Consider the following 59,212-nt stretch of genomic DNA (forward strand, 5'->3'; position numbering starts at 1 on the left):
AATAGTCTCAAATTTCGAAATTTAGCTGAAATTAGTATCAGCCCCTGAAATTTTTGTATGTAATAACTAACTTATAACCCTAGTTCTGTTCAGTTATGTACTTACTATGTTACTAGTTGCGTGGTTTGTGTTTGTGTGAGTCTCGCAGATGTAGATGGAATCTGAACGCATTACTGCCAAAAAGCATGGAGTATTTCCTCTATTACTCTCTCTCTCTTCTAAAGCAGATTTTGGTTGCTATTCAATACACCCTCCACAGTGCACATAGACCTGCATTAACTAAATGGACAAGAACACTGAAGCTCTCATATCATATTCTTTCATCTTTAAATATTTAAATGTTTCTCATTATATTTTTCACAGTTCAAGGTAAAGCGATTTTGTGTTCAGCGGTTGTCCACCAAGGCATTGATACGAGAGCAGGTGTTTAGAGGAGAATGAGATGCCCAAGGTCCTTTTGTTGAAGAGCTTCTTTGATTTCTGAAGCTCTCGGACTGGCACCCCCTTTTGTTAAAGCAAACTCAAGTGCTCTCGAGTTGTTCATCTCAGTTGAAATCATCTTCCAGCTGCCACTTTAAGGGACATCTGCTGAAAACGCGAGTGAAAACAAAGCTCCCATAGCGTTTCTTAAGCTGCTACTGGATCGCTTAGAAGACATAGGGTGATATGTCAGAAACCTAAAATATTTGACTGGAACCGCAATAATGTGCCGTTTAATCATTTTAGCTGCTATTTTGGTAGAAACATTAGATTAACAATGCTTCAGTGATTCACACTTTGTTGCCTTTAATCTTAATCTAAAATTAAGGTTCTGGCCTTCGAAGAATGCTTCCATGAAATGGGAAACCGGTCATTTCCGTAGTTAGCTGGTAATTTGCTAAATATATGCACTACATTTTATTGTATTTGTATTTTTTTTCATCTAATTTTCTATACATTTTTTAAATTGTTAAATGAAATGTTATTAATAAAATAGTTATTATTAAATCATCAAACTTACACAATTCAACAGCAATTTATTAAAAGATTAACTTAATTAATTTAATTAATACATTTTTGTCTTTTTTACTAAATTGATTTAGTAAAAAAAAATTTACTAATATTTAAATATAATTATCTAGCCCCAGATGCATTTTCTAGTGATACTGACAGGGATTTTCCGGCAGTCATGATTCACTGTATCTGAAGCATGTGTTAACTGATGGTCATGGTACTTGTTTAATAATAATAATAATAATAATATCATCATTTGAAATCATGTGCTTAGCCCTGCCCTAGTCAGTCATTAGCGCTATATTTAGTGGTAATGGATTGATTTTTAACCACTCAACCTCAATATTGAATGCTTTCAAAAATTGGATTTTGGATCCATAATCATGTTGCATAACCGGATTATGAATTTACACAATGCGGCTGTACTTGAGCTTAGCACCGTGGTTAAGTAACAGGGATATAATGTTGAATTGTAAGCACCAAATGTCCCGTTTACCCAGACCCCATGTGTTAAGAAGGATTTTTTCTTTCTTAGTTCAAAATCTATTTTGACAGGTGAATGTGAGAGAGAAGAGCTTTCTGCACTCACGGCACGTTTCTCTTTCAACACCACACAAGGAATGGAAAGATCTAGGAGGAAACCTGCATGTTTATTAAAGAGGAGATTTTATCCCATGCCGGCCATCAGGCAGTCACCGTAATTGTATCAGCAAGTGTTGACACATGTGACAGCTTTATCTGTGAGTTGACAAGTTTCCCTGCTCCACTGGGGACGAGAGCGAGTGGAACGTGGGGATCTGGCAGCGGTTTTGAACGATGGCCGCTGCGTTTGTTAGCTCTTAAACTTTTGAAGCAGCAGTTTATAGGCATACCCAAGGCTCGCTGCTTTTTGTAAGCTGTCATTTCCTTTCTGAATCTACGAGTTGTTAAAAAGCCCAGTGATTTGTGGCGATACGGGCAGCCTACCGTTTAAACGCACTTGCTTTTTGGCTATTTGCGCTTGCGGTATGAATAATGTAGCCTGCTGTCACTGATCAAGCGTGCAGGGGGGCTGTTTAACGATGAAGTGGTCTGTGTTTGTGTACAGTATCATGAAGTGTTTGCTGTCTCCTGCTGACTGGCACTTGCATTTGTGTGTGGCAGCTGTCAGTGCGATTGGATGGCAACATACTGAGTTTCCCCGGAGCAGGAAACAGCACTGTCACAGCACCATCATGAAGCCTCTTTCACTGACACACACACACACACACACACACACAGGGAGGTTTCATGAGAGCATGTTTTAAAGACTACATGTGACCACAGATTTCTGTCTTGTGTTTATGAGTTTCATTGAAAGAGGAAGTTTGGGTCAACAGGCTTATAGTGAAGTCATGGACCATGACTTGGCATGATTTTCCACTTAATAATCAGCAGAGGGAAGTTCATGCATATTCAAGACAGCATTCTGATTGTTGCCAAATTATTACATAATTATTAATATGCAGTGTTTCTATTCAAGCAGCTTCAGCAAACGATGGTTAGAAAGCCTCTGAGCTGACCAGTGAATACGGTATGCTATTTAAATACAGTCTCTGAACATTTAAGAATACAAATCTTTGAGAAACGCTTTAGCATACAGCAGTGCATACAAAAATACAAATTGAATATTTTTTATGCTCTCGTTGGTAATTTAAATTTAAATAAACTGTCATGTAAACTAACACTAAAATTAAACTAAAATTTAGGTTATTTAACACTTGAAGAAAACTTTATTACTACATTTTATAAAGTCCTTATGTGGGGCGAACAACAACAGATACAGACTAGGCCACAAAAAAATATCTAAAAAAAATATAATTTTGATGTAAGTGTATAATTGACCCAAAAGGAGAGTTTACCTTGTGCATGCTTGATTCTCAAGAACCAGTGAAGGTTTCTTCTTGCAATATCAAGCATGCATGTTTGAAATTGATGAATCTTTTATGTGCTTTTCAAAGCTTGAATGTATTAATCGTGTAGACCTTCTATGGATTGCCAAAAAAAGAAATAGAAATATCTTCTCAAGAGTGAGTACATGATGACAGGATTTTAATGTTTTTAAGCTGTCTCATGTTTTCTCTTTTACTTGTAGCCATGTTGTGGGGATATTATCCTCTTTTTTTTCTTTTTCCAGCCCGCTTGTTATGTGGTTTGCTCAGTAAGTTCAAATGGGTTTGTTTAATTAATTCATTATTATTCTGACACACAATTATTCACTTTCTTCTTTCTTTCAATATGTCTCTCCTTCAGAGTGTCTGCTGAATAATTTACTGTGTTTAAGATGGGGAGGTGAAAAGGGGAGGCTTTAAAAGCTGTTTGAGGGCCAAGGCTGCTGTTAGTGGGGGGTGTGTAAATGTAGCCCGTGTGTGTGTGTGTGTGTGTGTGAGAGAGAGACAGAGAGAGAGATACTCTCACATCTTGAGCTGTTAGTTCAGAAACCAGCTTTACCTCCAGGCTAGCTGGGCTCTTGATCCGTTCTGTTTTTCCTTTGGTTGCTGCTCAGCGTCTAGAGATGCCTGTCCAAGCAAAGCAGCAGGCTGTCTACATGGATTTTCAGGAGTCCAGGATCTATTTTAGCCCATTAAAATTTTATTCAGCTTGACTCCTCATAATCTGCTCTCTTATGGCACGTACAGACTTTTTTTGTACTCCGTGTTTGGAAAGACAAGGATTCTAAATTCTTCTTTTATTCATGTTACAGAGGGACTCCATGAAAGATGTCAGAGGAGGCGATTGTTATTGCCAAGTGGGACTATACGGCACAACAAGACCAGGAACTTGACATAAGGAAAAATGAGCGCTTGTGGCTCCTGGATGATTCAAAAACATGGTGGAGAGTACGAAATTCATCCAACAGAACGGGCTACGTCCCTTCCAATTACGTCGAGCGCAAGAACAGTCTAAAGAAAGGCTCTCTGGTGAAAAATCTCAAAGACACACTTGGTAAGAGACTTGTATTTTTTGATTTGTTTTAAGTAAGGGTTATCCAAAGGTTATCCAGTAATGTCAGGGTGATTTTGTAATACCCTTTTGTAACGATGACGAACAAAAATGTCCACGGATTTTTAAGAATAGTTTTAATTTAAACACAAAGGTAATATATTTTTCTCAGGTTAAATAAATGTGCATCTCAACCATTTATTTTCCAAAAGCACACTGCTATTCAAAAGTATGAAATTAATATATTTATTTTAGTAAGGATACATTAGCCTTCATAAAAGCAAAAAAAACAAAACAAAACCTTCATCGTCGAGGGTGTAAGCAGAGGAAGCGCTAATTTAAAGGCTTTGGTTGAAAACCCAATTAGTTTCCAGCCGTTAATCACACAGCGGAGAGAGCTGAACCGATCGATCGGCTGTGTCTCGGAGCATATTATATTAAATGTGTGTATGTTGGTCAGCCTCGGCTCTCCTGGCTGAAATAAGAAAAATGTGTCCCAGGGTTTTCAGTGCTGACCACAATACAGTTATGACCGTTTTTGACCTTTGTTGATGGGTCTGTGCTTTGCCACAGAGCTGTTATGGTATGGTGTTATCTGCAGAATCATGCCTCGGTTTTTATAGTGGCATGATTGGTTATTGTTGTTGTTGTTATTCAGTTAAGCTCTAACCACCTGGCATGAACAAGCTAAAGGCAGCTGATATGCAGATGGTAGGAAATGAGCCGTGCTAATGGCAGTTGCGTCTTTTCCTTCAGCGTCCTTTTTAATCTTCCAATCAACTTCATGGTTTAAACAAGCATATTTCATAAGTTCATTTAATTTGTGTTTAAAGGCTCATGTAAACTAATTGTCAGATGTTTGGGATTATTACGATTTTTAAATATTTTCAGTGTTTTATTTTTTTACTCTAAAATGCAGTAACATTTGGCATTTGACAGCCATCAAGACACCTACACAAAGACAGAGATGTTTGTGGAATGCAAAATCATCGCTTTCTGAGACTATAAGAGCAATTAGGAGAGCCCTCCGCTCCATTTTGCTTTTCTGCTGACAGCTATTTACAAGATGTCCACACACAAACAGAATCATACTGCACCACCCCTTCAGGCTAAATGGCCTTCAACTCTCTGCCCCTTTGACCTTAACCTCTCTAGAACGGCCTTTTCTCCCCTCCCTCACTTTCCTTACGAAGCACGTTTCATGCTACGCTTAATTATTGACACATGGATCCCTGCATGGAGTCGAAGACAGGAAATGGCAGGAAGGAGTGCGAGAACCTCAGCAGTGAGACTACAGGCTGAGTTACTCTTTCTTGTACACTAAAGATCATTGTTAAATAGCTGTTTTGATGGCTTTTGGTTCATCTTTTTTTTTAGCTTTTGTCACATCTCTGTCAATTAAAAAAATGCCTGAGTAATTAAATAAAACTATAAGGGTTTAGACTTTTTTTTTTTTTTTTACATTTTGTCACTCTCCTTTCACAACCCAAAAATACACTTTACACTCTGCCACCTTTGAAAGTCTTTTTTTACTTGGCACTGAAACGGAGTCAAAAGCTGTCACGGCCGTACAGGCAGCCTCAATGCTTGGCCTTGGGTGTCATGTTTTAAAAGCACATCCTCTCCCCCGGTCTATTGGCCTATCGATCCTGGGTGGACAGAGTGAGGACAGCTCTCTCACTCGCTCTTTGTTCTTTCAGCGTGCTTTGATAAATGTACTCATCTGCCGTGTGTGAGGTCAGACTCAGGTGTGTTTATAGGCTACATAAATGAGGTGTGCGTGCTCATTTCTCGATTGCTCATTTTCTCTCGTATACGTACTCGCGCACTGATGAGGTGGCTTATTGGTGTTTTTCACCTGCTGGCCTCATAATCTCATCTCACGCTCGTGTTTGAGGTCATTCAGTCAATGCCGCTCATGAATATAGCTCCTGTCTTCATCCCCGCACCCAATTTGCAGTTGTCAAGGTTACCTCCCCTCTGCTCATCCATTGTGACAAGGTTACCCTTTCTCTGGCAGCCTTCATCTGTCACGCTCTGTATTTTTGCATTTTTTTTCCTCAGTGTTTTTTTTCTTTTCCTTATCGGTGTGTAAAGATTGCATTTACTCTAATTGGGAAAACTTTGTGAGCTCTGTAGAGAAGGGAAATTAAAGACAACATTATTCACCACCATGTTATTCCAAAGCTGTATGAATTAAAGAAAAATCGAAGAATGACTGTGCAGCCCTTTCCAATGCAATTATAGTGAAAGGTTACAGCGTATTCTAAGGATGTATGATAGTTTTATGGAAGGAACAGAGAGTTCAGTGAAATCATTATTCATAAGTCGTAGTTTTGTTTTGTGTTAAATATGGTACATCGAGATATGTTGCAGGAAATTTTGACGTCAATGATAACCAGTCAGAATATACATGATAACCAATGACATTTGATTTTTTTATTGTTGTCAAACCTGGAGTGATTTACATATTTGAAGTTTAGGTTAGATCTGTAGTTCTTCACGCTGTCCGTTGTTATATTATTTTTTTATATATACAGCGGTGGTCAAAATTATTACAACACTAGTATTTTCACCTATTTAAAAAAATGGTCAGTTATTTCTATATTTTGTTGTAATATGCCAGTAGGAAATATCAGTTTACATTTCAAAACATTCATTTTTCCATTAATTGTAATAGTCCAGTGAGATTCTTGCTTGCACAAAGAGTCTGACGACAGCCAGTTCTCCACACAAACCTACCCAGCAGGCATATGATGTTGATATTTGGTTATATTTTTGGTTGCTACATCAGGTGACCAAAATTCAACATCTAATATCAATGTCAGCTGATGTTGATATTCCTTGTTTTTAGGTCGTGTTACCAAATCCAACATTATGTCAACGTCAAATACTGACGTCAACCTGTTTTTCATTTTCAACCGAAATCTGTCTGTCCGACGTCATGTCCGACGTCAGTCTGATGTTATATAGGACGTCCCGTGCCTGGTGGGTACATGGAAAGCTACAGTACTGTTAAAAGTTTTAGGCACCTAACAGAAAGCTGTAAATGAGGATGTCGTCAAAATAGTGCCGTAAATATATTTCATTTATTAACTAAATTAATTCAACATTTGGTGTCTTTGCATTAAAGCAGCTTTTGCCTAGGAGCCATAGTTTTTGCACCGTTAGGTCTCTTGGCATTCCTACTGACACACTACAGGAAAAGATAGAAATAACTGACTTAAAAACCATTTTTAGCTGGTGAAAGACCCCTGAAGAACATTCAAGTTATAGTGAAAACCTTACATTACAGCATATGAAGCAGAGGAGCCTGCTCTATTAGCCTACATTACTGTAGCTGCTGTTGTTGGAGACCGTGTGTGGCATTGGAGTCAAAATCTGGTTTTGGTTTTAATTTTAGTATGTTTGAAACAGCTGTTTTCTTGCACATTCTTGGTAAAATGTGATGTCTTTTGTCATAAATAACATCACAGTTTCAAGTATTGTGAAAACAGCCTGAGGTGGAGGTTAATTTTCCCACCCGTGTTCTCTTCTGTCGCAAGAAAGGTTTGTTCTTGTCTACACTCCTGTTAGGACGTGCGTGATTGGTGGCTTGCCTCTCTTCCCCTAAACGCACCCTTTAACATTATGCATGGCACAGTACACATAACACTTGGCACTAATGTTTGCAGAAAGTTCTCGAAAAATCGATTAGTTGTGCTGATCAAAACCATCTTGTGTGACAAGTGTTACAGTTTTCTGGTGTGGCATGATTGTGAATAATTCAACTGTTTATGTGATGTGAGTTGACCAGACTGCTGTTCTTTCAAGTTTTAATGTGTAGTAGCCAATGAAATCACAGACGGGCATATTAATGAAAGGCTTTTGATCATTGTTTGGCCTGTAAACAGCAGTGAAATGACTCAGTCTCCCCAACCAACCCTAAACAGACTAATGTTTGTTACCAGGAGTGTTATGATGATGACACTTCGTCTAACTGAAACGCCTTTCCTAATTTTTAACTTTGAGCTTGACAGAGTATGTATTTGAGAGTATGGTTTGGCATAAATCACAGATGTTCCACACTTCACGTTTTAGTGCAACCCCAACATGCAGATGTTAAGAGTTGCATCCTGCTGTCCTGAGAAAGTGTTTTTGTGGAAAACTTTGACCTAATAGCCTCAAAATTGCTGTCTGTAGAGGATTCTGGCTTTCTTTTTTTTTTTTCATTTTTGGGCCAGTATTTTCTCATGTCATTGTATGCTAATAGAGAACTATTACATTATCTCATGGGGTTTTTTAGTAGTGTATTGCAAGTGGCTTACACCACATGACTGTTTCCCCCCCCCAAGAAATAACATTGAAGAAGTATTTCATGAAATGATAATTCACCCTGTTTTGTAAGTATCTTTTTTGAATGAATGTCATAATCTTCCAATGAAATGAGTGTTTTGACTTTCATAAGGAGACAATGACTTTCTGATGATGTATGCCAGACTGCTCCAATCAAATGAGTCATAAACCATTTCTTACCAAATTCAGCTGATCAGTCTCGAATCAAGTTTTCACCGTACATTGTTCTTTTTTGATAGTCCATTTCAATTGGTTTTGCACCACAATAAGATCTTTTGCTCCTGTTTTAATGTGACATTATGGTTTTCATAGCTGGTACAACTTAAATTGATTTACCCAAGGAACCATTTGCCAAACAACTAATTTGATACTGTGTGTGAGCGTGTGTGTGGGCACATTCTCGATAATAGAAGTATGGAAGTCTTCATCAGCAAAAGCAGAGATGGTCTGGTAATAGGAAAACCAGACTGACCCTACATGCTTTAATGTGCGTGTGTCGAGATAAGAGATCATTCACATAGTGCCCTCTCCTGGGTAATGTGATTTATATAGTGTCTTTACTAATCACCGAGACACTCATGCTTTAACTCTGAGCAGCAAAGTATCAGCAACTTTTAAAAAAGACAGTGTATATAAGATAAAGTTAAGGTACACTAAAGATTTTAGGTACAATACAGGTGTCTTGCTATTTTTGCCATTCTGATTGCTCAAACTAAGTCATGTAGTTCAGAAATGCAAAGATTTTCTTAAATAACAAAAGATACACGTTGCAGTTAAGCTGTACTGACTTGTATTGTTATTTTTGTCATCTTTTCTGCCATATTCACCATTGTGGTACCTTCAGCCATGGCATATAGTTGGCAAGAGTAAAAAAACAAAAACAAAAAAAAGGAAAAGAAATGCAGCAATTTTCATATGATTGATGAAATAAAAAAGTAAATAATTAAATGACATCAAATTGGAGTTTGCCATTGTGATGGCTCAGACTGTGACATGTAGTTGGAAAGAGTCATGCAAAGAAATACACAAAGAAAATATAATGATCTTCTAGATTAGATTTTTTATGTATTCACATAAAACTTTGAGATTTGGCTTAGCTTTTACTGCTGTCATATGTTTTACGTGTGCCATTGTGACAGCTCAGATGGAAGGAATTATGCAAAGAATATACAGTGTTAAGGTTTCCCAGAAAAAAAAAAATAATGGTGCACTTTAAAATAAATTTATAGCTTTGATTTTATAACCATGTTGGATCAAACTGTGGCATGTAGTTGGAATGAGTGATGTAAAGAAAGAGAAGAAAGTGTGTGAGAGAAAATGTAGTGAACTGCACTTTAAAACAATAGTTTTCTGATGTGTTCATATACCAAACATTGAGGTTTTTTGTCACATGACATTTCTTACCTTTTTGCCATTGTGATGGCGCTAACCAAGTCAAACTTCTCATGCAAGGAATGAAACGAAAGAATGTTAAGAAAGTTGTTACAGTATAAAAAAAAAAAAAAAACATATGGTTTCACAGTATTGTCAGTACTGTTGTTTAAAGACCTTTCTTGAAAAAATGAAAATATGGCATATTTTATTCACCCCCAAGCCATCCAGGTGTATGTTTGCAGTGCTCGTGGATAGGGTAGCCCTTATTTTTAGGCTCCGTAAAATAAATATATTCATCGTGAAATGAACACCCAGAATGTGTTCTCTACAGCAGATTGATGGTGTCTGTCGACCACTGTAGTAGCAGCATCTCTGAACAGACCCAAGAAAGCAGACCCTGTCCTGATATCTGACATTTGGACAGGGTCAGCCAGAGATGTCTCTGCCACCAACAGAGTTGTCATAGACCTCCCAATAGAGTGGTCTCCTTGTCGGCATGGAGAGACAAATAGGCCTCGTCCTCTGTGGCAGCTGGACCAGCACTGAGGGGAAAGCTGCTGAAGACTCCACCAGCTAAAGAGAGCCTTGCAAGACTGGAACGTAGCAAGTGGTGGCCGCTGAAGCAAATAAAGAGCACGGTCACTCTGGGATGTTCCCAAAGCATTTATGACGCAGCTCAAGTTCCTGAAGAGGAACAAAGAAGAACATGTGATTGTTTTAAAAACATATCCTTTTATAGATTAGAACAAGTCAGTAGTTTTGCTGCATTCATGTATAGTATAGTTTTAAGTTATAAACGGTTATGTTGGTTGTCCTAGTTAAACACGTGATCCAAAGTGACAGCAGTACTGCTGCTCAAGTCCATCACAGTCATGAATGTATTTATATGTGACTGTGACCTGGGGGACATCTAAAACAGCAAAGTCTTTTACGTGATTTGATTCAACAAAAGTTATTCAATCAACTGCAGCTTTCATACCTCAGTAAAACATGGAGCATCTGAGTACTAGTAAGCCACAAGTCTACAATAGAAATATTTAAATGCCTGGACATAGACCTTTCTTTATTTATATAAAAAAAGCTATAATCATAGTTTTGTAATAAAACAAAATGAATTAGCTTGTGAATCAGGACGTGAACTGTCAGCTTGTGTCTCAAACAATTTAGCACTATTTGTTGTCATACGTTTTAAACGTAAGGGCTAGTTGAATGTGTTTCACGGGAAATGAAAAACGCACATTTTTTAGGTTTTTCTTTTCTTTTCTTTTTTTTTTTGTAAATGATTTTAGATCACATCATCAACGGTTTCTGTCAAATCTGTTATAACCAGAATCAAGTCAGATCTTGAGTCATGAGTTCACTCAACCAAGATTATTTATTTTTTTTCTACAGAAACGTTGGTTTTGCAATGAGTGCAACCTACACTAGAGGATTTTGAGCAATGCAGGGTAAAGTTACAAAGAAACAAAACCAACAAAAAAAAATAAAACCACACACAGCACTCCACTGCCATTTCAAATATTTAGAATAACAGAGTTAACTTAATAAAATTTTCTAAAACCTCTACAAACACATTTATGTGCATTTGTGCACTTACATACAGGTGTCCTAGTGTGCCTAGGTTAATTTCATGCTCCCATTAATTGTACAATGATGTTTAATTTATAATTATAAAATAATTATTTTGGGAATGTTTCATTTGAAAGAAAAGGCTTGTGTTTTCCTCCTTTTACAAAGTCCATTAAAGTTTTATATTCGGTCTTGTTTGTTGCCACAAGCAAACGATATACACAGCAGTGTGTGTGAATAGTGTGCCCTTCAGTTCATGTGTCATGTTCAAACTGATGACAGATATGTTTATCAAGTTCAGTGCTTGAAGCAGGAAAAAATGCCAGTCGTCTCTTGTGCACTGCCTGGGATATGCAAATTTATATTTGAATTTTTGACAGTGGAAAAAAAAATGCTTGGAAATATTGCTGGAACAACAAATGTATTTACTAAAGGAATCATTTGCTAAACAACTGTGTGTGTGTGTGTGTGTGTGTGTGTCTGTGTGTGAGAGAATGTACACTGAGGTATTAAAGCTGCAGTTGATTAATTAAAGACGTTTGTTGTATCAGATCATGTAATAAGACTTTGCTGTTTTAGGTGTCCCTCCTCTTTGATATTTACTATGGATAGTAACTATGGATACAGGTCACAGTCACATATGAATACATTCTAATACTTTTATATATTCAGATGCACATGCTTTAACTCCTGCTCTAAGTATTGCCAGCGTAAGAAATGATGGTATGCTAAAGATTAAGATATAGAAGTGCGAGCAGCCAGCATTGAGTACTCCGTACCTGAATGTATCAAGCAATAGATTCAGTCATATGCCTCATATCTTTAACCCATGTTTTTGATGGAATATTTAATTTGCCATTTACAAGCTGCTACTGACTCTCAGGCATTCAGCAGGACACCCACATAATTGACAATTCTCACTGACGTGATGTCTGTCTGTGAGAGATTTTGTTTATTATGCATGGTTAAGCAGTAACAGACAAAGAAGAGTACACCATTTTTGTGGGTCTGTAATTTAATAAAAAAGTTGTTTAGTATTTAACTCCATTCTGTACATTAGCAATGCGCAACACCAGACACAGTTCCCTCTTATTTAAATGGAAACATGTTTGAATGCACACAATCATCCTCTGCATTCCTGTCTCGAAAGATACACACATAGTATATCATGCTGATTTTCACTCGTAAAACTAGGGCACCTCTACTCCCTCTCCTCAGTTGAGCGGACACATGAACACCTGCACTCTCTTTTTTTATTCTTTCATGATATAGTGAGGAAGTTATTGTTATTTAGTATGCTCTGCAGGTGTGTATTGAGGGTCGCTAAGGGGTGGAGGTAGAGAAGAGAGCGTGTGTGTGTGTGTGTGGTGTTTACTGAGTGAGAAAGGCAGTGGTGAGATGGGTGTGTGCGATGGGTGTGTGGATCTTCTGCTGCAGGAAGGAAACTGCTGGGTATAGTGTGTGTGTGATTGTGTGTTAATGTGTGTGAACATGTAGATGTTGTTATTATGCTATAATATATTTTAGGTGGGTCATTATGCTGATTGTCGCGGGTTGCAGTATTGAAAATGCCCAGATAAGCAATTAGATCTGTGCAGCATTGGTGCTAGCATTGTAAAAATGCGCTGTAAACTTGTTTTGTGATGTAGTCATTTATGCAGCAACGTAACATTTTGGACTACTCGCCTATTGAAAACACACACACACACACACACACACACACACACACACACACACACACACACACACACACACACACACACACACATATATATATATATATATATATATATATATATATATATATATATATATCACATGACTGTCATATTAATCGTAATTAAATTTCACATTTTTTATCTGTTCTAAGTGTATCTTAAATTAATTTTAATACTCTAATTGACATGGACGTAGACATATGGATGCTTTATGCAATATTTGTGTATTATTATTATTATTATTATTATTATTAACACAGAGCATGAAGACTGGACATGTTTCAAAGGTCATAGATGTTTTTCAAAGAACTAATATGTATATATATCTTGGAAGATTTGAGAAAAAGGACAAAAGTTTTTTAGGGCTGTCAAGGCTTGTGAAATTTAGGCAAAATTAAAATGTCTTTAATGATCTTTACATGCATATTTAACATTTTTCATATGACCTTTTTATTTTTGAAGACAGAAATAATGAGATTAATTAAAAAAAATTTCTTTTTTTAAAAAAAACAATATTGTTTTCTTTTGAATACAATAAAATCTTACTGACTTTGTGTGAATATATAATATTTTGATGGTTGGCAACAACAGTAGATGTAATGGAAAATGTGAGAAAGAAAGAAAGAAAGGGAAAATAGAGGACACAAGAGGAAATGTGGTGGGCCTCAGTAATGATATCACATGTCTTCTTTCAGCAGCAAATGATTAGTATTGATGAATTTACAGCGTTAATCAATATCCCTGCCCTTTCTCTTCAACTTCTAATTAGCAGAGCTCAGAGGCTTGAGTTTTACATAATGACCATGTCTGATGTCTAATAGCCTCCCTTTCTCTTTCTCAGGCCTGGGAAAAACGAAACGTAAAACGAGCACACGAGAAGCCTCTCCAACACCAAGCACAGACGAGTACTCGTCTAACGGGGGTGGAGCAGAACGAATATATGACCTGAACACTCCGGCCGTGGTGAAGTTCGCCTACAATGCGGAGCGGGAGGATGAGCTCAGCCTGGTGAAGGGATCCCAGCTGATGGTGATGGAGAAATGCAGTGACGGCTGGTGGAGGGGCAGCTATAACGGTCAGGTGGGCTGGTTCCCTTCCAACTACGTCCAGGAGGAAGAGCTGGAGGACTCCTCAGCCGACCTTCCCGACGTCTTCTCCTCGAGGCCGAGCCTCAGTAACGGTCAGGGCCCCAGAGTCCTTCACACCGTTCAGACGCTCTACCCCTTCAGCTCCGTGACGGATGAGGAGCTGAACTTCGAGAAGGGCGAGACCATGGAGGTGCTGGAGAAGCCGGAGAACGACCCAGAGTGGTGGAGGTGTAAGAACTGCCGCGGGCAGGTGGGTCTGGTGCCAAAGAACTATGTGGTTGTGCTCAACGATGGCCCATTAGCCCCGGGCCCCCGTTCCCAGCAGGACGGCCACACGGGACCCTCCCACACGGGGAAATTCGCCGGAAAGGATTGGTACTATGGCAACGTGACACGGCACCAGGCTGAGTGCGCGCTGAACGAGAGGGGGGTGGAGGGAGACTTCCTTGTGCGAGACAGCGAGTCCTCTGTGAGTCAAGCGTTGATCTGGATCTAATCGAAATGCAGTAACCAGATAACCAGCTTTCAATAGTTGCAGTGATGTGTCCGTGGTGTCATTAGCTGGGCTGTTATTGGTTAAAAAAAAAATAACGGTTCATTTCTCTGAAAAATTAGAACAGAAATGTTTAAATTGAAGGGCTATAATGACAAACTGGAAAAAAGGATATATAAAAATTAAATTAAATAATTGAAACTAAAGTAAAGTAAAAAATCTAATAAAATGGCGAAAAGCACATAATGGAATTATTTATAAAGCAGAAAGTATAAAAATAAACTAATTCAGAATATTCTTAAATAAAGCAATTAAAAATCCTATAAAAATATAAAGTATGAAAAGTATAAAAAAAACGAATCGAAAAGAAAGGCAATAGTATATAAATAATATTAAAATATTTGATATAATTGCAAGTGTAAGTTATAGTTTGAGGCGCTACGATAGTGGCTTTTACCAGTGTTTGTCACCATGTGCCAGAAACGATTGATCTGCTCCAGGACAGGTTATGCTCCGGGTTAGAGATCTTAAACTGAAATTAGACCAATCATTTGCAAGCAATGTGACATCTCTAATACAATAAAGTTATTCCACTGGTTTCTGTTCTGGATTAAAGGTCACTTCACAAGTTGCTAGAGTTTTGCAGACAATATCGGCATCATTTTTTTAAAATTGTTTTATTCACATGTTATTTATTAGACATGTGGACAACTTTGTGCCTAACAAAAGTAATGATATTTATAAATTATGGATGGAATTTAATAAATAACAGTGAAGTGTGTATATATATATATATATATATATATATATATATATATATATATATATATATATATATATATATACACATACATACACATTCATATGTGGGATATTTTTTTGATTGGGTGCAACCAGCTTAATTCAGAGTTCAGCTGTGTTAAATAAGGATGACACCAAAAATGTGTAATACTGTGGAGCTGCCAGGAATCTAGGCTTGTGGCGCCACCTGCAGGCTGAAGTTCACTAAACAAACACTCTTATGTCTTTCTCTCTCCTTCTCTCCAGCCGAGTGATTTCTCAGTGTCTCTGAAAGCAGTCGGGAAGAACAAACACTTCAAAGTGCAGCTGTCGAATGGAGTTTACTGTATCGGACAACGCCGCTTCAATGCTATGGACGAACTGTTAGAGCACTACAAAAAAGCTCCCATCTTCACTAGTGAACATGGAGAGAAGCTTTACCTTATCAAACCCCTCCAGTGACCTTCCACACACAAATGAGCCTTACGACCAGACCAGATCTGACCTCAAACTGAGCCGAGTGATCTGCAACTCCTACTTACTGCTCATTTCTCACCAGCAAACCGGGGACCTACTGAATGACCAACCCACAGGAAAATCGCAGGATGACGTTTCCGCCGCAGTGTCCTTTCTGTTCCCGTTGTCTCCACGTTGCTCAAGCTCTTCTCTTCTCCCGGAGTGGTTCACCTGAACGAACATCGCCTTTTTCCCAAGTGATAATTGAAGCGCTTGCCCATGGCCTTCGACCGACAGCTCATTTTCTGTTCACAGTTAGCCGACATTGAGATACAAGAAAGCCTACAGGTGCGGCCTTTGTGGTCACAGGGCACGCGCACAAATCCAGACGAAGTGGAATGACACGAAACTGTATATACAGTGCACAGGAGTTGCCAAAGAGAGAGTCTGCTGGACGAACTGAGAAATGCCAACAGGAGGAGAGTCTTACGAGATGAATGTTTTGTAGATGCTTAACCAAATGTGCCACCTTCACATTCAAGCACTGCTCATTTAATATATAAATCTATATAAATATAAGAGAACTATATCCACCTCATTCAGATTCACACGTCTGTATCTGCATTCAAGTGTTGGCATAGACCTCCATGTTACAGCAAAAACACTGTTAGAGTTACTTTTCTAAAGGGCGCCGTTCGAAAAAGAGCGGTTTGGTCTCTTTACAAATGAGTCCGTTCGGCTTTTAGCTCATGAGCTTTTATAAAAGTACGGTACAAATGAATGTTACTGAACATTATTATTTAAAACCATGTTTATTTAACGCGAGGGGAAAAAAGCAGCGGAGAAGGGACGATGTAGTGAGATCCACATTCTACCATAGCTGTGCAAAACGTTTCAATACTTTTGTTTGATTAAACATTTTGCAAGAGTAGTGGGAAAGCTGTGTGCTTTTTATTGCCTCGTGGATATATTTTAAACGTTTTGGTAAGTTTTTGAAATCTCTTTTGAGCTCACCAAGGATGCATTTATTTGATTAAAATATACAGTAAAAAAAAAACATGTAGTAGTGTAAAATATTGTCACTCTTTAAAATAATTCTTGTTAAATCTACATTACTCCAGTCTTCGGAGTTACATGGCCTTTTAGAAATAAACCTAATGTGTTGATTTTTGGTACAGAATAAGAAATAATGTTTATGTTGCGATTATTATCTTAAGTGCTAAAGATTTTAGCATGAATATATTTTGTTAGTTTTCAAGAATTCCTTGATGAATATAAAGTTGCACTCCATGAACATTTTCTATTAAAAATGAGAAAATATGCATTACGGAACAATATACATTGCAAAGAGTCATCTCAGAAATAGATGTATTTGACTATTTTCAGTGGGAAAATGTCACAGTAGATGTGTTTTTAATTTGGCTTCATAACACAAAAAAAGTCAGTCAAAGCATTGTGGGATATTCTAGTCAATGATCAATATGCTCTGATATATACTGTACATTTTTTCCAAATGTTTTAGGCCATCTGTACACACGCATACCTCTATACATACTGAAAATGACTTGAATATTGTGCCCCTTACAGCGAGTGTATCCTTCTAAAAGTCTTTGTGCTTGCATGCACTGCTCACGAGAGGGCGCTGAAGTTTTAATACTTTCTCGGTATTAAACCTTGTGTTGTAATCTATTAAGAACCCAGGGACAGTCTCTCAGTCTCTCAGCCAAGCCAGGGGCATCTGATATGACATTTCATTAATAACATTAAAAGCCCATATTATTTAGTTATTTTTTTAACGACCTTTTATGCCGCGCTAAGTGACCGAAAACATCCTGCAAAGCGTTAAATCTGAAAGTGCATCATGGAGCGTTAAAAGCTATGGGGGGGTTGGACAAAGCTGTTTAAAAAATAGGGTAAAAATAAATGCACATTATAAGAAAATAAAGTGTTTTTGACTTTGCACACGTCAAGCTGTGGTTTGGGACTCCTAAAACCAAAATATAAACCTCTCATAACCCTTATAATCTAAGCATTATTAGATTATAATCTAGTATCATTTGCCATGTCCTGCATTTGTATTGCCTCTCTGAAACATTTTGAACCATTCGGAACGTTTTATTAAATTTTTGGCTGTTATAATTCATTTTTTATAATGAATTGTATAATGAATTGTAATTGAAATTATAATGAATTATATAATCCAACCCCTATTCAGCATATTTATCTGTATGATGCAACAACGTTGTCTTTAAACACAACTAAACCATCAGAAACTAGAATACTCATGAGCTGTTAAGCATACTTACAGTTAGCCAATGCATGTGCTGAAGTTGAGTTTCAAATATGACAAATTAATACTAAACCTTCAGCTTTAGTGAATAGCTTTATTACTTTAGAAAGTCTCAGGCTAGTTCCTAGAGATGGTAGCCTTATTCCTTAACCTTGTGTGTTGAAGAAAAAGCAAAATTATCATAAAATGTTTGATCACAGCAAACTGAGGACAAACCTGCAAAGTACCGTCAAAGACTTGACCTGATGAACGGAGTAAAAACATTTAAATGTACAGTATATAAGAAGAATGCAAGGCGAGCATGGCCTTCATGTTTAGACGTCTTGCCGAATGCCACTCTTGACCAAGAAGAGCACAAAAGGTGGCTTGAACGCGCTAAAGAGCAGAAGGTCAGACACGGAGGAGAACCGGTTTTGTTAAGGGGACGTTTTACTGTTATAGAAGTGGAGATTGTGGACCGTATGAAGGACATCGTGGATTTGGCAAGAGTTTAGATGCCTCTGGTGCAAAGACTTAACGTAATGATCAACGGACTTTCCTGCAGGACAATCGTACCAAAAAAATGTGTCGAATCTGCTTATGCTTGGTTCAGGGTTAAGTCTCCAGATTTACATCCCGTTTACATTAGTGCGTCTTCGTTTCAAAACGGCTTTTATAATGATTTATACTGGCGTTTTTACACTACACAGCCGAAAACAGTGCTCACGCGTTCAGCGCCACACATCCGTTTCTCACGCAGAAAAACGTCCCTGCCGTATTTGGCCTTTAACTTCCGGTGTGTCTGTTTAAAACTGCTCCAGACAGCGCTCGTCACTGGCGGATTGATGTAGACGGCCAATCAAATCAAAGAAGTGCGGGGCTTACCGTTACAGCGCGACACCGTGGACGTTTAAACCGTAAGCAAGGTTATTTTAACGACAACTAAAACTAAAAACACCTAATGAAAACACTATTTCGTAAACTGAAATAATAAAAATTACCAAATATTTAAAATAAATTAAAACGAAACGAAACTAACAACAATGACCCTAAATTCAAACTGAAATAAAATAATAACTAACAAAAATAAATACGCGTTTTGTAATGGTTACGTTATGACCCCTTAAATATGCGAGCTGTGTGTGGCGCTTTAAGGAAATATCTGCAAATGGCGCGTGTAATGGGTTTATAAACGTCTTGGGTCAAGGGGGTTGAATAATTTTGATTGTACCTGTATACATTTTCCACATGAAATGTTCTCCACGTGAAACTGACACGCATACAGACGACACTGTATTCTTAAAAAAAAAAAAAAAAAAAAAAAAAAGTTTTCTTTAGTCTGTGAATTTTTGGACAGTGAGGCCTTTACTTTAACAAGGGGTTCTTTCAGCTGTGGAGAGAAGTGTGAGGATCTCCTGCAAACAAAAAGGTACAGAGTAAACGAGTAAAGAAATGTAAGGTATGACCTGAAAGGTCCATGTGAAAGGTAAATAGCACCGCTCCAGCCATGACTTAAAAGTCTGGGCACCAAGACACACCGCAGTCTCCAGGAACAGATGCTGCAGGTAATCTCAGGCATGATGCAAGATTCATTTCCGTGCTTTCTTTAATATATTTTTCCCCTTTCAAAATGTTCTATGTTTGAACCTCTTTGAAGTTTGACAAGGGGTAGAAAAATAATTGCTATATTGCTTTCAGTGGGTGACCATGTTTCGTCTGTGCTTCTCACTTTCCTGTGTTTGGTTTGGCTTGGACCGCTCTGTCTCTCAGGTAAGAAAAGCTGACAATTTGGGCATACATCACCTTCTTAAAGTTTGGAGTCGGTGCGATTTTTAATGCACGGGCCTAAATTATTATCTTATGTTCACAAAGTCTGCGTTTCGTTGGTTGGAAATACAGTTTGGTTGGAATTACAGTAAAACTTTCGATGTGGTCCTTCAAAAATCATATTAATAGACTGAAACGTTTCCTACTATTATCTGTGTTGAAATACTTCAGAAATAACAATTTTGAGGAAAGTATGACACATATTTTTCAGGATTCGCTCATTAATGCAAAGTTCAACATAACATTTAGTTTAAATGTAAATGTTTCTAAAAATGTAAAAGTAATTTACTGTCACTTTTGAGCAATTTAATGCGTTTTTGCTAAATAAAAGTTTACATTTCTTTTCTTAAAAATACTTATTGACTCCAAAATGATAAATAATAGTACATCTTCGACATTAATCACCTTTTATGTGCTCTGATATTTAGTTATAATTTCTACAAGCCTGCAATTATAAGGGTATTCTTAAGACTTTATAATTCATGTAACTTATTTTGTACCATCTCATTAATAATCATAGCATTAGTAATAACGCATTATAATACATATATTGTGGTTATAACTTGTTTTGATTAACAGTAAAATGAATGTTATATTCAGTTATAATGGATTATAGTTCCCGTAGTTATAATGTAATTCTTCATGTTTTCTCAGAAATGTATATTGCACAATATATTTTCTGTAAGGCTAGTTTGAGCTAGTTTAAGATTACTGATGACTCTGTTGCAGCCAAACAATGTAATATAGTTTTGTTGATGTTACAGTAAAATACTTTTAGTAAAAAAAGAATTATGAAATTATTAAAACGCATTTGCTGCTTTTGAGGTGGGATACTGCTAAGCGTCGCTACAATTTATCATACGATGATACAATATGTTTTTTTGTAAGGCATTATACACGCATTATAACGCATTCAAATATTCTTATAATGCATTATAAAAAGAAAGCTTTTCTGAAATGTTACTTTCGCTCTCAAGAGCTGTTACATTCATTTATTTTGTTATTTTGCGATAGCTCTTGTGAGCTGTAAGAATTGCAAAGATGGTTGAAATAATGCAAAAACAGCTAAAGGGTTGCTAACATATTCTGGTTTTGTCCCACATGCTGAAAACTGGCAGAAGGTTGAGAACAGACAATAGCTCAACTGCAAGTTTAACAGTCGCTGTGAATACAGAATCTGTAACGTACAAGGATGACAGATGAATGGAAGCTTATGAATAATGTGATATCCTTGGCATTAAATCAAGACCTTCGCTCTGTATATATGCATATACTCTCTATGCATACTCTTGAAATATTACATTTTCAGAATAAAATGACCTAATTGATTTGTCTTTAGAAGCGGTGCACTGGTGAAATGATTAGTCTTAAATGCAGTAATTTAACATGTCATATCACTGCTGTCCACTTTCCCACCAGATGTGCTACCTTCCATTCCAGCTTACTTACACCTTACTTAAGAATGTACTTAAATCGATTGGTTTCTAGCCTTTTTATATTTTTAGATGTATTCATTAACTGTCCGTCTGTTTGTTTTCCTTACAGAGGCAGCGGAAAACCAAGGTGAGTTTTAAATTGTCTTTATAAATGATCATTCTTAGAATTATTTTTATTTAAAATCCACTGGAGGGACTCTAGTCTGAAAGGGCATCATTTTAGATGGCTTTTCCAATCTATTTAATTATGAAACACTTTATAATAACCTTTTAGACAAAAATAGTCACGTTTTGGATGAAATCAAAAATGTACAAAACTGTTATATGAATTAAACGTCATATTTGATTTGCTGAGCTTCCTTAGTTCATCGCCATCTCACAGACACACATATTAATGAATAAAACAGTCTGAATCTATTAGTTACATAGTCTAAAACTTGGTCTGCTTTCATGTAAGGCCATAGAGAAGCATTTCTATTGGCAGTGTAAACGGCATTGCTCAGCCAATCAAAACACGGCATTATATTTATGCACGGAACTGGGATCGCCGTTTTGCTTTCCGTAGTCTCTTGCATGGATACGACATAGAAATCACTTTAATGTTTAAATAAACCTAACCAATTGTAAGCAAAATTGAAATTCACTCCCAGGACTCCATCTTGACCTCTCTCTCTCTCTCGTCTTGACCTCTTTCTGCTTTGCTTACAGCTGAATCAAGGGAAAAAAGGAGCGTGCCTAACTGGGCGCTGTCATCTTCAGACTTTTTCGCCTGGATTGAAGAGCTACGTTCTCACGCTGGCTATGACAAGATTGAGGAATTGGCCAGAACCTACTGGGCTCACTTCCCTTCCGCCAGCCGCCTGGGTTACGACCCTCCCGCTCCAGAAGAATAATGCCATCTGAGTGGGAGACAAACGGTCTTTTCTATTATTTAGCGTAACTTGATTTGAAGTTAAAAGTTGTTAAAAGTAACGTAAAACCCCTTATGCATCCAAAATTGGGTAAAGTAACTTGCTCACAAACTCTTTTACAGTCAACATACTTTCTCCAGAGTACTCAAATGAAATGAAATGAAATATACCAGTGTAAATGTGTGCTGCACGCAGGTGTGCTGTTATCAGTGGGAATGCGGCCCAGGTGCACAGAGATGACCTCTGAGTGAGGGTCAGCCCCCTCGGGACAAGTACAGTACATGCAGGAACTCGGTCTGAATGTAACTAATTCACTCCGGTACACTGGAGCATGTAGAAAGGCTTTTAGAAAATGCAAAGAAATAACATAACCACAAATGTTTCAGTGATTCTCTTTTTTTAATTTTGGATATTTTTTTGATTTTGTCGGTTTAAGGTTTCATGCATTTATAAGGATGAAAGAAGTTACCAGTTAAACATCTTGTGAAGTGAAAAGCTGTGAGTAATAAACAAGTCCATCCATATACCTGTGGTTTTTTGATGAGAGGACAACAGGGGTGGACATTTTTCACTGGAGCAAATGTTATTGTCGATTATTATCTGATATTTTGACTAGAAGTAGATTCATTTTGCATTAGTATGGTCTGATTAGTTACTTTATTGTATTTATTATTTTGGGGAAGTTTAATACGTTAGAATATATTAATCTAGGCTAATGTTTTATATTAATATTTGATTTATAAACACATATTAAGCAATGTTAATGTATACATTGATTAGAAGTGAACAAAACGTCGATTCATAGTTAAAAATGCATGCTCATAAATGTTATTGTAAAAAGATAAACATTTTACAACACGGAAGATCAGAAAATATGATTCATTTATCATAATTTGATAAAGAATGGAAATCTACTAACTTTATTAAATGAATAACATCTGGTGCATTTTAGTAGAAATCTGCTTTCGTATACAACAGATGGCTTGAAAACCTACAGTTTTTGTTTTGTATATTCACATGCATAAACATACGCTCACACGGCTACTGCCTTACAGTTACTGTACGTCTGGCTCCCTGTGAAATAGCCATAAGCCTTACAGCCGATGTCCTGCAGCGTGCGTGCACTTCAAAGCTGCGGCAGGAAATTGAGTTAGAAAGAAAAAGAAAGATGTTTATTACATCTGGAAAAACATCTGTCTCCCTCCCAAGTTGTTTTGCTGCTTCTGCCTTCGAATACGCCCTCTGGAAGCATAAAATAAGATTATCAAACTTGCGGCATAAATTAAAAATTCAACAATCTGTTTGCTGGGCAATGTCAGTTTATGAACCAGAGTTTGCAGAATATCCCTGATGTTAATAAATAACGCTGTTTACCGCTTATGATTATCGTCCTTACAGCAAGGTGCCGAAAGGTTAATGCTTTTTGATCGATTGTACAACATCACTCACGCTGTGGTATGTGTAGGGGCAGGGGGTTTCTGTTGGCCTCTTCCTGTACACATTCCTCCACAAGCGCTAACAGGTCGCCCGTAGGAATGTTTGCCTGCCGGTCCAGGATGGCGCCTCGGCGTTCGTCTCATCCCTGACCGAATCCTTTCCCAGCGCTCAGTGCAGCCACATCTGATAGAACTACAGCATGTCGCTCCACAGCCTCTGTGTTCAAGCTGTCCTTCTCATAAGCGTCCTGTCTCTCTGCTCACCCTCAGGTATGTCAATTACAGATTTCTGTAGTACTTCGGGGCTTTCACACGCCACTTTTCAAAGGGGCTTCATTAGTTAATGCGGGGAACTTAAAAGCCTTGTAAATAGGATTTTATGAAGTGTGACATCAAACCTAAAAGCCTGGAAGTCTAAAACGTGAGGCTTTTAAAGCATGTGTAACAGTGACTCAGGTTGATTAAAAAAAGAAATTTTAAAATGTTTAGTTAAATGTTAATATTAATTAACATTTGCTTAATTTGTGCAGTAAAAATACAAAAGGAATGCTTTATTTTAGAAACAAATTTAATACATTTCAAACATTTCATTGTTCGTTTCGTGACCTGTTTTACAGTGAATTTTGTAGGAAATGCGTTTTCTTTTAAAATAGAAATATTTTTTTTAGAATGCACCAGAACCATTAAGACGACGTCAAGCTGCAAATATATATTAAATTGAATTGAAAAAGCATAAACAAATCAAAAGTATAAACTGTTGTTAGACTAAGCAAAAATCTCCAGTCATGGAGTTGCATTCTGCATTTGAATGAGTGTTCAGCAATTTGTACAAGGAATCTCTTTTACATCATATCTACATGTTTTATAATATTTGTGAGCATTACAAAAACATGCATTTTGAGTTATGGGTGAACATTTTACTCTCTTCAGAAAACAAATACAAACTGGAGCACTGGCCAAATATTTTTTGTCAATCTCAGAAAGGGCCCCCTGATTCCCCAGGGCCCTAAGGACCCACTCACCTGACTTATTATTATAAGTCAGCCTCTGCGTGTGATTTAAGTTTTGTTTTTGTGACCGTTCTCAAGTCACAAAAAATATACTGGCTGGTCAGTTTTAATTGGTTGTTGACAGTATGTATACCAAGTTCCCAGAAGTTTGGATTTGATATAGTTTAATTATTGTGGGCAACATTTACAAAATGTAAAACTTAATTTATGTCGGATTGTGTGTGTGTGTGTGTGAGAGCATTTTGTACATCCCACAAAGCGTTTTGTACATCCCCATAATTCTAACAAATAGACAGTTTTCAAGCACAATAATAAATAAAATGGGAAGTAAGTTTCAGTCAACTGTATAAAATAGATATTACAGATAATAACTTGATCTGTTTGCTTGTTTTAGGTGGTTCTGGGTCTGAGAGTAGGCTACAGAGGATCCTCATGAAACGAGAGGGTGAGATGATGTCGGCCTCGATATATATCATTTTTAGTAATATATGATCTATAACTCCCTCTTTCCACTTAATCACCCATCATGCCAATCAAGCCAATAGTTTGGTCATTTACTATAAATTTTTAATTATAGTCTGATGCCCTCCATCTTTTCATCCGTCACTTCTTCGCTTGTCCAGAATCTCTCATCAGCTTCTGACCTCCAAAACTGACAGAGTGACGGCTGATATGTTCCAAGGGAAGATAACGTAGATGATTATAAACAAAAGACATCACTGATATTTATAACACGGAGGTGTGGAAGCTTTGGGCTGTAGATCAGGTCACAGTCTCTGCGTGTCATCGTCAGAGAGAGATAATTGGACAGTGGTTCTGTCCCTTCGGGCTGTTATCATCCTCTGTGCTTAAAACACGCTTCTCTTTTACACTGTTCGGGGACCAGCCCTTCTGGTCTGTTGAAGAGTAAAATAGTTTTGAATTACACGAGTATGGCCTTGATTTTTTTCTTCCTATCTTTTTCCATAGCAAAAGAGCCGGAAGCCAGGTCTAAAGCACAGATCGCAGTGTCGCCGGTCAAGGCTAAAGAGTTTCTTTCAGTTTTGCGCAGGTCTAAGAGAAATGTATGGGACCGGAGCCGCCCTGATGTCCAGCAGTGGATCCAGCAGTTCATGTACATGGGCTACGACGAAGCAGTGAGTAAAAAGCTACGGTGTGATTAGTACGGTGTGCTATTGTTATTGATGCACAATACAACACTGGCTCGACTTACACCTGTGTCCTGCTGGACGCAGCTGCTCTTGCATGTGTGTGCGTTTGTCTTTCTTCTCTGAAAAGGCCTGTTCATACCAAAATTAACAACTGAATTTGAATTAATTTGATTAGCTGCATTTGTGGATGTTTCTGGTCACGTGCCCAGTGCAACTTACATAAAACTATAGCTTGGTGGCCCTCGAATGGAATCTAAAAACAGAGGCATTTGCCATTTTTACACACTGATCTGAACAGACGAATCTAATTGTATAAAAACACCTATATGCTCTTCCCTTTTTTCTATAAAAGAGTCTATTGTACATATGCTGAAGCTACTCAAACTAAGCAAAATATTTTTTATTTTTATTTTATTTTTTTCTAAATTTAGAACAAATTTTCCTTAACTATTATGAGAGCACATGCCTTGTCATAGCAACATGATACTTCCTGTTTCCTTTGCATCGTGCCTAACGACGCCGCTAAGCTATGATTGATTCACAATAGGGCACAGCCTCTCATTCCTTATTGCTTACATAAGACATGAAATTAAGTCCCGTGGTACCTATCCTTACCATATCCTTTGAAAATGGACGGGAAAAAAGTACTTATGCAGTAATTACCAATACTTAAAATTCTTCATTTTGATATATGAGTAAATAATGAGAGTATATAGATAAATAATGAAGTAATTTTCATTTTTGTGTGAACTATCCCTTTAACGCTGTAATTTTAGTTATTATTTTATCTATTCATTTTTAGTTTCTTTAATCGAAATCTGTCCGTTTTTCCCCTCTGAGGCTAAATCTGAGCCCTGACACGATCCGCTGTCTCATTTCACCATTATGTATTTCCAGAGACTTGAGACTGATCTCTCCTATTGGATGGACCAAGCCAGATCAAATGACCAGGGTCGGCAGCATCATCATGATGAGAACGCACCTATGAGTCAACAGGATCCCGGTTCCTACAGACACGGGCCAATGTCAATTATGATTACTATTAAAACCCTAGAACTAAAACCCTAGACTATTGCCTGACTTGTAAATCACTTTATTGCTTTAAGCCATGTACATATCACAGAAATAGTATCTTCTGTAGATGTTTTTTATGTTAGTATGATTATGCAATCGCTTTAGCGGAAGCAAATCAAAATAGATAGAGGGATAAATACACAGTAAGATTGCTTTTTTCCTGTTTGTATTCTATGATGTATTACATCCTGACTGTATTGTAAATATAATGGTAGCTTGAAGTGGCTACATCTTAAATAAAACTTAAATTGACGTAACAGATATTGTGACTCTGACACACTTGCACAGGCTGGCGTAGTTATGTACAAAAAGGATATGAATATTGATAAACATGACTCATTTAACTGCACAATGAATGGGATCCTGATTAGCAGAGAGAGATTTCATGACTCAGCTTTCATGAATGGTAGAGGGGACAGAAATCTAATTTAAGAACTACTAATGACTAGAAGACAATAGTCAAAAACTACTGTCCTCCAGAATTCAGTTAATCACAAACATCAGACACAAGTTCTGTCCCAATTTTGGGACTGCATCCGTGGAAGTCTGCAGTCTAAGACCAAATGCAGTGGCTGATGATGACATGATTTTTTATTATTTTTTTGGAGTGAAAATACTACATCACACTTTTAAATGCAAGCAAAAGTGCAGCCTTGTTGAAAAAAAAAAAATCTTATTTTAGACAAACTGTAGTGTAAACAAACCAAAATATGACGTATCAGTCATATGGTGCTCCAAACATCCTGTAGACTTATCTACATTTCTTTAATTCCTCAAAATTAATGTACACTATATTGCCAAGAGTATTCACAAAGTATTCATCCAAATAATCGGAATCGCGTTCCAATCACTTCCACGGCCACAGGTGTATCAAATCAAGCACCTAGGTATGTTTTTACAAACATTTGTGAAAGAATGGGTCTCTCTCAGGAGCTCAGTGAATTCCACCGTGGAACTGTCATAGGCTGCCACCTGTGAAATTTTCTCCATCCTAAATATTCCCCAGTCAACTGTCAGCTGTTTTATAAGAACGTGGAAGTGTTTGGGAACAACAGCAACTCAGCCACATAAACTGACAGAGCTGGTTCAGTAGATGCTGATGGGCATAGTGCGAAGAGGTCGCCAACTTTCTGCAGAGTGAATCGCTACAGACCTCCAAACTTCATGTGGCCTTCAGATGCACTGAACAGTGTGCAGAGAGCTTTATGGAATTGGTTTCTATAGCTGAGCAGCTGCTTTCAGCCACACATCATCAAGTGCAATGCAAAGCATCGGACGCAGTGGTGTAAAGACCACCGCCACTGGACTCTGTGGAGATGCGTTCTCTGGAGTGGCGAATCACGCTTCTCTATCTCGCAATCTGAGGAGAACCTTACTTGTCTGACTGTATTGTGCCAAGTGTAAAGTTTGGTAGAGGGGATTATGGTGTGGGGTTGTTTTTAAGGAGCTGGGCTTGACCCCTTAGTTCCAGTGAATGTTCAGCATACCAAGACATTTTGGACAATTCCATGCTCCCAACTTTGTGGGAACATTTTGGAGCTAGCCCCTTCCTCTTTCAATGCACCAGTGCACAAAGAAGACAGAGTCTGGTGTGGATGAACTTGACTGGCCTGCACAGAGTCCTGACCTCAACCCCATAGAACACCTTTGGGATGAATTAGAGCGGAGACTGAGAGCCAGGACTTCTCGTCCAACATCAGTGTGTGACTTCACAAATGTGCTTCTGGAAACTCCTAAACCTTGTGGACAGCCTTCCCAGAAGAGTTGAAGCTGTTGTAGCTGCAAAGAGTGGGCCGACGTCATATTGATTAGAAATGGGTTGTCACTTAAGTTCCTATGCAAGTCAAGGCAGGTGAGCAAATACTTTTAGCAATATAGTGTATAAACTCACACACTGGTCAAAACTTTAAATGTTTTGTGATCAAGAAGAATAACCAATAACAGATGCTATTACTTCTGTATGCCAGGCTCTGAAAGTTATTGTTGTTCAGATTTGGTAGGTCTGGTTGAGTTGTTACAGGTTAAAAATCAAGGCCCATAGTTTCATTCCGTCAGACAACAGACAATAAAAACAGTCAGAATCAGGCCTTTTTTCATCTTGTTTTTCACCAGAAGACAAAATTAAACAGTGGAAATGTATTACAGATGTTTTAAACAAGAGAATGTTTTGTTTACATTTTCCATGTTGCATTGACATTCCACAATTATTATCCTTATTAGACCAGAACAAAAAAGAGCTTATAAGACTATTGATAAACAGCAGACAAAATACATTTGTATCACACTGCCTGATACTGCTTTATATGTAAAATAGCATTTGTTATTACAGTAATTATCCCAGTCGTAAGGTCCTTTATCATGTGTGAATCAGAAGAACATGCACACAGGAAACCGTGTTTTTATGCTTGAAAGTGTGAGCGTGCAGATGTCAGTGTGCGTAAACCTCAGGGTTGAAGTACAAGACTACAGTGGATCAGAGCCCTGGTTTAGTTGCCATCTTGATGTTATTGCTTCAGAATCCTTCATTTATATCCAGCTCTCTGAACTAATACCGTTGGTTTCTCTCTTTAACGCTGAGAGATTTGTTATATAACACTGCTACAAATACCAGTGCATTTGAAGATCAAACACACCTGTGGAAACCCTATTTGACAAAATTTCAAACAAAAAATATTGCTCAGGCATTATTATTACATCCAGACGTACTCCGCACCCTTTTGGCCATGTTTAACGTTAGTCTTTGTATGTATTCGTATCATCTGGTGTTATCTTAAGTTCTCTATGTATCTTTCTCTTTACCTTTGCGCCACATTTTAGTCATTGATTTCCAGTTGAGTCGTCAAGATGTTGCTACAAAATGATTCCAATGTGTTTTGCATGAAAAAACGCACCATTATGTCATGGTTTTGTGGCTGAGAAATTAATTCTTCTCTTTAATTCTTCTGAGCAGCACACATTAGTCAGATGAGCTGGAAGAAACCTTGTCTGTTGTCTTGGCTCTTGAGATATCTTCTGTTTTGTGATTTAAAAAAGCGATAATGTTCAATAATTCAGTGTCGTCTTTATTAGAGTGATGGAAGTGTGGACTTTAACATAACGAAGGCTTTGCTAACCTTCAACAGGGAAATGGTGATTGCAGCCCAAAGGCAGCGCTCTCTTCATAGTGCTGGAATCAATTACTGTCAACTCACATCTACAGAATGCTTTTTCAGCCCAAAGACTTGAACTTGTGCAGGCATTAATGAACCTGAGCAGATTCTGTTGCTTAATAGTCTCAGTTGAGGCTTTGACTTCAGTTAGCTTGACTCAAGATAAACTGAATTTAACCAAAATCACTTGCATTGTCTGTTCACGCAAGTGCAGTCGGGTTGAGCCAAACAATAATAGGAAAAAGAAATCCATCCAAGGATGCGAAGAGTTATGATTTAGAGAGAATTAGCCTTAGACGCAACTGAGTTTGAATCAGATTTTTTTTTTTTAAATCCAGTTCTTGTCCTGCTCCCGTTACATTTAATCTCAGGCATCTATTTTTAAACAAAAAATGATAAAATATTCAGAAACTCCAAATAAAGTTCTTAATGTATATTTAATAGGCTTATAATTTACATGGTGTCTTTTTATTGGGTCTGGCCTTACTAGATTATTACTAGAATTGGCTTTCAGAATAGGGACAAGTCAAGTTCTAATAAGTCAGAATGCATTTATGATATTGATAATGTCATCATATACACATAATAGGTTGTTGTTATCATTGCACATTAGTACAACATGCTAAGGTACAGATGTATCATTGTTTGCGCTATATTTGTTTAACACATCTAACTAACATACTATTTAAACATTTCTTTTGCTATTTACAACATATATCACTAATTACACTCAGTGTGCTTTTTACTTTAGCAGTGTTTTGCTGCTTAGTCTCAAGATCATTATCAAAATCAACTAAAGACTGTCTACATCAAAACAACTTTGAAGGATCACGTCTTATAAAAAAAGCATAATAATCACTGAACTCTACAGAAGCAGGAAACGCATTACTTTAGGTGAATTATTTAAAAAAAAATGCAAATTATTGCATGTGCATGATGCACAAACTTCCTTGAGTGTCATGCTGGTAAAAAATACTGATGGATGGTGCATGTAATCAAGGTAAAGACTGTCGTGCATTAGGCACCCTTCAGTCTGTTATTACTTATGCACAAATATGTATTCAAGTATTTGTCAAAATTCGTAGTAGTTCATCATAACATGTCGAGTAAGGTCAGCAAACTCAAAGGTCTTGTTCTGTCAAAAACTTAACCTCCAAAATCTCTGCACGGCCTTCCTAGTTAGAAACGCAAGGTAGAGTACAGCTTTCATTTTTTCTTCACATTTCATAATGGACGTGCCTTCACTATTATCATTATCAAACCACACAACATGCTGTAAAGGAGGGTGTGATTGTGGTGTGATGTAGCCAATCACAGGCGGTTCATTGAAAGTTATGCAAAGTTATCACTTATCAAAGTTATTGAAAAAGTTGAAAAATGTATATTTTTGCAGATATTACACAAAAACATATTGGTGCAAACAACTTTGCAAATTGTAATGTTGGAATCTTTAATATTCTGAAATTAATCATTTATTATTTAATTATTTGAAAGCAAATTTTAAAAAAAAGGTAAGCTGTAGGCAATTAGTTGATTTGGTGGTTTCTGAAGAAATGGTTAAAAATCCCACTAACGGACGCATACAATTAAACTTGAGATATGTTATGGACATTAAGATTGTCTATATTTTTGACTTTTACATCATGTTTCTACAGCTTTCGATCTCCTGCAGCTGACTTAACCGAATCGCGCTAAAATGATATTCTCTGCGCACCCTATAGAGCAAAGTGAGAGATCCTGCGGTCTGGTCCAATTTGAAAGCACTCCCTGCCTCTTCTCACACGCTGAGATCAGAGGAATGTGTGACACACAGACTGAGAGGTGTCTCTGGAGCCTGCTTTTCTGTGACATTGGCGAAGAAACGCAGTATCCTATAAGATATGAAAGAGATTATCGCACGAGCCCGACAGTCGGCAGCTAATATGTACATTATCCCGCTTGTTACATGGCTGTTTGCAATAAAAGCAAATAATCAGATGCAGTTAAAACATTTGAATTCAAAGCTTCCACGAAGAAATTGCTAGCACGCAAGCAGCAAATTCTAACTAGATGGAAATTTCAGGGATAAGGTGCAGTCATAGCGCTTACCACACAACATTTCACCACAAAAATAATATAACACAAATTTAAGACAAAGTCAGTGATTCTGATATTAGAGGTCGTGGGATAGTTTAGACAAAACTAAATCAATTTAAGTAGATTCATGGAAAAAGTTACCTAGTTTAAACAAGTTCCCCTGACATTTTAATGTTGTGTATGCAGTACCCCGGGAAACATCGACATCAGACTTCTCCCAAATTCTGGTGTGAAGAATAACAGCTCCTCTCTGTAATGCAAAAGCCATGTTCTGGATCCCCCGCTGTCACTAGACATGCCAGCATGCCGTCATCTCCGGCCTTTAGATGGATTCATGGAAAGGTAACAGTTGATAGAAACACACTGGCATGTCCTCAGGAGCTTGCGGCAGGTGAACGTGTAGTAAACTCCTTCACATCTCTCATGCTCTGATAATGTCAGTGACGGTGTAAATCAACACTTTCCATGTCCTTAATAAACAGACAAACAAACAATATATATCTAAACATAAAATATTTTTCTTTCTTTTATTGTTTACATGCAAACTCTAGTTGCAACTGTAGAAGAAATGGAATATATTTTTGAGATTAAAATAACAGATACAGTCATTTTTATTATTATTATTATTATTATTATTAATTTTAATTGACAATAAATGTATACACTGAGCACTTTCAGATTTCAAACTTTGCAGGATGCTTTATTCACTTCAGTTACACACTGCATGGAAGACTCCAAATTCTCCAAAATGTATAAAAGGGGCCTTTTAAAAAGGGAAATGAATACTGATACAGGTGTTTCAACTGTTCTGGGATGGATTTTTACTTTGGGGATTTACTCCCATCCAGACACAAGAGCATCTATAATGTCAGGCGATGAGTTTGAAAGGCATTCCAATTTATTCTAAAGGTTTTCTCTCTAAAGGAGTACTTTGATGGAGTAAGCAGTTGTCTGATATTTATTCATTGTGTTTCATATCGACAGTGTTAGAAATGTAAGAACGTCATTATGATTTTTAAAAAACATTGATAAATGTTATCGCGGGTAATGGGTTTAGGACACACTCTAAGAAAGGTACATAAAAATATGACAGCAACATTTTTCCTACGGATTTCTCTCCAATCCAGGTAAATGATACATTGACAAATCGAGAAGACTTATCCATTAAAGTGAAAGCAAATTTCTCTGTATTTTTCGAGGCACATTTATATTGACATTCAAGCCGTTTTGCAGATGTTCTTACTCAGAGCACCTTAGAAAAACCGCTTTAGTTTCACACTATCGCATGTATGCAGAAAAAGGCCTTTCTTTACACATATGAAAGTAATGCATAATACAAAAAAACAAGCCATAAGCATACTTTTGTGTGACATGTAATTGTCCTTTACATTACTGAATTGCATTGCAGACACAAAATAATGTGTTTCAATTGATTAAAATTTCAATTGATGGGTCTGTCGAATATGTGAATTACTGCACACGTTGTTAAAGATGTTATATGCACAATATGACCATCTGAAATAACTGCTATCGATTGGTGCACGTATTGTTTTCTCCCGTTTCTTTGCCTTTGTTGTCCCTATTTTTCTTAGCTCAGTATACAGTGGTAACTGTTTATGTACCCACGCTTCTCTTGAAATGTTTGTGTAAAGTAGCAGCTTTCTTGTTGGCACCATAAGAACGCTACTTTGACAAGGGCTTATTATTTCGATGAGTAAAAATCTATTGCGATGGGGTTTATATTCTCACTCTTTTGGCCAGACCAACAAGTAAAGGAATCAAAAAAAACTGAAAAAAAAATACAAAATACAGATCTCTAACCACCATGTCCGACTCTGTCAAAAACAGAGGGTTTTTTTTCTATTTTTCCAACCAGGCCAAAAATGCAGCACAATTTTCCCTTTGTCTAGATTCAGAGCTATCCTGACTCTCGTTTGAGGAAAGCCTAGATACATTCAGCTAGACAGAAATTTAGATTACTGGTATTGTTTAAGGTTTAAAAGGATTGAAATCGTCGGGATTGAAATTATCGTCATGTTGAGAGCTTTTGGTGATGAAGAAGGCTTATGTGTCTAAAATATATTTCTGCACACAAGCTGTGTGGGATTAGTTGTTCACATTTTATACATTAAAATTCATGAGCCAGTAATGGTTACTGTAATGGAACCATTAGGCGTCATTAGAAAATCACAAAGAGCACATGCAGATATTTTTTATTATTTATTATAATGGACTGTTATGCAAAGATTACTACATAGTATTATGCAATTACATGTAGTCCTATGCTGACTGGGTGCACACATTATTAATACGTGTTTAAATAGTTTGAGCGGATGTCAGGTTTGATTAATGGTCGGCGCCATATATTTGGAAATATTTAAATAAACCGCTACTAGGACGTTCAGTTTAGCTGCACAACAGGGTGATTGCTTATTTATCACAATTATTCAAAACGAGCTTACAATGGACACTAAACAGAGTGCTGAACCCTCAGAATAAAAATATGAAGAGTTATTAATAAATTCTGTCAGGTTCTGGTTGCTGTTTTTACAGTGAAGCGGTGCTGTTTGTTTATCTGTAGATGTAAGAGAAAATAAAGTGGATGCTACGGTGTTCGTGCAACTCCATTTAACTTATAAAATCTCAAACTGAGAAAAGAAACTTTATTTCCTATCACACTGTTTTTTAATGTACACAGTTTGAAACATAGCACTTTCCACATTATTTTACCCAAAGTGCAGGTCAAGAGATAGCTGCAATGTAATAAAAAAGGGGCAAAACCATCACATTGTTCTGAATGCATTTGGACCTTTGTTTGATTGAAGTGACTCATAACTTACTGATTTAGTAAATGTATTTGCATCATGTCATAGGAGTCAGGACAATCTTTCATATTAAGAAAACGGAAAATGATTTATTTAAACTATACACGTGCTAACTGAAGGCTACATCAGTGAGTATATATATATATATATATATGTTTGAGATGCCAGTAGTGCACATCTTTCATTTCTGAACAAAAGAAAATCACAGATTAAAATATAATAACAGACGGTGACGAGTTTGAAATAGCTTTGAAATAGCATCTTTTGAAAGTTAAAATTAACTGTCTGCTTTTAGAACAAAAAAGAAAAAGATTTTCTAAAGGGGCGCCTGAAATAAATTATCCATTATCCAAACGCTGATTCTTTGATCTGATGGTATACATCCTTACATATAAAACAACACATCTCCATAAAACACACCTCAGAGCTTCTGGCTATGAGTGGAATAACCCATGAGTTCTTCAAAGGCTTCAACCATTTCTACCGAGAGACCATGCAGCCCGTGTACCCTGAGGACAAATCTATAGCTATTCGTACCTGTTCTGTGAGAGATAACATTACAAGTCTAGTCCATCATTGCATATGCATTATTCTGTGTAGCAAATCAAGCAGCATCATTAATATGCAAATGCTTTTGCCTAAAAAGAATACATAGTTTTTTGTGATGATATAATGTTAATATCCTGAGTTTAATTATACCATCATACATACCTGTCACGATTAGTAGTATGTGCTTCGCATTTTCCTAGATCACCGAATATCCCTGGGAGAGGAACTGTCATCATCTCATGTAAACCTCTTCTTTTCTTCCGTTCGCAATCTGTTCAATAAATACGTGTTTGGGCTCAGCCTGGCTCCTATCCTGACAGCAGTGTATTAACTTTTTTTTTTCTTTCATAATATCAGCTTGACTGTAATGTAACTACTTTCAATTATGGTCTTGCAGCTTGTCTTAGTATATTTTGAAATAACCTTGAAAGGAGACAATAATTAGAAGTCCATACAGTTTCACCAAATACAAAAGATCTCTGACTTTGCCAGTGGTACCAAGCAACTGAATGAACTAATCAATTTTCACTAAAAAATAGTTATTTAACAGACATTTTAATTCATTCTTATTTGCTAATAAGCTAAAACAATTTTTTCATACGTCCTTGAAAATAAATGGGAATTGTGTAAATGAACAGGAAAAATAAATGACCTTACTAACCCTTTGATCAAAAAGCATGACTGAACTTCCTTTACTGCAGACTGAAAAAAGGGCTTTGTAAGCCCAAACTATTTCATAAATGGCACATTTGTCTCCCTTTTAGCATAATAAAAGCATATCTTTCTACTTGAATATTACATGACCTGAATATTACATGATTATTACATGAATAAAACACACACACAAATGGAAGAGAAGAGAAGAAAAGTCCAACTTGAAAAATATTGATGAATTATTGGCACCTTGTCAAAATTGTAAAATTTCAAGCATGTGATGCTCCTGTAATTTGTACTTAGACACACCTGTGGCAAGTGACAGGTCTTTTGGGTTGAAAACATTAATAATGAACCAAATAATTATGTGGGCTATCTGGGTTAAAGCAACAGTTAGTCTCCCAAAAGCGTGCTTTAATTCGAGCTCCTGCAAATATTGGACGCGACTGCAACCTGTAAATGAATAAAATCACGGTAATATTTACTGTATTACCAAACCAATTTGCCTCAGCCCTCAGGAGATATTGCACATATGGGAGAGCTACTTTCACTTCAGGCCAAAGTACGCCATATGATGCACATGTCCATTACAGCTGTGCCAAATATTCATCATCAGCCACAACTGTGTCCTGGAATGTGTCAATTTAGCAAAGTGACCCCGTTATAATTGTCAGCGTAGATTCCTATCAGATGAACACAACGAGACTTGCCAAAGTCACCCTGTCAAAATGTGAGTGAGAAACCAGAAATATCTTCTCCGAGCTGGATGCAGCTTGGCAGTGTTTCGCAGAAAAATAAGAGGTTCAAGATGACGCCAAGCTCAATTAAAGCTCATCCTACTCCCTGCGGTTGGATGGCTCCGACTGCGTTAGCGTGGGGGCAGGAGCAGCACTGGTGCCTGTGCAAGCGGGGGATCATCTGTATGGTATCACTAGGTTATATAATATCTCTTAGACTCAGCAAGCAGCCATACGATTCCCATCCCCCATGCCATCACCTCACACTTCACACCTCTGTCTTACGTTGTGAATTTATTAATGTGCGCTTTATTAATTCCTTTTCAGGAAGTTCACATAGCGTATAAACGGTGTACTGTCAGAGAAAGTTATGGCTTCGTCTTTCTCAAAATCTACTAGAAAGGGCTTCTGAAAAAGCACACAGTATCGCCAACAAATCGTTTTCCCCTTGCACATCACAAAGCAGAGTGTTCTGAATATTTCTTTTGGGAAATCGTGTTCCCAGAAGTTGCAGAGGGCAGAGTGCACGGGAGCTTCGAGAACTTTTGGCTTATCTGCTGTTTTGAAGCACCGGGAGGGACCGTGTGTGTCTTCGGTCCAACTGAGCGTAGCATTCTGGGCGGCACCCAGCTGCATCCCCCAAGCAATTGAATTAGCCAACATATTTCTGCCCTCACACTCTTCCCGTAGCAGATCGTGAAGGCAAGCGTGAAAAAGAGTGAACCAGCTATAAAAGAAACCACACATCAGGCTATTTTAATCATTCTTATAAAGGGATTTATCGAGGTATATAAAAGAATCCTTAAATTGCCTCAGAAAAGCGTATTTTTAATTAGAGAAAACAATGTCTTAGTGGCTTTCCTAAAGCACCTGTTACACATCGTGCTCTTTTGTTTTCTTTGTGTTTTGTTGCTTGCTGACGCGTGCTTTCTTTCAGAGCCGTGAATTAATTGTATGGGCTCTTTCAGAATAAACTACATCCCTGTGAAGTAAGGGGATTAAATAAAAGTGGTTTAAGAGATCATTCTTGAATTTCAGACATCTGTGACAAGATTTACGAAACAGATTAGCATGAGACTGCAATCCCAAAACAGCACAGACGGAACGTGAAGCTGTGCAGGTGATTTACTGACAATGTGAAAATGAAGGAACACGGATTAAGCCAGATCATAAATACCACCAAAAGCAGTGCAAATTAGAGCAGGGTTGATGATAATCAGGTGCAGGCACTAACAGCACAGACATGCTTAAGACATGCTTTTGGCGACATTAAATACCCCTGATATGTGTTTTGCTTCTGTGTCTTTATAGTGCAAGCTAAAAATGTGTAACATTTTCTACAATATTTTGGACTTCAGCCCTCTCAGGTTGCTCTCAGAGTTCCTTTGAACCCTCCACTTCCCCCAGCTCCACCTGTCTAGATTTGCTGTGTTACCAAATGTATTTTATAAGCATTACATCCTCAAAGCAGCTTGATCTGCAGCAGCATGTGGTTCAGATTTAATTTTTAAACCATCTTGGAACAGTACAAATAAACGAACAGACAGATAAATGTGCAGGTTTTACATTTCCAAAATGCAAATGTTACATACTGTGTACTTGCTGATATTTGGTGAGCCAAGAAGCAGTCCTTGGATAGCAATGAACAAAATAGGGCAATTCAATACATCAAGGTACCACGTGTTTACAGAAAATTGTGACAGCCAGACATGATCTTCAATTCGTGGCAGACTTCAGTCAATGGCCCTAACATTTAAATGTCAGTTTCTCCACGACTGAAACTAGCTAACATGACGTGAGTGTGCTGATTTGGTCTTGTTATGTTGTGCTATTGTCAGCAGAAAGAAATTCATAAGAAATTCCTAGAAATGACAGGCCAGAGACCCGCCTTGCAGAGGGTCTGGAACACAGCGGGGTTCTGAGGAGATGTCGGGAAAGATCAGCAACTGGGTGCCAGCTAGGCTCTGTGCGCTCTCCTTACGGTCACATCCAGATGATATGATGGACAGCCATGCCAAATTAGTCAAATTATCATACTGCACTAATGATAGTGGTGAAGTGATGGAAAAGGTCCTTTGGCCATAAGACCTATGAATGTGTCAATGACGCATTTTACATGTAATAAAATGCTCTTGATTGTAATTAGAGACAGCAAGAAAGAGTTTATGTTTCTGATTATCGCACAGTGTTTTATCTTGGCGCAAGATTTGTTCTGCTTATTAGAGTCTGACATAGAAAAACAACACCGGGACTACATAGAGACAGCAGATTCTACTTTACACAAAAGACTGGATAGAACAACTCCCCATGAGGTGACTGATCACGGACACACAGGGTTTGGGTAATTCAGTTGATTCTGTCCTTTTGGGCCGTTTTGATCACATTAAAGTCGTAAATGAGCCCCACACAAACATATTTCGGAGTATTTCCCAAATTCATGTAGAATAAACTTAAAAGTAAAATAAATGATATTGTTTGTAATGGAGCGTGTCACGGTTAGTATCGCCAAATACTATCAAGAGCATCGGCAATACAAATACCTTTCTTAAAGGAATAGTTTGCCCCCAAAATGACAATTTTGTCATCATTTACCCACCAAGTTTTTTTATTATGTTTTTTCATGAAGTCACTATTGACTCCCATGGATATACAATGGAAGTTAATGGAGATAGTTAGGAAACGGTTTGATTACCAGCATTCTTCCAAATATATTCTTATGTTTAACATTAGAAAAAAAAATGTACACGTTTGGAACAACATGACTCCTAATGATGACAAATTACACTTTTTCGCTTTAAATCAATTTTTGTTTTCGCATTTGAGGATAAACAGCTGATTGTAGGTGATCAGTTGTTCAAAAATATATTTTAATCATATATTTGAATTGCAACTTTTTGCAAGCAAACGGTAAATTATTAGTCTACTGTTTTTGTTTAGCATTATATATACATCCCATAAATATTATAATAAATATTTTATAGCTTTCTCTTTTGTTTATGATTATTACCTCCAAATGTGTCTCTGCCTCTGTCATTACTGTCTTTGCTCTTCTGTTTGATTATTTATTTGAGATATTTATTTAACTTATAAGATTATCTCACCCCTTCATACATCAAAATTTAATTACTAAAGTATTTAATGGTGTGTAGGACACATTAAGTGCAAGCTTTGAAATGCAATCTTTAAAATCATAAAAATAATTGTTATTTACACCACTGTCATTAACAAAACAGATTGCTAAAACATACAAATACATGGAAATGCACTGGTGGGAATTTGTATTATATATATATATATATATATATATATATATATATATATATATATATATATATATATATATATATATATATATATATATATATATATATATATATATGTATATTTATTTATTTGTTTTTGTTTTTGAAAAGATGTGTAAGACCAGAAGAGGCAGAAAAAGCAGACTCCAAACTAACTTATTGTGGGCACAAACAAAGAAACATGAACGTGAGTGCATTTTTAGATACGTAATCTCAGAATAAAGATTGTATTATTGTATCTCTGCAGCATCTTTACAGGCAACTCCATAGTCTCTTGATTGTTTGGCCAAAAACAAAAAAAATATATTTATGCTGATTCATGCTTGACAGGATGATTTTAATGAGTATAGTCAAAGGAATTTCATTAAACCCTCATCAGTACCACAACTGCAAAATACACCAAACATTTGTTAAAGTGACAAACAAGTTAATAGGAAACAGACCAATTCTATAATCATTTATGCAAAAATGGGCTTCATTATTTCGTGAGTGTATATTGGTGTCCTCAGCTGTGTTGCCCTAAGGAGTGGAAGCCTCGTGACGGCTAATTAAGAATTAACATGATTGATGATTTATTATCCTTGTCAGGATACTCGCAAATGTCTCTATATACTTCTAACCTGAAGCATACACCAAGCGGCCTGTTTTGAAATGTAGGACAGGCTTGTCTTTGATCCTCCGAGCATTTAAAGAATAAGCAACCTTGGTCAGAGTATGATAGAAATGACTTAATTTCCCTTTGTAGCATATCACAAGAACCTGAAAAAAGTCTCTCTGAAAATCAAAACACATGCAGCATCAACAAATTAGGATGGCTGCTTTTGTCCAGGTGGTTCTGGGTAAGACCGCCAGGTGTGACCTAGTTATCCCTTTAGCTATATTTGATAGACCGGAGAACATGGATCAAAGGAGCAAAAATGATTTCCTTAAATAAACTGCTTTTACGGCTACATGTGCATCCACTTCTCTGCCCACTGGCAAATCCCAACATCCTACCAAGTCTACCGCCTCAGGCCCTCCAAATGTTTCATGTAGACTCAACCTATAGGTTCAACTCATTTTGCTGAATAATTCAAATGGAATATATTTCCCCATATCTGTTAGAAACATTTATGCCTTCAGATCTTTGCACAGTACGCTCTTAAAAATAAAGGTGCTTAAAAAGTGCTTTGCTATTGCGATGTGCCCAGGACCAGGCTTGAGAAACACCGCCATAGTAGAACTATTTTTCTTCCACAAAGATCAGTCATTGACTCTTTAAAGAACCACTTCTTTTGCCACAAAGAACCTTTTGTGAAACAGAAATGTTCTTTTCCTTCTGCACCATGAAGCATCTTTATTTTTAAGAGTGCATGAATGACATCCTCATGTAGTGTGTGTGTGTGTGTGTGTGTGTGTCAGAAAACTGCATTATGTGTTACAGAAGGGCAAACAAATATCTGAAAATCCCCAAAATGATTAACATCTTTCCATCCACGGTGTCTATAGTTTCACGCCAATACCAAAGTATCGTCAAGTAATTATTTATATCTTCTTTGAAACTGTAAATGATTTTTTTGTTATTACTTCTTCGCAACCTACAGCAACAGGGAAAAGCAAAACACTATTGTGCCTAATTGTAGGCTACAGTAGAAACAGGAGAAGATTTTTTTTTTTTTTTTTGACGTTATGCTGGCCTCGAGGATATCTATAAATAAAAAGTCTGAGGGCAGATATCTCAGGTGTTTTATTATGAAAGAAAAACTTTTGCTGTAGTGACAAGAAGCCTTTATTATAAGTAAAATAAATTCCCTGGTCATGCTACCATGACATAAAGTGACACTGACATCTTATCGCGAAATTCACTTAAAATGTAATATAACGGCGTTCAGGGTTTCTGGCGGAACGCTTCTTTACTTTTCCAATATAGTTGGGTCAGCTAGGGTTCATGGTCATCTGTGGCTGCCTGTAGACACTCTTTGTGCTTCCTAGTAGTGTGAATCTTTATTTGTTTGCAGGATCTTGCATCTCTGATGGTGAACCGATCCCTCGCCGAGCTTCCACAGAGATTCATTTTAATTAGCCTTCAGCACACGGGTCACAGAGTTCCTGAAGATTTGGATTTAAACCCCAGGAGCCGTTGGCAAGGCAGGACACTTCAGGGACCGCAAGAATGTCTTGATTTGATATCAAGACAAGTTCAGCCGGCTAATCAAACAACTTTTAAATGACACCTGAGATGTAACAGCTGTGTAACAACATTGTAGGGATATTCTATCCAAACCAACGATGATTACTTATAATCATGACACAAATAGGTCTTCCATTCATTCAATATAAAAACATAGTCATCTGAAGAGATGTGTTCTGAATGTCTGTAATTCTGAATAATTTTGTGCAGCTTGATTGTAATACATGTTGTCCCCTTTCAGAAAAACGTGTGGCTTATATCACCCAAAGGACAGTAATAATATTCATTAACAAAACAAAAAATGGCAATTTTCTCTATTTTCATTATGTTAAAAGAAAAATATAATAGTTATAATAATAATAAATTAGCACGTTAACGCATGCGATTATTTTTTCAGCTAAACATGTTTAACGCAATTACGCAACAAAAATAACCTATAATAACTACATGATGTGATGTCTATTAATCTTTTATAGCTTTAAGGATCTATCTATATTTAATTTAGAATGTGTTTGATAGCTTCAAGTTCATTTTCTGTATATTTCTGCATGTAAACATGAAATGTATTATAATAGGTTTATATGTGAAGGGTGTTTCACTTAAATATGAAGTTCTTTTTTAAGTCTAAATGTTAAGATTTAATTATACTGTAATGTTGAATGGCTATAGTTCAGCGGTTAAATAAATGGAGAGGGGTTGTATAGATAATTGTTTTATGTGAAGGTTGCTTTAAGTTCACTTAAACTATAAGTTATTTTAAATAAAATTGATGACTTTGCAATATTTAGTGGCTAATCAATGATTAAATAGCTTTTAGGGGGGGAAAAACTATTCCAGCATCAGAGCAAAAAAAGATGCCATCATACAAATATTAAAAAATGTACTGTCTTTATGTTGTTTGCACATTTATTTAAATATTGAATGTATTGCTGTATAAAAGTATATTTAAAAACTTTTCTGTTAGTTGGGAATGATAATTATTGATTGCAATTCATTTCTAATAAATATAAGCAATTAACTAGTATTTTATATATATATATATATATATATATATATATATATATATATATATATATATATATATATATATATATATATATATATATATATGTGTGTGTGTGTGTGTGTGTGTGTGTTATTGTGTCATCTGTTGGTCACCCAGTAGAAACTGACAATGGAATAATCTCTGTAAAGGAATATGTTTGCCAGCTCTTCATATTTCAGTTCTCATCGACCTCAACATAATACCGCTGGAGATATATGAATACGTCGATACACAGTTCACTTAAAGGGTCGATACCCCAATATCCTCTCTCGTTTGAGTCATGACAGGTTCTGCTGTCACCCTCAAGACATGAGCCACCCCCTCACACACTCTGGTTGAGCAACAATCTGAGAAAAACGGTTTCACCTCAACCTCAACCTTCGTTCCTGCTAGCAACTTCCCTGTTGAAAAAAAGCAGCATATGCTGGTTAGGTACATTTCGAAGCATAGCTACTGGTTTAAGCTGGTCACAAGCGAATAAAGCTGGTTATAAACTGGTTATGAGCTGGTCCTTCAAGAGGATGGAATAAGTGTACCTAAAATTTATTTTCAGGAATACAATAGAAAAAAACAGATCTATAACATCATCATTTCATTTTTTATTGTTTGAAAAGTTCATGATGGTCATATGTACACTTGGTCATGTTGTTTATCTCTTTGATTTTGTGTAAAAGCCAGCTAAAGCACGCACATCAATCTCAAATGGGTGCTCGACTAAAAGATCACGAAACCAACTCTTAAATGTAAAGTTGGCAAATAAAAATTTTAAAAAGCATTTGCATAGTATGTGATCATCGTTGAAGAGCCTGTGTGCTCAATGCAAAGGTTTTTAAATAAATATGGATTTTGTTTGTCTCATAGATTAAATCACAGTCTGTGTCTACTCTGTGTTTCTGCTCTTTTTTTTTTTTTTAAAGGTTTTACAACATTATATCTTCCAATAATAATATTATTTATCTGAAAAAAAATCTGCCTTTACCTTTTTCTTTGACAGTTAAAATAACTTTATTTATTTATTTATATATTAGTTATGGAATTGTATCATTTGTTGTTTCTTGTGATTGTGACCTAATTTCTTTATTTCTATAACTCATATCTATAGTTGTGTCTGTCACAACTGAATTTATATCTCACAATGTTACTTTATTTCTTGCCTTTTTGGCCTTTTTTATGTGGAGGAAGCTTCCATTAGTTAGGGGATAAACTACACTGCACAAACAGACAGTACAGAACTTTGGTTTCTTAAAAAAAAAATGAAAAAAAACTTTTTGTGTTTTATGAAGGGTTTACTGCAGCATTTTATTGCGGCTACAAATGTTAACAAACTATGTGATGTTCTTATTATCATTATAGTCACAACCATCTGGCAATTAAAATGTGCTTAAAACAAAGTTCATTCAGTTTTCAAGTAAATTAGATTCTGTAAGAAGAAGTTAGAAGCTCATACATCGAGAAAATCTTAATCTTAACCTGTCAGGTGACTGACCTGCAGCACATTTTCTCAACTGAGTTCAGATCTGTGTGTCTTGCTACAGGATCCTGTCATCAGTTTCCTGATATTTGTTAAAACCATGCAACCTTTTGCATTTTTGACCTTTTGGTCTGATTTGGTTATACTCACTCCACACGCTATATGATCATAAGTGCTACAGAGAGACTCGTTAATAGACCTCTGGATCATCTCAAATGTCAGACCTTTTATAATATGACGTCGTTGTCATATTGTCTCCCTTTCAGATGTCTGTGAGTCACGGCAGTGAGAAATCTTAAGGGTTGCTTTCACATGCAGAAAACCTGGTGAAAATTCTTAATCCTAATTATATGTTGCAACAATGCGATCTTTGTGGTCGCGTAAATAATTGAATCAACATTTCTGATACAGAGGTTACCTTTTTCTATCGAGGCAGCCTTGCTTTACAGGCGCCATGTGTGTGCTATGCTCTGTGGTGATGTTGCATATGTATGGCTGATGTCTGCATGTCAAACAGTTAACAAGGATAATCAATGCGTTATGAATTTAGAGGCCTTGAGTAAAACAGTTCAGCTTTATGTATGGAAAAATTTGCCAGAGCATGACTAAACAGACAGGGTCACGGTGAGCATAAATCCATGTATTAAGTATTCGGTATGTGATAAAATGACAGAACACGGTAACGAAACTTATATTCTTCAGAATATCAAGAGCCTCCGAAGTTGTACAGTTTAAGAAGAAACTTCAATATCTGATTTTCATGTATGTTTGTAATAAAATATATGTAATGAAAGTTAACAATGCGACGCAATTGAGAAGAACACTCAAGTTGGCCTTTGGTGATGCATCTTTTGTAACATATAGCACAAAAAATTTTGTAGTTATTAGTAGAATGCGCTATGCTTTTATTATTTAGAAATTAACCAACAATTTAGGACCAATATTCTCTCATCACCGCTGCTGCTACATGTATAATACAATGTGCAAATAATAAAAAAATAGAATTTGTGAATTCAAGCACATAATGAAACCATAGAAACTATTGTGATTGTTGTTATAATTACAGTAAAATGCCTGTATGCAAATAGTATATCATTGTAACGTAAAGCTTTACGCATGGTGATCATTTATGGAGTGTCTACGTCACTTATAGTCCTCTCTCAAGGCTTGTACACACACACACACACACACACACACACACACACACACACACACACACACGTCGCGCTCTTCTCTCGAGATGCGCAAATGAACGCGTCAGCAGCAGGACTTTCTCTCAGAAAGGACGACTCTTCGTTAGCTTTAATGTTTACGTGCACATGTCTTATTCACTTAAGGTCACGCCAAGATAAGATGAACAGTCTTTATGAGGAGAGACTTTGACTCAATGCCGTTGTTCAGTCTGCACAAGTGTTTGATTTCCTAGTCGGCTTGCTTTCTCATCGCCGTTAGTGACGGGCTCGAATCTGCGTCGCGACCGAAATCACCGGCAGATGAAGCATAACCTGCACGTTTGTTCACGATGGACCTGGAGGCTTTTCGTTTGGGCTGCTAAACCCAGAAACTTTATTCTCGCGCCGAAAGACACGTGTGAAGATTCGACAGCAACATTAGAAGCATGAAGTGAAACTCTTCCCAGAAGTTCTGGTGAATGGCTCGGCGCGGGGAAGCTCCGAAAGACTCCCGGAGCGTGCAATAAAAGCCACATCAGCTGAACGGTGCTGGGTGAAGATGTTTCCCGAAGAAGCTAATTTCAGTTACACTTCAAACGGCACGGACGAGGACTTGCTCGGCTCTGGGCGACGACTGGAGCGACACTCCGGCCGAGAAACTGTCACGGACGGGACATAATGTGGTCGCCTGTATTTTGGGATCTATTTTGCTATTCGGGATCCTGAACAATTTCGTCGTGCTCGTTCTGTTTTGTAAATTCAAGACCCTGCGGACTCCTGTGAACATGCTCCTGCTCAACATCAGTGTGAGCGACATGCTGGTCTGTCTGTTCGGGACCACGCTCAGCTTCGCGGCCAGCATCCGGGGCAGGTGGCTCGTGGGGAAACACGGCTGCATGTGGTACGGCTTCGTCAACTCGTGCTTCGGTGAGTTTGGACATTTGAAACAAAGAATGCAAGGTGCGCTGAGGTATGGTCACTGGGAACCTATCCACCTATCTATCTATCTATCTATCTATCTATCTATCTATCTATCTATCTATCTATCTATCTATCTATCTATCTATCTATCCATCCATCCATCCATCCATCCATCCCTATCCATCCATCTATCTATCTATCTATCTATCTATCTATCTATCTATCTATCTATCTATCTATCTATCCATCCATCTATCTATCTATCTATCTATCTATCTATGCTCAGATCCAGTGAGATCACCACTCTATCTCGTGATTCTTAAATCTATCTAAGAATGTTTGGCAGCCAGTGCTCTAGAAAAGCTGCACTGTGCACTGTGCAAAAAAGTTATTTTAATAAACGGGATCCTCGCCAGGTCTGCATTCGTTTGATACAGTAACATTTAAACTATAGACTGTATCATTTAACATAACATTTCAAGTCATTTCAGCGTCTTTACTTCAGTCACGTGACTCTTCAGAAATCATTTTAACGTTCTGACATTCTTTGCTGCTCGGAAACAGTTATTATTAGTAATGAAGACAGCTGCAGAGTTTTTCATCAAACTGTCACTCAGTCACACATTCACAGTGATCACAAAATGTGCATAAAATAGACTTAATAGACTAGACTCAAATAGTAGGCTCAATATACTTATATATATACTTATATATATATATACACCTTGGGTTGTAAGGCACTGATGACGGTGCATTTTTATCGTTGTATCAATAAGCGATTAAGATTTTTAGACCCCTTAACCTACCCCAAACCCAAACCTTTCCATTTTTAGCAAATATAAAATGATATAAAACACAATTGACCGAAAAACAAACTATTTTCGTAACAAGAAACATTGTTATAGTTGCTAATCCCACTCCTACCTCTAAACCTAAACATAACTACCTCTGCAATTACGATCATTTACTTTTCAAAAGCAGTACCAATAGTAACTCAAATGATGTTTTGCAGCTGCAGGAATACAGTAGGTAAGGTGCAGAGCAGAATTAATGTTGTAAATTGCTGAAAATATTATTCAGATTATTTCCGATCCTCTTTTGAGCTTGTGAAGAGGGCAAGACGCACCTCAGAAGAAACACTGCAGATCACAAATGAATGCTGGTGAGAGCCAATGAGCGTTTGATCATCCTGCCTTTGACTATCCTGTCGTTTGAAGCGGCAACATTTGAATTCCTACCAAGCTAGTCAGTTTACAGCCGTTTACAGTCACTGGACTCCCTGTGATCACCGAATTAAGAATAAAGGCTTAAATTTGGGTCTGTTTATAGCGGTTGTATGGATTCGGAGGATTTGGATTTCAGCGCACTAATAAAATAGTTTCAGTTTGTAGTTATGTTGCGGTTTTGGTATATTTTATAGTTCTGTTGTCTGAGAAAAGGCTTTTTGTGGCCCATGGCAAGTAGATATTAAATGACAAATAAAGAAATTATATTTAGTAAAAGGGTTTACAGTGGAGTCTTGTTTAGCATTATAAATATCATATTGTTACTATTTCTTATCAAGTAAAGTTTAATAATGCAAATGGTGAAAATACGTCACTGTTGTACGTTTTAATGCCTGTAAAACCGTAAGTAAATGTATGTTTTATAAAAACACTTTTTACGTCAAATGCATACAAATTTTAAGGAGATGATGTTGGCAGAACAGGTCATGCAGAATATGTGCTTTAGAAGTGCTTCTAAAACATGCATGTAAATAAGCAACTAACGGTGAGCACTGGCCCCTTAACTCATGTGTTTCCATAAAGTTTTTTATTTGTACGCATTTACAAATGAGGACATCATCAACATAAGGTTTTGTCCAATTTAGCTCACGTCTGAGTACAAATTTGGTAAAATATGGTTGTGGTATTTCTCTTTTTTTCTCCCATACACTTTATGTATCCTCTTTGGACTTTGAAAAATTATTTTTAAAAAGTCCCTTTTGAACCACCCCTCTGTAAATCACTCTGTAATTGCTGAAAAGTATCTTAGATTTAAGTTTCAGATGGATTAATGTAGCCGTTTAATCATGCAGGAGCTAATACATGTTGAATTATCTTCAGGGAGATCATCCCTGGAGTGCAATAAATATTTTATAAAGCATTTACGTGTAAAGTTAAAAATGTACTGCATGTTTAATTTACTCGCAGTCCTTGGGAAGTTGGAAAAACATCTGCCGAAGTGTATTTGTGAAACACAAGACTGCAGATGCAACTAAATGTGCAGGGAACTTTTTTTTGCGTGTGTGTGTCCTTCTTTTTTCTGTCCATGTCACACCATTCAGAAGTGTATATACGACTTGCATTATCATGTAGTTATCAATCAAATTTGCCCCATGTTGAATTTTTAAGGCCTGTCCTGCGTCATAGAGGTAATAATAAACTATCAGATACACATTTTTTTATAGAGCAGCAAAGATGACAGGGATATGAAGTAGCCACCCTGGTCTCATATATGTACACCGTTTTATGTTTCACTGCAGTCTTAAAGAGAAAACACAGGTTTAATATGTGAACCATCACACGTTGACATAGGTAAGTATTGCTGTGTTTTTATTATTTTGCTTCGGTTGCATATTGCAACGGTTCAGAATTCAAATATCCAAGGACTGTCGCTAAAAGTTAATACTCTATCATGCTAAACCTACCCGACAGTGTTAACAAATGCAAAACTGATATTAAAAGGCATTTGTTGCTGCAATTGTGTTATTTTCGAACATGAATTGTTTCCTCAAACTGTTTTTGACCTTTCCAGTGCAACGCCTAAGCTAGCGAGTAAACCTACCGTCTATGAAAACCCATAGATACGAAGCTGGATGTGTGAGATGCTAATGTTCAAGAGCACCAGTTTGCAAATCTCCCAAAATATCAATATTGTTTTGAAGTCGTAACAAAACACTGTTCAAGTAATTGTGCGAAAATTAAGCTTTATTAATCGAAACTCTGTAAATTTGTGTGAAAAGAATAAAAGGTGTCAGAGTTTTACTGCCTCTAGTGTTCATTTCTTTTGCACTGATGTACTTATTAGTGCTCATATCGTGGCTTGCTAAGAAGTGCACCTAGATGTGTTAGTGCCATGAGACCAGGTAGCACGTAGCCTATAGTCAAACTGTGTAATAAAGCTTGACCATTTAATTCTCGCATTACATTCCCATTAACTCGTGAATTAGAAAATCTAGCAGTTGTCATACGCTCTTATAATGTGAAAGCATGCTCATCTGTATGTGTGAGACCAGGCTAGAGAACCGCATGTATCCATGTTAATCTCAAATTGAGCTTATTTCTTGTCTTCACTCAAGCATGTTGGGTCTAAATCCTTATGAGCAGAGTATCCTCTTAAGCGCAGATAAACATGATTAAACAGCTTTGAAGATAAGAACATGCTGTCCTGTTAGAAGAGAGGCCTGAGGAGTGATTTGGGAACATTAGGGAATTGATTGCATAACTCACCTCTTCCCACGTAAAGCCGGGGCAGAGGAACTTCAGATCCGAGGCCAAGAAGTAGCTCAGGATCAGTCCTCGTGACAAAAGCACTTTCAGAGAATATGTGAATCCATCTTTTAATTGGAAATCATCAACAGATGATTGATGCTGAGAGAATATTTCCTCTCCAGAATTATAATAATGACAATTAAGGTCTTCAACGGACGATATTATGCATTATCCTGACACCCACCTGGTTCCTATTTCTGATCAATCTCTCATTTACTCAATTAGTAATTGCAATGTGGCAGATTATCAAATTTGATCTGCAAAACATTGTAATTACTTCATCTTCCACTCATTAAGAATGAGGAATGTGTCCAACTCTGTCCAGTCCACTGTATTTCTCAGCACAGAAGGAAGTTATTTTGCGTGATTCACTTCTTCCGAATCATTACTATTAGTGAATTGGAAGAAGAAGTTGGAAAACACCATGTATACAAACCAATGTGTTTTTGATTGTGACGACAAACGAAATTGATAAACCAATTATAAACCAATATTAAATAACAGCATAACGGACTGTTTTGTACATCTAGTTTTATGAAATAACAGGCCAGTAAGAACAATAAGATACCAAATACAAAAAAGACACTTGTGAAAATGGGTGAATGATGTTAGGGACCCTCAAACTGTTGAAGTAGAAGGACTTTGTTCAAACTATTTAGAACTGCTGCTGCAAACTAAGCTTGAAGACTCTCTAATTTCACAAAGCCACACAAAAATCATGATCATAAAACCTGCATAGACGGAGTACAAAAATGTACTTCAATCGGCTCAATCATCTGACTACAATCAAACTACTATTGAAAAGTGAGAGTCAGATTCCCCCCACAGCATATAAAACAGTTATGGATGTTCTGATGTTCATCCAAAAGTTTAATAGTTGTGAATCATAAGAAAGTTGAAAGCTGTATTAAAGTCAAATGGTATTAAAACACCTTAATAAAGTAATATTACCAGATGCTCACATAATTTGCAGGTGTTTCAAATACTCAACCCGTGTACATTGTATATGTTATTTAATGTCTAGGAGGCCGCCATTATGATAATGGGTCATATCTTTATGAATAAATATGCATACACACACATATAATCTGCAGGTTTTACATGTATTAGGTATACATTATACATATATTCATACACCATTATTTAAAACATCAACAGAGCTCTGCATATGAAAGCATATGAAAGCTGTGATTTTTTGTGACGTGCCGTTGCTTTGTGTTCCACAACGGCACAAAGCATTGTAGCGTAGCACAAATAAAACGAACGAACGGAAATAATGAATAATGAATGTGGGGGTCATGATGTTAACTGTGATGGGATAAATGACAGTTTACAGTGAGTGCTCAAAGGTATGTAGTTCACCATCAAGCTTTATGTTCACAACATGTGGCAGATAAAATATAAAGGATAGCAAACAATTGTTTTTAGATCAATTCTAATGATTCATATAACTTAAAAGTATAGATTTAGGGTGTATATAGCAAATAAATAATTGAGGAACTCATTGTCAAGCTGGTTAACAATAATGAACAATATATGAGCTCATATTTTGGTAATATAATTGTAAAAGTGGCTGATAAGACCAGAGGTGTGCAGATCCAAGTACAAGGCTTTATTACGAAACATGGACTAAAAGCAGGCAGAGTCAAAACAGGTACATAGGAGGAAACCAATGAGTAGTCTGAAAAACAAGCGAGGTCAGCCCATGGCAAACGTAATCCAATGGGGCAAAACAGAGCAATGATCCAAACGAGGTACGAACAGGGTCCAAGCAGCGGCAGGCAAAGAGTAAATCCAAATACCTGACGGGAATCCGAACACGGGAATCTAACAAGGCAAAACTGTGACTAGAACTTGAAACTGGGAATGGCTTTGTAGAGTCAAGATGGCTAGGAAAGTAATGTATGCTTGACCAGGGCTGTCCAAACTCAGTCCTTGAGGGCCTGCGTCCTGCAGAGTTTAGCTCCAAATTTCCTCAACGCACCTGCCAGAAAGCTTCTAGTATAACTAGTAAGACCTTGATTAGCTTCAGGTGTGTTTAATTAGGGTTGGAGCTAAACTCTGGCCCTCAGGACTGAGTTTGGACAGCCCTGTGCTCAGGAACTGAGTTGATCTTGACTAAAGAGGATAAAAAGTTAACTAACAATGTGGGCAAGGAACAGGGAAAACAGAAACAATGGGGAACAAACAATTCAAAATAAGAGTCCACAAACACCAAACCCAGGGAACATAGACTGAAATCGTGATAATAATACATAAATGAGAGCAGCAACTGGTCTTTATATTCTTACTTCTTCATATTTCTTTTTCTTATTTTCTTATATTTCTGTTAGAGATTTCCAGATTTTGTATCCATGGTATTGACACTTTCCTTGTGGAAGCTCTTAGAACACTATTCAGTGGAGTCTATGAATATAAAAGCATCCAGTTATGATGACACTGTTTATTAATCACTCTGAGACTCATTCAGATAGTAGCATTCAATCCCCTGTGAAGGGAGCAGCCAGTTGTTTGCTACTTAATGAACTCATCTGTGTTTTCATTATGTAACTTTACAATGAATATAAAGTCCTTTGTAGTGCAAGCGACTGAATGATTATATTTAGGCACAATGTTTTATTTTTGCTCTTTGGAATATGATTTGGGACACAAAAGGCCTTGTTAAAAAGAGATATTAGAGGAGAATTCTGACAGGTTCAACAACAGGAAAGCAACAGTAACTGAAATAGCCACACACTGCTGTGCAGAAGAGCTTCCTTGAATTGAACACGTTACGTTTTGAAGCGGATGGCCTATAGCTGAGGACCCATGTGAGCCCCCCTCCAGTACTTCGGGTTGCTCCGACTTCAACTAATCGGAGAAACTGTTAATTAAAAATTAAATCTGCTTGAGGGGGGTCGACATACAAAGCTTGGAGCTGTAAGAAAAGTGATCTTTCATCTTCCTCTCAGTTCCGTCAAATCAGAGTCATGGATCACTGTGGAATTACCTTATAAGATTTCAGATAGAAATGCTCTCTAGGGCAAAACCAAAACTAATTGGATAGCAAATCAAGATGTTTGTGCATTTGTAGAGAGAGACCTTTTATATTTTCCATTGTTTCACATGCATGTGGTTTTTGCAGTTATTTAAATCAGACTTACATTTTTTTGTCTAAAAATAAAAAGCCCCCCTAGGTGCTTCTAGCTGTGATGAGTATGATCTAGTCAATAAAACATTTCAGAGTCTCTTTTTAGTTGACTAAATCTTGCTATGAAAGAGATACTATTTAAAATGTCATGAACAGGAATAAAATATAAGCCATTATTTAGTACTAAAGGTGACATATTGGTGGTCAGATGAGGTCATCTATTCAATGTTTGTTATCCAGTCCTCTATTTGTTTTGCAGAGTTTCTACGACTTTTCAAACCCCCTACAACTGATATGCAAATGCTGAAGTAGCCGTACCATATACTGTTGAACCTGACGCTATCATCCCTGACTTTGTGTATACTGCATGTAAGTAGTTGAGAACCCCAAAGGGCTAAAGAAAGACCAATAATAGTAGGGAGAAAGTAAACATGGGTAGTATAAATTTTCTCATGTATTTCTCCGAAAGCTTAACCTAAAGTTTACAAACTACTAAATGTACTAAATGTACAATTGGAGCTTAATAAATGTTCTGAGTTTAATACAAGTTCATCTTAGTTCCTTCCTTTTAATCTGACTGGCCAAGCAGCATTTCAAGATCATCAGTATTTAGTTCACTGTTTACTGCTCGTATCACTCCGCTCCATTCCACATACAGTAAGCAGTTAGTGGGGGGAATTTTACTGTAACCATATCACAGCAATGCAGTAAGTCTTTAAAGGTTGGTTTTACAAAATGAAATAAAGTTAGGCAGTGTTTTCCTCACCTTAAAGCTTCCTAGGTGTATGTGATTTTCTTCTTTCAAACAAATCCACTGGGGGTTATATTAAAAACTGTTCAGACCCCTCTAAAATATGGGACTAAGCAGGTATTTGCTGTATAAACTTCAAAAGACGTTAAGCAAAGTCTGTAATAAAATGTCACGGCTCGAGGTGAAAAAAGGCCTCCTGCTGCGAATCCGCTGTCCGTAGTATGAGGAAGCAGTTCCAAGCGCGTGACTTAAGATGCGTTGCATGATTAGTGACATGCACAGAGAGAGAACAAAACAAAATGTCACGAATTACAAGCACAAAATGAGGATTTGTAAAGAAAAATGTTGGAGGGTTTCGATATAAGCAAATAGGACACTGGTTTTCCTTTGCTAAAGTAAGGAAATGTTGTTCGCTTTGTTCCAGCATTTCCCAGAAACACCAAATCAACTCTAAACCTACCCAATCGTCTTAACAAATGCAAAACTGATGAAAAAAAGGCATTTGTTGATGCAACCATGACATTTTAACTTCCTTTTACAGATGTGAATTGTCGAACCATAGTTACACAGGATCCAAACCGGACCTCCTCACCTCTCAATTACCAAACAAACATATCTAAACAGACATAGATGTCTAAGAAAACCAATTTTAATATTGCTTTGAACATGATATTCTTCAAGTAGAGTCTTACTGCCACCTTTTTTTTTTTTTTTTTTTTTTGAAATTGCAGTAATATGTGTATTATTGGTACATATTTCGTTTCATGCTAAAAAGTGCACCAAGGCGTGTATATGCCATGAGAGCAGGAAGTACAGCTGTACAGACAGCACAGACATACACCAGAGCTGAGCAGTGTCTGGTTCTACTCAGGAACACACTCAAGATATGAAAATTACCCCGTAATCCCCTGCTGGGTGTTTCTGCAGTGCAAATATGTTCGGCTCTAGTCTTGTGTGAGGTTTATTGCAAACACAGTGACAAATGTGACAGCTTAAGATTCTGTCAACAGACTCAAATATTAGCAGATTTGTAAAAGATCTTTATTAAGACAGGCCCTTGCATACTTAAGGGGAAAAAACAGAGGAACGGTTTATGTGCCCTTCGTAAATCTTTTGAATTAATGTTCATAATAAATTTTAAAATATCTGAATTTTAGAGACAAATCTGTTTTCGGACTGATATGAATGAACTTATTTGCATACACATCTCACATTTGCCTTTTGAACAACATCAGAGAATGAGTCTTGCTTAAAGGCATTTTCATTAAAAAAAAAAAAAAAAGGTTGTGGTAGGTCTCCCTTCATGCTGTGCTTCTTGAAATAGCTATGCACCTGGGAGTCATTTATAATTTTTGTTTTGAAAATTGTAACATTGCTTTGACATTAAGTGCTTCCTTCCCATGGGACCAGTGAGAGTAGTAATGCAGATTGTATTTTTATTCCCTGTAATCATTCCCTCAAATTAGCAATTTATGTTTTTGTCAAGCAATAAACATACAGAAATAAATTTAGACAAACAGACATTTAAAATAAATCACTTGTGTTGTCAGACTGGTGCTGGTTTACTAACATTTATTATCATTTATAAAAGGTCAAGAGTTCATTGTGGATTAGGATTTAACTTTAGGGTGTAGGAATGAATGAATGAATGAATACATAGGCTACATGCATACATATATGTGGCATTTATAATATTGGCATTACATTATATTGGTTCTAGTTTTTTAAGATTAAGAAATAAAGACAAGCATTAATGTAAAAGGCGCAAAAATGTTTATTAAAATATTACTTCCTTAAAATTAAAACTTAGAAATCTAGTCTTTTTGTTTTATCTTTATAGAATGTTTATTACATTTTTTTAAATATTGTCTACAAAACCTTAAAAATCAAAATGTTAATTAACAAATGTTACAATAATTATTATCGCTTGTTTTTATTACGATAATTATTATCGCACAATAAAAAAATAAATGCTAAATAAATAATTATTAATTCTAAGCTATCTTAAAGTAATAGTTCACCCGAAAATTTAAATTACGGCATATTTTCCTCACCCCAAGCCATCCTAGGTGTATATGACTTTCTTCTTTGAGAAAAATACAAATAGATTTTTTAAAAATGCCCTGCCCCTCCGATCTTGGTAATGCTGGTGGATGGTGGCCATGATTTTTAAGCTCCATTGTTTTACTAATTTTAGTTCTAGTATAACATTATAATAATATTCATAGTTTAGCTTTTTTTTTTTTTTTTTTTTTTAAGAATAAATCTAATGCATAATTGACATTTGGGGCTTGCTATATCAAAGCAATAAAGCAATGCAGTTGCTTTAAACTATCATATAAAACATCAATTAGAGATAATAGTAATTAATAACCGTTTCAAGACCATTAAGATTCTAATTAATTTAAATTCCCTAATTAATTAATTTGTTAAATAATAAACAACATCCCATTGAAGGCCATTTAAATTCCTCAAGTGCAACATTAAGACCAATAATAACAGTACAATACCATTAAAACATTTAAAATCAAACATGGCATTTCTAAATTTTCTATATATATTTCTCTGGGCAACATAGAACACACTCATGGAACTTTCTGGTTCATTTGCATTTATTCTATTCTTTCTTTACATAACGTCGCGGCTCTGCAGTTTAATGGCGAGTGTGAACATATACTATATTGTAACTTCTTCTCTTTTTTAATGGGGATTGTATCATTGATCTCTCTGGCCATCCTTTCGTCACGATCGTTACAGCACTTTGGCCGTTTACAACAAGAGGGCCCCAGACTACAGCAAACCCCTGTTGTAGCGTCGGGGCTCCTGGCTCTACTACTCTCTGTTCTGGACGGTTCCCCCTTGCTGGGCTGGAGCAGCTATGGACTGGAAGGGGCAGGAACCAGCTGTTCGGTGACATGGACGGCCAACACCCGCAGTCACATTCCTATATCATCTGTCTGTTCATTTTCTGTTTGGGAATCCCGTGCTGGTCATGTCGGTGTACTGTTACAGCCGGCTCCTCTGTGCTGTCAAACAGGTATGCTCAATCACCAAGTAAATGTTACACTTTAATCATGCGTGTACGATTTCAACAGAGCTTAAACAAGTCAGATTTCTCAGCTCAAGACCACACGCCCCGCAGCACTGTTTCCAATCCCGTCTGGAACGAAACAACGACTCACTGACTTGTCAAGCCTAAACTAGGTCAATATCTCTGACTCCAGATAAAGTTTAAAGCTCCCCAGATGATGTTTTATTAAATTAGAAAAACCAGCGCTGTGTTATGCACTGTTAAAAAGGATGTGACCTCATGAAAAATAGTGAAAATTCGGTTTTTAGATTCAACATACATAAAATATCGGTGCGTTATATTCGGTTTATCTCAGTTTATCTCTTTCCACGTGCACTACACTACACGTATACAATCTTTATAAATATCAATATTATCAGGAATATCAATATTCCTTAACCTGACAAGTCAGTGGTTCCTCTAAACCAGATGGTAGGATTTCTTTTATTCTGAATCATCTGCGGGAAAACAAAAATATAATTTAACGTATATGTTTACATCATTTATCATCAGGTGGGGCGCATCAGGAAGGCAGTGACGAAGAGTACCACATTTTATTTATAGTCATCACTACAGTGGTGTCACTACTACTGCCTTTTTGTGCTGGATGCCTTATGGGGTTGTCGCTCTGATGAGTAGCTACGTTTGGGCGTCCGGGATCATCTCACCCATAAGCGAGCGTGGTGCTGTCCCTCCTGGCCAAAAGCAGCACAGTCATCAACCCTAATGATTTACATCCTTATGAACAAACAGGTTAGACCTTTGCCAACTTTTTAATGAGCTCTAAATCGTCTTTTCATATACACACAACGGCAGCATGCGCGCACTAAAAGTTAACAATATTTCCTCAAATATGTTTCTGTTGATTTCGTAACCAACCCAACATCTAGATCAAATCACCAGCCTGTAAGAGGTACACAAGGTCAAGTACAAAACTGATTATGAAGAAAAGATAAATAACACTAAACTCCATTTCACGATGTTCTTTAAACAGTAATAGCAGTTAGGTATTAGGTACAGACACAAATCAAAATATAATGCACATTTTGAGAATACATTTTACTAAATTTTTACTGAAAGCACAAAAAATATAAAAAAGATTAATAGAAATGAAGATCGGTTTTAAGCTTTTGGAGCTAGACACTGTCTGAAGTAGTTCACATTCATATTGCAAAATAAATAATTTATAAAACACCTTTAAAATTACAGATTTTTTCTTTGGATTAAACTGTAATGATCTTGTAGTGCTATGGAACAGTAACAACTTTGAATTGTCATCTAACCAATAGAAAACCACAACAGCACATTTAGACATCTTTTTCCATCCCAACTCACTCTATACCACATTGAAATTTTTTTTTTTAAAAGGTAATTGTCCTTTTATATACAAAAATACGAGCAGCTTTAAATGACAGTGATTTCTAAAAAATCCCAACATTTTGGAAACGTAAAACTTGTTATTCGATCTTTCTATGATATATTTAAGAAGACAAACTAGAATTTGATTCCTCTCCAGGAAATGATTAGTAAAGCGTATTACCATCACTTTCAGCACCTCTTGAAGTATATCAAGGTTGTTCAAAACTCTCTTTTTGTCCTTTCGTGATCTCTGAATTGAGGTCATTTTAAGGTCAACTGAACATTTCTGACAGGATTTTCAATGTCTCTCAGCATAAGGATCTTAAGATGATCAGACTTTTGAAATCACTGATTCTTACAATTCCTCATGTCTAGATTACAGTTCAGATTACAAAACCCTATTAAATGATGATGTTC

At 36.8% G+C, this 59,212-nt stretch overlaps 3 protein-coding genes and 1 pseudogene across 3 annotated transcripts; all 4 read left to right on the plus strand.

Annotated features, from left to right (window-relative positions):
- The first annotated feature begins 3,715 nt into the window (after window positions 1-3,715).
- Window positions 3,716-16,698, plus strand: LOC122346373 (cytoplasmic protein NCK2-like). The gene is made up of 3 exons (XM_043240964.1): window positions 3,716-3,957; window positions 13,792-14,507; window positions 15,579-16,698. Exons 1-3 carry the CDS (start codon window positions 3,732-3,734, stop codon window positions 15,771-15,773), a joined length of 1,137 nt encoding a protein of 378 aa, XP_043096899.1. The 5' UTR covers window positions 3,716-3,731; the 3' UTR covers window positions 15,774-16,698.
- Window positions 16,699-19,743: 3,045 nt separating this feature from the next.
- otos2 (otospiralin 2) lies at window positions 19,744-22,192 on the plus strand. Its single transcript, XM_043241376.1, is given in 4 exon segments — window positions 19,744-19,765; window positions 19,768-19,806; window positions 21,409-21,426; window positions 22,008-22,192. Coding segments are annotated over 4 exon segments (264 nt in total).
- Window positions 22,193-23,725: 1,533 nt separating this feature from the next.
- Window positions 23,726-26,853, plus strand: ecrg4b (ECRG4 augurin precursor b). The gene is given in 5 exon segments (XM_043243022.1): window positions 23,726-23,916; window positions 25,051-25,101; window positions 25,626-25,792; window positions 26,705-26,825; window positions 26,828-26,853. Coding segments are annotated over 5 exon segments (435 nt in total). The 5' UTR covers window positions 23,726-23,846.
- A 19,254-nt stretch (window positions 26,854-46,107) lies between these two features.
- The window catches only part of LOC122346780, an 18,764-nt pseudogene continuing 5,659 nt past the window's right edge, over window positions 46,108-59,212 (plus strand).

The sequence above is a fragment of the Puntigrus tetrazona genome, chromosome 6 (genome assembly GCF_018831695.1).
Source record: "Puntigrus tetrazona isolate hp1 chromosome 6, ASM1883169v1, whole genome shotgun sequence".
Lineage (NCBI taxonomy): Eukaryota > Metazoa > Chordata > Actinopteri > Cypriniformes > Cyprinidae > Puntigrus > Puntigrus tetrazona.

Bases quoted from the DNA above. Each gene is read 5' to 3' on its own strand.
- LOC122346373 (XM_043240964.1), top strand. From the start codon at position 3,732: ATGTCAGAGGAGGCGATTGTTATTGCCAAGTGGGACTATACGGCACAA. The intron at 3,958-13,791 runs GTAAGAGACTTG...TCTCTTTCTCAG, and splicing joins AAATCTCAAAGACACACTTG to GCCTGGGAAAAACGAAACGT. The intron at 14,508-15,578 runs GTGAGTCAAGCG...CCTTCTCTCCAG, and splicing joins TGCGAGACAGCGAGTCCTCT to CCGAGTGATTTCTCAGTGTC.